Source organism: Periplaneta americana, chromosome 16, assembly GCF_040183065.1.
Source record: "Periplaneta americana isolate PAMFEO1 chromosome 16, P.americana_PAMFEO1_priV1, whole genome shotgun sequence".
Classification (NCBI taxonomy): Eukaryota; Metazoa; Arthropoda; class Insecta; order Blattodea; family Blattidae; genus Periplaneta; species Periplaneta americana.
Window position 1 is genome coordinate 65,385,970 of NC_091132.1, and position 72,089 is coordinate 65,458,058.

Sequence of the window (72,089 nt, forward strand, 5' to 3'; positions counted from 1 at the left end):
ATTGCCCTCAGTGTGTAATATGTGGCAGAATTTCACCTAATAATTCGATGGCATCTTCAAAATTACATCGCCATTTTGAAACAAACCATGCTCAGTTTCATGACAAGAATATTGATTTCTTTGATAGAAAACGTCTTGAGTTACTAAATTCACAAAAGTTTTTAGCTCAGTCATCTTATAGTACAAATGAAAAAGCAACGAAGGCATCTTTCATTGTAAGCTACAGAGTGGCTCAGGCAGGTGAGTCCCACACAGTAGCCGAAAAATTAATAAAACCCTGCGCGATTGAAATGGTTAAGTGCATGCTCAATGAGAAGGAGGCTAAACAATTATCTTCCGTGCCGCTTTCAAATGACACAGTGGATCGTCGCATTCAAGACATGGCAGCTTACGTCAAGGAAGAATTAAACCGTCGGCTGAGATCATGTCAATTTGCATTAGAGATCGACGAGTCAGGTGATGTAGCAGATCTGGCAGTTGTACTAGTGTTTGTCTGTTAACATTATGAAGGTGCTATTGAAGAAGATATGCTAATACGTAAACCGCTGCCAGCTAACGCAACAGGATCTGAAATTTTCAGACTTGTTAGAGAGTACTTTTAAGAAAGTCATATACCCTGGGAAAATTGTGTTTACGTCTGCACAATGGTTGAGAAAACAGTTGGTGCAGTATCCTGCAAAAAGTCAGTTGCAAAAAATTGCAAAATCAATCCTTGTATTTTGCGCCGTCAAGCTTTGGCCATTCAAAAATTCCAGTGTCCCTAAAAAATGTTCTTAATGAAACAGTAAAAATCGTTAATTTTATCAAGTCCAGAAAACTAAATGCAAGACTTTTCAAAATACTTTGTGACGACATGGGAAGCCTTCATAAATCTCTGTTTCTCTATACAGAAGTGAGATAAGTTTCTCGTGGAAAAACTTTAAGTAGACTCTTCGAACTTAAGGCTGAGGTGATGGCTTTCTTCATTGATCACCACTTCGAGTTGGACGATCGTTTGAGTGACAATCAATGGCTCTTGAGATTTGCCTATTTAGCAGAATTTTTGTGGTAATATATTCTATGCAGAAATAAAATCAGGGCTTTCAAGAAAAAATTGCAGTTCTGGATGAGAAGTCTAGCCGGCCGTGAATTTGAGAGCTTCCCTGCTTTGAAAGATTTCCGTGAGGAGAACGAAGAAAGTCTCCGAGAACTTGATGAAATCAATGAAGAATTTGTAAAGCATTTGAAGAATATGCGCCACACTGTAGAGCAGTATTTTCCAGAAAAGGAAAGTGAAAACAATTCTCAAAACTTGTGGATCAAAAATCCATTTGATATGAAAGAAAAAACCTTCTTCCCTCGCTTTTGAAGGATATGAAGCATTACTGGAAGTGAAGTCTGATTCATCCCTGCAACCTCGGTTTAAGAATCTCCCTGTGGTGGATTTTTGGCACAGCCTGAGAAGAGAATACCCAGTTTTATCAAAGAAAGCTATCACAATTCTACTTCCTATTGTAAGTACTTACCTATGTGAAACTGGGTTTTCAGTGTATACGTCTATCAAAACTAAATACCGAAACAGACTGGATGCAAAACCGGACATGAGACTTTAGCTTTCCAACATTAAACCCGGTATTAAAGAAATATGCAGGCGTAAACAACAAGTACCTGAATTTTAGTGTGAATTTCAAAACAGTGTTAACAATGCAATGGACTTAATTTCATTTATACTTGTTATATATTTACTGACAAAAAACATATTTAATGTTCGCTAATATGTTTTCGCGGGATATCAGCCGAGTTAAGATTTTGGAATGCTCCAAGCTTTCGACTGCTATCTCTGCAGCCATCTTCAGGGACTTCCCTGAAGATGGCTGCAGAGATAGCAGTCGAAAGCTTGGAGCATTCCAAAATCTTAACTCGGCTGATATCCCGCGAAAACATATTAGCGAACCAACGCCGAGAAAGCCTCAAATCATACATATTTAATGTTAGTCGTAATACTAAGCCAGGATTACTAATCTTTGTAATAACAGCAAATATAGTTCAACAATATTATTTATAATTTTTAAATATGTATAATATGTGACATCAATAAAAATGTGTAATGTTAGTGGTAAAAATACATTTGGTAATATATATATATATATATATATATATATATATATATATATATCACTAATTTTCCGCTGGGTTCCACAGTTCTATTTTAGCTTTAAAAGGGTTCCGTAGAAAGAAAAGTTTGAGAAACGCTGTCATATCATATCATATATCATATCATATCATATCATATCATATTGCTAACACTGGTTTATGGATACGAAAAACGTTAGTTCGCTGATCATCCACCGGAAGCCCGCGCTAAGAATGTCTATGAATATGGCCCTAAGAGTGCATCATCTTAATAATAATAATAATAATAATAATAATAATAATAATAATAGTTTTATTTTCCCTTGCGGAGTTAAGGCCATCAGGCCTTCTCTTCCACTCAACCAGGATAAAATCACATACAAAACAAAATACATACCGGTATACAAATATTAACTTAAAAATAATAATAAACATACTGACAAAGGAAAATCAGTGACATCAGTGGAAAGCAATAACAATTTGAAATCAGGGTAATCATTTCGGGACACTGTATTTTAACAGATGTACACAGCGTAAGACGTGTATGTAGAAATTTGGAACGTAACTGTGGGAATAAGTGTCGCTTAGCAGTAAGTAAAATGAAGCATGATTACTGCATTAATTATTGTTATTATAGTTTTATTACCATTATCATTGTAATCGATATTACACTAATATTATTATTACTTCCAGATCATTTTTCACTGTTGCTCTAGTTGATACGGATATTAACTCTATATTGATGAGGATAGTTACGGCAAGTACGTATAACTATTGGGAAATTACATGGAAGGGAAACTAGTATTCTCTTTCGATGCAATAGACCTACCCTAATACTGAGAACAAGAAAAGAAACTAATAACTTCAATACAATAGGTTTCTGGTTCAGAATCTGAAACTTACCGCATAAGTTACACAAATCGTCTCTGTTCAAGAGATATCACTAGTTCGATTCGAGGCGGGTACGAGATATATGTTTCTTCATTCTAACTTCAGGAACTTCCGATGTTTTAACCAGCAAACTGTAGCTTATTTTCTTGTGGGTAATGGACTGTAGCGTTATGCAGATAACTGAAAGCCCGTATACTACCGAGTTTACGAACTCTGCTCTATTCTCGGAGACGGGATGCATAATCGTCTGAAACAACTTTATTATCACTTTGCGGGAAGGTTGACACTTTTCTGCACTCATATATCTTAGATCGCCGTTAAACTGTGTACATTTTAAGTCACACCATCTTTCGGAATGTGTGTGTATGTACAGAATGACTCGCAAGTATGTTTTAAAACTTAATGAGCTTGTTCCTCGATATATAAATGTCCCTATGAAGATGGGGTCGCCAGTGCCTCTTTACTGAAATAATGGCAAATTTCATCTATGTTTCTTAAGAACACATTTACGATGTTACCTTGGATGTGTTCCATTAAATAGAGTATAAGAAGAAAAAATTGTGTATACAGGGTTGTTTCCGATCTCTGATAACGAATTTGAATGACAACTGAACTGTGGCGCAAGGTGACAGACCAGTAGTGAGTGATCTCATAGTCAGTGCACGGCAACTCACAGCAGAAATTCCCAAGAAAATCGAACCTTTTTGGGAGGGGTACATAGCAACCCTTTTCGATGCCAAGTACAGTTAAGTGAAAATAAAAGAAGCCTGCAATAAATGAGGTTTCGTTATTTCCAAGACAGGCATTTTCTGTACACTTAAAAAGATTGGTAAAGCTCGAATGGAATTAATTTGTATCATCTCGTAGGGTGCGACGACTTGTGACGGGAGGTGGATTTGCTTGCTTTTTCCACTCTGGAATTAATCCCATCCGAGCTTTGCCAGTCTTATTAGGTACAAACAAGATGCCTTTCTTAGAAGTAATGAAACCACGTTTTTCGCAGGCTCCTATAATTTTCACGTAACTGTACTTGGCATCGGAAAGAGTTGTTATGTACCCCTCCCAAAAAGGCTCGATTTTCTTGGGCATTGCTACTGTGATACACCGTGCACTCTGATTATGAAATCACTCATTACTGGTCTGTCACACTTCGCCGCAATTCAGCTGTTAGTGTGATTCCTGACGCATATGACGTCATTCAACCCTGTACACTCTGCAGCTCCGTCACTCCTCTCTCGTCGCCCCAAACACTTCGATTAATAGTACGCTTGCCTCTGATTGAGGTTCTGGCTGATATGCACATCTATTATCAGGCAGTATATCTCACTTGACATGTGTCAGAAGAAGAATAGTTGTTTGTATCAATTCAAGACCATCCTCTGTACAACACCAGTCAACAAGAAATCAGATGTATGGGAACATGTAAAATGGATGCAAGATGATCCGAGGAGCCGCGATTATCAACAGTTAAGGAGTTACAGCCGATTGGATTCTATGAAAGTGGTTTTGAGCAGAACTAAGAGTTATTCACTTAAAATACACAAGTGTTAATTCAGAATATTGAATTAATCATAAAATAAACATACCTCAATTTGGAAACATTTCACCTACCCCGCCTTCCACTTCAATGCACTTGGCCGCACGGATGTGAATGGTGCGTGTAGCGTTCCGTATCTCTTCACGACTATCCCTATGAGCGCAGCTGATAATCACCAGTCCTATCTTCTCCATCTCCCCCGTACTTCACATCAGAATGCAACCCTCCGTTTAGTTTACGTTCCTATATTTAAAATTATTAGGATACAAGCAAGTCCTAAGCATGATTCACAGTATGACGTTTTGATTTTTACGAATAACTTTCAAACTAATGATAATCAGACCGACGTTCATATGGAATTTTATGCTCAAAATGACCTATAGAACTGATTCCTAAAGGCGGGTCATTAGTTGTGAATCACCCTGTATAGGGCGCACAATCTAAATGTATGGATCTATCTCAATCTTGGAAAGTTAGCCAACCAGATGGTCGGTGGAAATCAAACTGTGCAGCAACGAATTCATCACTCTTTGTGCGTCGTGCTAAGGTATCTGTGGAAATTGTAGGAGCTAACTTTGAAAATATATTATAAACTAAAAGTAAACCTTGAACTGACACTAATACTGTATAGATGTAGTTAATGAAGCTTAAAATTACTTTTGGTATCACTCAGCCACTGTATACTGGATGAAGCAATAGCCTTGTCCGTTTCGGAGGTTGATTTCTTTACTAAAGAACAAGAAGAAAGTCAAGTACCATTTTCCTGTGTTTTGAATAGTTTTCCAGAAAAAACAACTACCTTACCGGACATATTTTGAATAGGGGAATGGGAACTCATTGGCATGTAGACATAATTGCAATTTACAGGCTACTAGTTATATAAAAGCACAGTAATAGTTTTTAGTAGTTTGTTTTGGCGCATATTGTATTATATAATTTCTGTAATGCTTGGGAAAAGTGGCATAAGTCAGTTTCCACACACATTTTTTATTAATTTATTGACAACTTACGAAACATCTGCTCGCTTGGGGAAAGATACATAAGTATTTCTCCCATTATAATAATTCATACAGAAGAAAATCAAATCAACACAAACCAGTGTGAAGACAGTTTTTTTCCTTCTCCTGTAAAATTATCATTTTTGACTTGTGCCACTTTTCCCGAGCACTACAGGTTTATAAATGTCATACCCTTAAGAATATTTCTCTTGTCTGAAGAAGAAGAAGAAGAAGAAGAAGTTTCGTACTTTAAACGATGAATATACAGTACACCAAGTCTACAACGATTTTTAGTAAATCTCATAGAAGTAATTTATCTTATTACTGTTGACGAAATGATGAGTAACGTCAGCTCTTTGTGTCACTCTGAATGCACTCGAAAGCAATTTATTGGCATTGTCCCACTGCAGGAACCCTATAAATGGATTGCAATGCCAGCGACTGGAGCACCATAAAATATAAATATTGTTGCCCCATCTAACTTCGACAGCATTAAATCCTGACGCTGAGGACACTCCTGGACTTCCCACACTCAAGAGTCTGTTGGTATAAAGAACGATTTGCGGAAACGTCGTTTAGGGAGTTTGCAATTGGACTGTAGTGTCTCATCGCTGAGGATTTGTGACTGGAATGGGGCAGGCGAACATTCATCACATTTATGGTTGTTCGAGAAATGCGTTTTCATTGTGTCCCTCACTGTGAATCGGTTGTGGTTGGCATAATGGCCTGGGGAAGGGCTCTGCTTCCACAATCAGCACTTCTGTGTCTGCAAAGATATCCTGCGTTACAGTACGACTACTGAATAAAATGCAACGATGTATGGGGTAATGATTAGGAAGAAAGTGCACGGAATATAACGTGTCAAAACAGTATTCAATTTGGAAGGTGTAACTATTATTTATATGTAATAACAACATTAAGACAAGTAGACTAAATGGACTACGCGTTTGGAAATCAGTTTCGATCAACTATTGCTTTAGAAAACTATGATCCTCGTTTATATTGAAATTACAATGGAGTGGGTTGGGGTAATTTGGGTACAGAAACAGCCTTTTTCAAGTTCAGAGACCCATAGCCTGTTACCATGACAAGATTTTCAATTCAGTGTTTTATATATTAGCACTGTGATCTTCTAGAATTAATCTATTGCGTTTTCAAGTATGTTTTCTTCTCCTTATCGCAATAACCTTGGGCCGTATTCATAGACATTCTTAGCGCGGGCTTCCGATGGATGATCAGCGAACTAACGTTTTTCGTATTCATAAACCAGTGTTAGCGATATGATATGAATCCTGTACAAGTAATCAGTCGATAGCCGGGGCTAGTTTAGCACACTTGTAGTCGAGCTAGCGAAATGTCTATGAATAGCACCCCTTAAGTTTAACTATACTCAATTTATCCCATTGTTGGGAAAATTTGGGTATGTGTACTATTGAAGTAAAACATGCTTTAAAGTCCTTATGGGTGCTATTCATAGACATTTCGCTAGCCCGCGCTACGAGCGTACTAAGCTAGCCCCGGCTATCGACTGGTTACTTGTACAGGATTCATATTATATCATGTCATGTCATGTCATGTCATATATCATATATCATATCATATCGTATCATATATCATATCATATATCATATCATATCATATATCATATCATATATCATATCATATCATATATCATATCATATCATATCATATATCATATCATATCATATATCATATCATATATCATATCATATATCATATCATATCATATCATATCATATCATATCATATCATATATCATATCATATCATATCATATCATATCATATCATATCATATCATATCATATCATATCATATATCATATCATATCATATCATATCATATCATATCATATCATATCATATCATATCATATCATATCATATCGCTAACACTAGTTTATGAATACCAAAAACTTTAGTTCGCTGATCATCCACCGGAAGCCCGCGCTAAGAATGTCTATGAATACACCCCTATAAAATCATTTATCCCAACCATAGGCTAGTGCATGTATCCTAGAGCAGAATGCAGAGATTAGGTAGACATTAAAAAATTTTAATTAGACCTAACATGATAAAAATTTCAGCCGATACTAAAGATCTTTTAAATTAAAAATATCTATCATTAAAATCAGGGCCAGAAAATTCTTTGGCTATTTATTTGTCCTTTACAAATCCATAATTTGTGTATGTGGCATGATCTGGAACGAAACGAAAATTAAATTAGTTAGCTGTTAACTTGTAATTTTACTCAAATTATTCCACGTTTAAGCGATAGGAAAGTACTCTTGAAATAACCTAGTATTTTGAATTTGTTTCAGTGAAATGACTTTGTACGGGAAACAAATTATTTAATGCAGCGTTGTGATGAAAAGAATGTGGAAACATGTCAGATATGCATGGTGTTCCTCGACTAAGAAAGTCGATTTGAATCTATCGCTTTAAATTCGCGCAACAAACGGGATTTCAGTAAGGTATCCAAATTATATTTGTCGAAGGCCTACTGGTACATTTGACAGCGATTATATTTCCTTCGTCATAAAATAATAAAGCTTACGTTGATAGCCAAATTACTGGGTGGGAACTTCCTGCATAAACTGGCAGCTATCGATCTCCAGACGGAGTCGTGTCCGTTTGTCGCAAACTCAATGCACACAACTGTTCTATAAATAAATGAGTTTGATCAGTTATTCGCTTGGAAGCACGGGCGTTCACCCGGTGCAGATAACTGGTGCGTAATCTCGAATCTAACCGAATACGGCGAGCGCTTTATCTCTTGCCGACATGTTCGGCGGTTTGTACCCACTGAGCTGCTTCATGATGTGAGTGGCGTAGCTCTTGTGGCTGAGATGAACTTCCGGATTGCATAATGCCACCAGGTATTGGATTAATGCTGGTTGTCGTTGCATAATGGCGGGATGTCTCTATTTTGTTGTAATGATGTTTGTGATGTGGCTGCGTTCTGCCAATTATCACGGCCGGAATGCTTGCTGGTTGCTTAAACGTCACGTTGTTTATGTTCTGTTTCATTACATCCTACTCCATTATGTTCTGTTTTACTCTAGCATCCTATTTTATTCCGTCCTGTAATGTTATGTTGTATAAACTAATCTGCTCTATTCTCAATATATTGTATGACCACATCGTCTATTTTGTTCGTTTTTTTTTAATTCTATAATCTTTTCGTCTGTTGTATTCCTTTTTCTATTATATGCACATTTCGTCTGTTTTGTTGTTCATTTTTCTCTTCTCAAACCATTTCGTCTATCTGTCCCTATTCCTATTATATGCCCATTTCATCCGTCTTGTTCGTTTTTCTAGTTGTGCACATTTCGTGTGTTTTGTTCCATTTTCTATTCTATGCTCATTTAATCTGTTTTGTTCCCTTTTCTATTCTATGTTCATTTCTTCTGTTTTGTTCCATTTTTATTTCATACTCATTTCATCTGTTTTGTTCCTTTTTCCATTCTATACCCATTTCGTCTGTTTTGTTCCTTTTTCTATTCTATGTTCATTTCTTCTGTTTTGTTCCGTTTCCTATTCTATGCTCATTTAATCTGTTTTGTTCCTTTTTCTATTCTATGTTCATTTCTTCTGTTTTGTTCCATTTTTATTTCATACTCATTTCATCTGTTTTGTTCCTTTTTCTATTCTATACCCATTTCGTCTGTTTTGTTCCTTTCTCTATTCTATGTTCTTTTCTTCTGTTTTGTTCCATTTTTATTTCATACTCATTTCATCTGTTTTGTTCCTTTTTTCTATTCTATACCCATTTCTTCTGTTTTGTTCCTTTCTCTATTCTATGTTCTTTTCTTCTGTTTTGTTCCATTTTTATTTCATACTCATTTCATCTGTTTTGTTCCTTTTTTCTATTCTATACCCATTTCGTCTCTTTTGTTCCATTTCCTTTTCTTTATTAATTTCGTCTGAATCGTTCCTTTTCCATTCTATGTCCATTTCGTCTTTTTTGTTTCTTTTTCTTTCTGTACCTATTTCGTCTGTTTTGTTTCTTTTTCTATTCTATCACCATTTCATCTACTTTGTTCCTTTTTATATTCTATACCTTCTTCGTTTTTATTATTTGTCCATTTCACTTGTTTTGTCCCTTTATCTATTATGTGCCTATTTCGTCTATTTTGTTCCGTGTTCTATTCTATGCTCACTACGTCTGTTGTATGTCCATTTTGCCTGTTTTGTTCCATTTTATATTCTACATCCATTTCGTATACATTTTCTCTTCTTTTATTTCATGCCCATTTGACCTGTTTTGGTTCCTTTTTATATTCTATGCCCGTTTCGTATGTTTTGTTTGTTTTTATATTCTATGCCCATTTCGCCTGTTTTCTTCCTTTTCCTGTTCTATAACCATTTTAGTCTTTTTTGTTCATTTCCTTATTTTATGGACAGTTCGTCTGTTTTGTTCCTTTTTCTCTTCTCAAACCATTTCGTCTGTCTGTCCCCATTCCTATTATATGCCCATTTCATCCGTCTCGTTCGTGTTTCTAGTTGTACACATTTCGTGTGTTTTGTTCCATTTTCTATTCTATGCTCATTTAATCTGTTTTGTTCCTTTTTCTATTCTATGTTCATTTCTTCTGTTTTTTCCATTTTTATTTCATACTCATTTCATCTGTTTTGTTCCGTTTTCTATTCTATACCCATTTCGTCTGTTTTGTGTCCATTTCGTCTTTTTGTTTCCTTTTCTTGCTGTATCTATTTCGTCCGTTTTGTTTCTTTTTCTATTCTGTCTCCATTTCTTATGCTTTGTTCCTTTTTATATTCTATACCTTTTTTATTATTTGTCCATTTCACCTGTTTGTTCCTTTTTCTATGTTGTGCCTATTTCGTCTGTTTTGTTCCGTGTTCTGTTCTATGCTGACTTCAGCACTTCTATGTCCATTTTGCGTGTTTTGTTCCATTTTATATTCTACATCCATTTCGTACAGTATATATTTTTCTTCTTTTTTATCTTGCTTATTTATTTATTTATTTATTTATTTATTTATTTATTTATTTATTTATTCTGGTCTAGTTAAGGCCGTCAGGCCTTCTCTTTCACACCACCAGAAATACAAATACAATAACAGAAATAAAAAGAAAAAAAAACACTATAAACAAACTAAGTCACACAGAAATATACACAGGTTGCAGTCACACAAACTTTAAATGAGTGATTAAGTATAATTAATTGTATTCTAAGTAATTAACTAACATAAACAAGAAACTTGCGATTTTAATCTAGAGTAAAAAACACAAATCAACACTTCTAGCAATACCTAAAAAGCATTAAATAAGACAAAATTTTCCAATTTAATTTTGAATTGTGATAAATTCCGGCAGACCCTGACGTCATTAGATAACGAATTCCAGATGCGAGGTATTTCTACAGTGTAGGAGGATGAGTATAAAGACGTTCTATGATGAGGGATAGAAAGAAGTGCTTGATGCCGGTTTCGAAGAGTTGTAAGAAATTGAAAGCGCGATAAGAGATAATTCGGAGTAGAAGTATGCATGATTGTAAATAGAAGAGACAGTGAATGTATTGTTCTTCGTTCCTTCAGACGCACCCATGAAAGTAACTGGAGGGAAGGTGTTATATGGTCAAATTTACGAGTATTGCAGATGAATCGTATGCACACATTATGAACACGTTGTAGTCTCTCTTTGGTCGAGATGGAAAAGCCGACTGACTGTAGTATGAATAGCTACCTCAAAATCTGCAAATAACTCTAACGGGTAAGGTAATAGGTGTGTTTAAATGTAACAGTTCCTTTTTGGTAAGGAGGGAATCGATATATTTATAATTATTGTTTTCGAGGGAAACAGGAATAAAAATTGACCTCGGGAAGGAATCGAGAGTTAAGCCTAGTTCACAATAAACCGGAAACGAGAATCGGAACGAAAACGAAAACGGTAAAATTGTTAAAATGTATACATTTAAATGTGAGCATTCACAATTAAGGAAAAGCTTCCCGGAGCCCGAGATCGGGAACGGAGAGTTGGCCAAGTTTCAACTTTGGCGTTCACGTTTCCGATCACAGCCCACTAGATTCATTCTATTGCCATCTAAAAGCTATTTTGTCGTCGTATATTTTGTAGCAAGAAGACCGTGACATAACCTATGCATTATTTTGTTCTGTGCTGTGCATCATGGAGCAAGTTTTATTTCATGAGATTCTAATATTGAAATCCTCACGTTTACGATAAGCGGCGCGCCTCGTATAAAGATGAGAAAATGAAGGAGGATACGTGGCTTTCAATTGCTGCGTCTTTGAACACCGATCGTAAGCGAATCATATTTTATTGCTGTATTGGTTGTATTACACACTACATATTCACGCTTCAATTCAATAACTACTGTTGTGTTCATTTTTGTTCTATTACAAACGTTTCTTCTCTAATTATTTTACGTTATGGTAGACTTAAAATAGGTTGTGATAATAAAGATGCATGGGCACATTTATAGTACCGTACCTAATGAAATGTTTCAGTTGAAATTTCGAAGTTGGTTAACCTGTGTTTATGTAGGCTGCCTTGTACTCATGAGAGAACGCCATTGGTCAATTATACACAAATAACATCAGAATGCGTAATATTGACTTCACATATCGTTACTGACATACATATCGATATGCATAGTCGTCTACGTTCTCGGTTTATTGTGAATCAAAAATTTTCATATTCACGTCCTCTGCTTCTCGTTTTCATTCTGGTTCTCGTTCCCGGTTTATTGTGAACCAGCCTTTACTCTTTAATTGGGCTGCTGTGGCATTGTTTTTGATCTGATAACAATCTGAATGCTACTGTTGCTCTCAGAGATTTTATATCTGAAGTTAATGAATTTTAAATTGGAATATTAAGAAGTACACTGCAAATGATGTTCTGCATCACAATTTAAAACGAAAATCGTTCTTTTTAATTTTTTTTCTACAGTATAACCTTCCTGACAGCCCATGCTATTCATAACGTTGGAATTAAATACGGAAGGGAGATGGGAAAGATGTAATGACGGTTTGTTTTCTACAGATGTTAATTCTGGCGTGAAAATTTGCTTAGCTATGGTTGACCGACATTTTCTTCTAGCGCAGAGGAGGACTCACGCTCTTCGTCCATTGATTCTTTTTTCGCCAGCGTTGCTCGGTCGACTCACTAATAACTGCCGTCGTTCTGTCTGGTTCATATTCAACTCTGCGGCAAAATATTGTTGGTAAACAAGATGAATGGACATGGCCACTGTCCCAATTCGTGAGTGTGACAGCTTTGCATCAGAAGGATGAATACTCTAATGTGACAGTCGTGTGGAAGGTCGGTAACTTGGACTCATTTTCAAAGAGAACGAATTCTTTGTAAAGGTGACCGAACTGTCGAGTCGTCCGGGTATCATAGAGTTAAAATTAAAAACCGCATATGGATACATTTATCAGATTTTCAGCGTCGATGGATATGTGGTTTAATATTAGCTCTGATCATATATAAGAGCTGATCAGGCTAATGGACTTTCAAGACAACCACTTTTATCAATTTCACTATGCTGCCATCTAGCGACTGTAAAAGAAGTCACTTATAACCAGACCGCGGCCCTGAGTACCGAAACGCATAAAGTTACGAACACACAGACGACTGTGTTATGTGGATGAGGGGAATGGGAGTTGGAGCGTGCAGTTACTCGTTGACTCAACATGTAAACATTCTATCACAGTAGGGCACAAAGTAAATGTTCACGTTTGCAGATACAATACAGGCTTATGAGTGCATTTCTAGTACGGGCGCAATTTTTAGAAACAATTAATTTGGACATAGTTTGCAAGTGGTGGCTTGCATATGCGCGAATTACGGTTCATTCTGTATATGTCATCAGGGATATTAGCACAGTCTAGTATATACAGTCACGAAGCTTGTGTTTATGGGGGTACTAGAAACAATAGACTGTGCAGATACTATTTCGCATTGTCTGTAATAAGGCGATAGTAGCGATCCTAGTGGTTAGCAACTATCTATGGATTCATATTTACTACGTATTGAGCTTCGTGACAGTATATACTAGACTGTGATAGCAAATGCCTTTTTCTTAGGAATAGAACCTAATTTAAGGAGTGAAAGTCGGTTACTGCGGGAAAGTTCAGCCGAACTTCACTTCTTTGTTGGTTAATCAATCACTCCCAAGGTGCCCTCTGTTTCGCCTTCGTGTACATATACTTCCGAATATCTACCTCAGTTCGTCTGCTCATCTGGATTTCTGTCTTCCTACTCCAGGGTGGCCTATCTTTGGTTCCAAGCTATCGTCTATGCACTAAGGATGGGTTTTGGTGAGAACGGTGGGAATGAGGAAGGTGAATATTTAATCGGTTTTGGAGAGATTGGGAAAGGAGTTAATGATTTGCCGGTATTACAACGCGAAATAAAGGGCAGGAGTTTAGGGAGTAAGATGACGTCACAGCGTACTGTAACTTTAAAGTCTCTGTGTACTTAACTTCATAGCAGGAAAAAAAACGCGGGAAATAAAGTTAGTTCTGAAACCGTAATATTTTAGATTAATATTTATATTGAAGTGACCAGACACAGAATTTTATGAATATTCTAACATACACAAAAGGAGAAATATTGGAGATATAGGTAGGCCTACTATTAAGATTTTCTTAATTACATCTTTAAATAACAATATTATTATTATTATTATTATTATTATTATTATTATTATTATTATTATTATTATTCACCATTATCGTATATTAGGACAAAATCCTGTCTCGTTCCAATTGGTGATGATTTTCATTGGGAAGAAAGTAAAACTAGAATATACATGATTAAGTATTAGACAAATCCTAACGTATATTACAGAAACAAGGGCAGAAATAAAAAGAACAACAATTGCTGAAAACAACAAAATGAGAATACTCCGAAGTATCGCAGGATATAGGGCTAGTCTATATGATAGACGGACAAATGAATAAATCAGGAAAAATTAATGTGAAATAGAAGATGCGATGAATTGGGTTAGAGAAAGAAGAAATGGATAGAGAGGCCACACTTTAAGGAGGTCCGATGTTTCTCTTCCGAAAATCACTAAATAACCATGAAACAACAAAAAGATATATATGTATGTGCACCCGGTGGCAGTGGTACAAACAATATAAACAATACACAATAAAATTACAATACACAATACAATTATACAATACACAATACAATTAGATACACAATACAATTCTACACAATAATTACAATTAATAATACAAAAAATAACCTAATTAATAGGTGAACCTAATTTTACATTACAACCTACATATGTATAGTCCCTACATAAGTTTCACATTGGTACGGATAATAATCTTTCACTTTACTCTCATCTCACTCACTGCACTGGCACTATAACACATCTCACTGACACTACAGAACACATTTTATTGACACTATGAATTATCACTGATCGAAACTATTCACTACACTGTAAAACCATAACTTCATTGACTCATCACCCTTCACTGATACAACAGTTCAAATAAGACATACAATTACACCCTTATTCATATTTATAAACAAAACTACATTTAAACTAAAATTACAATTCAAACCAAGGGAGTAACTCTTCAGACTAAATAAATACATGTCACCTTAAAAACTAAATGTCACATTAATTTTAATTTACACTTTATACACAACTTTTTAAGTTATTCTTGAAACTCCTTAAGGAAGGACAGCTCTCAAAGACCGCTGCAGGTAGATCATTCCAATTATTTATAGTTTTATTTAAAAATGAGAATTTACCTATATCCGTTTTCTGTTTCCTACATTTGATTTTAAAATCATGATCGTTCCTACCATAGTACGTTGGCTTCTCTAACAGAGACGTTATGTCTACCCATGCTTTTTGACCTAGATGTGCTCTATACAATGATGTTATTCTAGTCTTTCTACGTCTATTTTCCAACAATTCAATGCAAGGATGCAATTCGATCATTCATCACTTCATAGTGTTGCCTAAAAGAAACATCCAGTATATGTGTTTCATTTTTTTTGTGCGGTGGTCATATCGCACATTTCATGCATTTGCATAACATATTTGTTAACTTTATATGGGATTGAGATCATTAAAATTATTTAAAGTAGTACCGTCATTTCCCATAAGTATGGTCCTGGAGCACAACTATGATCCACGAAACAACTATTCAAAGAACATCGTACAGGGACATAATTTTATTTTTACTTCAATTTTTATTGTACCTGAGTTTTTGAATGTACTTCACTCCCACCCCTTCTACTAATGAAGTTCAACCGTCCTCCACACAGATCCAAGATCGCATATATAGTCATAGTAGTCTTACGGTCATAATAAACAGTACGTTCCAAAAATATGTTCGCGTTTTCCAGTGACGAAAGAGCTTTCAATATTGCATCATTTTCCATTTGCCTACGTCGCATCCCGGTTTCCCCCACCTGCTTCTATTCGCCTCTCTGTAAATGCTAGTGGCTGGAATGTCTTAGCTCTTTTCTGGGAACATTAATTTCTGTTAGGAATTGGACGTATACGAAATATTATACCCATACAATTGTTTAAAATAACTTAAATAAAAAGGCCTCGTTAAGTAATTAACTGTCACGTGATTTCCTTCCTTTCTACGACGCTGCGACGTAACCACTTGGACGGACAGTAGATAGCATGTCTGAGTAATTTTATCTTTTCTCATCGGGCAGAAGCGAAGATTGAATTTACAGTACGTAAGGTCTCTTTTATAGAGTAGGTACAAAATTATTTCAACATGAGTTACTGATACGAAGTACGAACATGGTAATTGGAATTACGTATAATAGTCTATAGTGCGATAATATGCACATTAGAACTGAAACCTGTATCGAAATGAACGGCCACCATTTTCAGAAATCTGTTTAAATATCCATATTATGATTATTTTTCAATTTAACTTCATTCTCCATAGTGTACGCTAATGTGTTGTAGACAGTATAATATACACTGCATAATGAATACGTCCGCATGGAAAGCTCAGTTCGTGAGTAAAAACACTCATTGTTAATACTGTACTGTATTTTGATTAAACAAAAACCTAATGAAAATTATCAAACTCAAAATCGCGATATTTCCTAGTTTACGTAAATGGATGAACTACTTTTCTTCCCTCCTATACCTAATAAAGTGATTTGTTTGTATTTTACCCCAGTATCATCGAACTCCAGTCGTGGAAGGAGGTAGCAAACGGTGTTTCCGGTTCTTAATCGTTTATCCAAAGGTATAGCCATCGTAATATTAGAAATGTTAGTAAAAATAAAATGATATCCCTGTACAAGTAACATAGACCGTTCGTAGATAGCTGCAGTGACTTGACTTCAAACTACAGTACAGAAAAATATAGATAAACGAGGTACTACGTTATGGAGTACAAAATTTGAATGGTTGTATCGTGGACCATAGTTGTGTTCCAGGACTATGGTTATGATAAATGACGGTATAATTTTTTTTAATTTCATTGTAAGGGATGTTGAAATATTAATAAAAACAAAGTCATGTGGGAAAGGGAAAGGATAAGCTAAAACCTAACGGAGTAAGGGAGAAAGAAGGAATCGGAAACGTGACGGGAGTTAAAAGGAAAATAAAGTATATGTATTAAAAGGAAAGAAAAAGAGATAGAGGAAGAAAATATATAAAACAATAAAAAAAAATCATGTGGTGACGATTTGTTTATTATAGCTGTTAAGCGTAGATAAGAGCATTAAGCTTGAGATCCGCGGTTGAGTCACTTTGGGATTTGCCGTTACTCTTCCCCTATCCCTCACCTCATAACAGCCCATATATATCGCTTTGGAGCTAATAGCGTTCTGTATGTACAATAGATCCACTGATGTGGCTCAATGTCGGCGCTGTGGCTACAAATCAAGTCATCATGGGTTGATTCCCGGCGAGGAAAGTTGAATGATTTGTGTGCCGCTCCTGCGCGAAACCTTGGAAACCTCAAACTATTTTAACCTCTGGGAATGTATACTACATAGCTACCTGCAGAAATTTTCAGTTATTAGCATATTCATTTAAGAATGTCCCCCCACTTTTAGAGGCTAAATAATATTTACGGTTTTCTAATAAGAAGCTTGGGTTCCAAGACACGTCGTTCATAGGTACAACGTTCAATGTTTTGGTAATTGTAGGGCAGGCTCGGCTAATTTCGTGATACTAAGGCTTTGGTGCAAAAATAAGGTTCAAACTTAAAAAAGTGAGTGTTTTAATGTACTTACATTATTAGATTTCAGGAAGTTATATGTCAGCATTTTTACCTCAAATAAATAGTTACAAACAAACAATACATATAAACAAAAAAATAATAGCATTCTAGAGAAGTTGGTATAATTTCGTGATAGTAGAAGGATATTTCCGTGATAGTTCTTAAATTCAAATTATTTAGACATATTCATTCAAATTTTAAATTCCTAAGTCAGATTCATAACTACAACGGAAATAATGAAAGTTCTTTCAGTATTTTGAAAGGCCTTGACATGTTTCATGAAACAACTTATCATAACTGACGTACTGAATCCATCTTTCACCATGCTTGTCGTCCTCTAAATTTTCTGAGGAAGATTGCACCAAATCATTAGGCTTGTCATCAAGCACAGATCTTCTTTGTTAGGGCCCTGAAGATGATGATACTGTTTCGTTGTCTACCTCTTTTAATTCACTTGAAAGTGTTTGTAGTCTTATTGTACATAATCAATTAATAAAACAATTACTAAGGTTACTTTTTGACTCTCCCTCGTATATGTATCTATTGAATTTAGAACAATTAGAGCAAATATTTCAGAATTATTATTTATACAAGTTATGATCAGATAAACAGTGTCTTTGTAGAAGTGGGGTGCGTGTGGGGAAAAATATCCTTCTTCACTGAAACGAATCTTTATATATATTAATTTGAAAACCCGTCTTTGTGTATTCAAAAATGAAATTTTAATGCATCGACTTGTCTTCGAGGACTTATAGCTATTGTTCTGCATGTATTAATCAGTTCAGCTGTTAATTAAATTATTTCACTTTTGTTTTTACTGAAACATTGTTGTCAAGGAGTTTATTTCCCTAGTTAGACTATTCTTCTATACACTTAAGCCCTGTGCTCAATGGTATGAGGACCTTATTAAAAATCACATTTCTACGAATTGGAGTGCACTTCCCTACCACCATTGCTCGCTCTGTTCTAATGAACTCCTAAAAGAATAATTATTGGATTTTTCTTTCAATTCTTCTGACTTTTAGATGCGTTTTATAAGCTCTTCTCGCAATGAAAAGATTTCTTCTTGTTAGTTTTCTGTCTCTGATTTTGTGAGAGTTAGGTGGATATGTATTTCTTAAGTCAGCTTTGAAACGTGTCTACTTCCTAATTAAAATAGGTCTAGAACAAGTTGCATTATGATGTAAAAATTAATTATTCGCTTTCTTAGAAATATACTATTTATTACAAAATAGTTATTTACGATAAAAGCGTTAAAAATGACGTTTCATTTTCTGTGCAGTTATGTTTGGGAAACGAGGTTGCAGAACGAATGGAGCAAATCCTACGAAAGAAATAAAAGCATTTTTAGAAAGCCGTTCATCAGTGCTAATATAGAGATAATTTCCTCGACTTCTTCACTGTTGTGTTCTATCTTACTCTATGTATTAGTCGAAAATTATCACATTGAAAGTAGGTAATGATATAGCCCAGTGGTACCGGTTCAAACCCGATTTCATCCTAATTTTATATAATTACATTTAATTCTTAATTGTTATATTTAGTTATTAATAAAATAGTTGTTGAAGCAGTGTAATTTGAGTACGCTTTTTAACCCACGCAGTCATTTTTAAAAGTAGGTCTGGAGTTATACAAATCTGGCTTTCAGGTATAGCTCCCTGTGAAGCTGATTTGAATAATTTAAAGACTAGAGCGTTGGCGCACTCAGCCAAAAGTCCCAGGTTCTATGCCCGGTCCCGAAACAGTTTTTCCCTTGAAATTATTTAGGCTTGACGTTGTTTGAACCTTTTTTCGGTAGTACTTTTCGCACTAATGTTAGAAGTATTTTCCGCATTCTACCCTAAATCATAATATGTGCAACAGATAGGTCATCGCTATGTTAAAATCGGCAGCACTTTGAAGAGAACAACCGCCAGGATCGCCACCCGTCCGCCGTAAACGAACACGAGATGGTAGTACAGTCGCTAATGCAATTCAAATGGGAATTATGACGTGACTCCTTATGTAACAACTAGATGGCAGCGTAGTAAACCTGACAAAAGTTGTTAACGTCAAAGCCCATAAGACTAACCTATCTGGGGTATATATGATCTAGGATTCTACGCAACAATAAAATAATCAATTTTAACACGCTTGCCTAGTGTTGAAAGATCTACTTTTAGAAATGACTGTCAAAAAATAATAGCTTCATCTTTGTGTTTCGAAATCCGTTTTTATAATCGGAAATAGTTATCATTAATTAAAATGAAGCTTCTCATTAAAGACTTTATATATGATAAAACATATCTTCTTTAGATACCATGAAGACAATTAGAAGTATGGAAGTAGCACTCCATGCTTTTATGACATTGACGCTAGAATGAAGCTGTTTGGTGTGCACTACGCCTTTATTCTCGGGTAAGATCCAGTACTCAATGCGACGAGAACATTTCCCACCACTATCTGGGATTATACCCGGAACCTTCCAACCCGTAGTCATTTTCCCTATCAACTGAGCTATCCGACTACTTCCTTAACCCTTTGCAGCACAGTAAGCCAGAAAATGAAAACAAAATGCAATGTTTTATGTTTGTCATGTCATGGATCATGACAAAGCTACGATAATTTTTTTTCTTCAAAATTTTAACTCTGCATACAATTTCAAACAAACGATGGTAATTCTAAGCGACCACTATGCCACAGTAAGGATTTTGATATAATATACCAACAGCCTATAGCATAATGTGACATTTACAATTTTTTTACAAATGTATGATTTATTAAGCTATTTTTGAAAAAATTTATAAATTGGAAATTTATACTTTGAAGAGGTGGAAAAATTCAAATACCTGGGACCAACAGTAATAAATATAAATGATACTCGGGAGGAAATTAAACACATAATAAATATTGGAAATGCCTGTTATTATTCTGTTGAGAAGTTTTTATCATCCAGTCTGTTGTCAAAAAATCTGAAAGTTAGAATTTATAAAACAGTTATATTACCGGTCGTTCTTTATGGTTGTGAGATTTGGACTCTCACTTCGAGAGAGAAACATAGGTTAAGGGTGTTTGAGAATAAGGTGCTTAGGAAAATATTTGTGGCTAAGAGGGATGAAGTTACAGGAGAATGAATAAAGTTACACAACACAGAACTGCACGCATTGTATTCTTCACCTAACATAATTAGGAACATTAAATCCAGACGTTTGAGATGGGCAGGGCATGTAGCATGTATGGGCGAATCCAGAAATGCATATAGAGTGTTAGTTGGGAGGCCGAAGGGAAAAAGACCTTTGGGGAGGCCGAGACGTAGATGGGAAGATAATATTAAAATGGATTTGAGGGAGGTGGGGTATGATGATAGAGATTGGATTAATCTTGCTCAGGATAGAGACCAATGGCGGGCTTATGTGAGGGCGGCAATGAACCTCCGGGTTCCTTAAAAGCCAGAAAGTAAGTATTTTTGAAGTAACCTTTTTTAGACAGCAACACTGCAATTGAAAAAATTTATCAGAGAACAATTGACTGCTGAAACTAATCAATTTCCTTGCTACAACCGAGCTAGTACTTATTTGAAAACATATATGGCACCTCTATGTATCATTAAGAGGTGATTGCACAGTGAAACATCTGTGCTCTAATTGTAGAGAAAGAAAAAAAAACCTGTGGTTCTTCTGAACAACCACTAAGTTGTAAAGGGTTAAGATAATTGAATCATTTGCTCTGTTATTCAATAAAATGTCTTAACATTAACTTATGTGGAATGCCCCCTGAGCACTAGTATGTAACTTACTCTTTCTGGGGGTGCTAGAAAATTCTGATACTCAAAAAATCAATATGTATCTTTTTTCTGGTAATAAATTATTATTATTATTATTATTATTATTATTATTATTATTATTATTATTATTATTATTATTATTTCGAAGGCCAAAGAATGAAAATACAAACATGGCGTGGAATAAAATAGTAGTCGGTAGATTTGAACTTGATAAGCAAATCAGTTTTAGATTTTAAGCTGAAGTCGCGACTAACTGATTTTGTATTTCAGTGTGTAAAAATAAACATTTTCCTGCTTTCTGTCTTTTCTTTTTTACTTTCTTCAATAAATATAGTTCCGAATCACAAAGTTTATAGGAAAGATTTCTGGAAATTGTTACCTGTCGACAGTGTATAAGACTTGCATCTGAAACTTTTGTCAGCGGAACGTGTAAAGGGGGAAGGAATACGACACGTGTTAGTTTTACGGTCTTGGATCTTCCCCAGACTGTCCACCCGTGATGAATAAAAAATGGGGGAAGCGGATGAAAAGTACAAACCAGGACTGAATAAACAATGTCGTCCTCATACCCCAGAGAACGAATCAACGCGAGAGTGTTGTCAGGGGATTGTGAGAATAATCGCTCCGCCTGGAGTGAAATTCGACATCATTTGCCAACGAACTTCATACACATTAACTATTGATAGTCTCGCCAATTTGTAATACATCAGCGAGACTTCAATTGTTCATATCAAAGTGTTACATATAATAGTATGATATGAGCCATTTATGTCATATTTCGTTTGAGAGTTCACTTTTCAATGCAGTGCAGTAGAACTATATTAATGTAGCCTCTACCACTGCGAAAAATACGAACATTTTTGACTATCATACTCTTACTTACTTACAAATGGCTTTTAAGGAACCCGCAGGTTCATTGCCGCCCTCACATAAGCCCGCCATCGGTTCCTATCCTATGCAAGATTAATGCAGTCTCTATCATCATATCCCACCTCACTCAAATCCATTTTAATATTATCCTCCCATCTACGTCTCGGCCTCGCCAAAGGTATTTTTCCTTCCGGTCCCCCCAGCTAACACTCTATATGAATTTCTGGATTCGCCCGTGCGTGCTACATGCCCTGTCCATCTCAAACGTTTGGGTTTAATGTTCCTAATTGAGGGGTTTGGGGGGAAAACCAGGCAGCTCCAATTTAGTACTTTTCGAGATAAGTAAGAAAAAGTCTTTAAAAATTAATAATGCTTCCTCTAATGTTCAAAGTAACACATAACATGGTAATTGGTATAAGTAAATGATTGTTTAAGAAACAGATGATTTTAAAATTATTTTTTAGGATTACAGAAATTTTGAATTTGTTGGAGCCAGCTTGTTATTCCACCAAATAGAGATATTTTCAATTTTTATTTTATTTTTAAACATTACTTTTAAGTAACTTTAATTTTTAAAAGTTGATAGCATACGTAGGTGTTGTTTGAGAGTCAAATACATGAACCTGTGAATATATTTTCGTTCTCAGTTATCATTAATCATCAGATTCAGAAGTTCCAGAGTGACGTGTATTTGAGTCACACAGTAAACTCTCATAAAATGACATATCAGCTGGTGGCACATACTCATATGCCAACTTCATAGCATCTTTAACTTGACTGCTTTTATCTAGAGATGTTTTGAATATATTTTTTGGTATATGAGGGAAGAAGGGTCATATTTGTACATAATAGGAAAGTCAAAAAATAAAGCTGCATTCAATGATTCAGTACACCGAACAGCCTGCTTATATCGCATGTTATACTGAAATAGTTTGTAAGTATAAATCATGAACTTGACATTTCTAGCGTTATTTAGTAGTTCCTTGTAGCGGCTTTGATAACGTTCACTGAAATTCTTCAGCATATATTGACTTACTGGAATGACTTCAAGCTTTTTGGAGCTGTCTTTGACGCCTTTATACCAGTCCTGCGGAAAATATCATGTTTACTCTTCTGTGATTCAACAAGTCCAAATGAGCGATCACAGGGAAGAAATCTGTGACCCAGCTCTGAAAACGTGTGTGATGGTCTGAAATCTGCTTTGCTGCACCAATGTGAATAAATATTACACAATAGTATGGTTTTTATTTTGTGCTGCACAGTTCTCTGAAAACATGAAAATATGCTTTACTGATTTCTTTCAAACTGTAGCAAAGAACTGATCAAGAAATCTAATGTTCTCATTGGGACTCTTTTTACCCACTTTCATCATACATGTACGTAGAAGCAACTTTTATGAGTGCTGCTTACATGTATGGAAAAGCTGTAAAGCCATAGCTGTCTGCTGTAGAAAACTTTCCCTGATGGTATGGTAGGTAAATCCATATTCTGCTGAAAATCAAAGCAGATAGTTTCTACAGTTTCATCTGCCTTAGACAAAGATGACTTCTCTTTCAACTGTAAATAGAAGAGGTCAGATTTCCTAAGATGTAAATCTTTCTGAATTATAAGGGCTCTTTTTTCTTCTAGAGATTGAGATTATAACATCTTCTTCTCTAAGATATAATATTTTTGGCAAGTGTCACTACGTGGCTTACCAAAGGATACATTACTTAAGTTTGTAGTGAAGAATCTATAGTAGAAGTCATAGCTCACTTTATACTTTACCTCCAGCAAAGACAGTTTTACATACTATCACTTCATATGAACCCACACGAAATTAAATTAATAATAATAATAATAATAATAATAATAATAATAATAATAATAATACTTCAGTATGATTTATTATCATTCCATGTAGACATTAATTTTTACTTTTCAATTAGTATTTTGAATTATTATATTGTATAATTTAACCTGTTTGCATTTAATTATTTTGCTTACCTTATATAAATATGTGTGCAGACGAGGAATGCCACCTCCACTTTTAACACGGTGTCGTTGGATATCACGAACAGTTATCAGGCCACCCAAATGTTCATCTTGTGTTTCTTTATTCTTCATGTCATTAAATGATTTCAGTATGTCCTTTTGCATTTGGATACCAAGTTTCTGGTAACATTGGCGGTTGCATTTACAGTCGGATTCAGAAACACGAACAGGAAAATTCTTGCCTTTCTTGTTCACGTATGATTTACCTCATTTCTAGTATTTGAGAGGCACTGTTTTGGATTACGTTCTATTTTCTTTTTCAACGAATCTAAGTATACTGGATGTTTCATCACTAGACACACTTTCATTTCGATTAGGCCTACTTATATTCACTCTCAAAAGCAGAAAAATCACTCTCACCAGTCTCCATGTTGACTACTGATGTGATACGAATATAATACTGACAACAATGGATTAATATTAACCTTCTTATGTGTCTTTTAATCTGTGATAATAGTGCTGCTTCCTATTGACAATAATGTAAGATTTTGGTGAAAAAACAAGGTGGCTCCTGGAGCTGCCTGGTTTTACCGCCAAACAATGAATATGTACAGAAAGAGGCAGGTCCAAAATGCATTATAACTGTGAATGTAATTCTTGGAACTACCTGGTTGTTCGACCAAACGATAAAGCGTATTTTTTTCTTCCTCTCTGCATAAATAGCTCAAAAATGAAAAAAAATTGGAGCTGCCTGGTTTTTCCCCCAAACCCCTCAATTATGTCAGGTGAAGAATACAATGCGTGCAGTTCTGCGTTGTGTAACTTTCTCCATTCTCCTGTAACTTCATCCCTTTTAGCCCCATATATTTTCCTAAGCACCTTATTCTCAAACACCCTTAATCTCTGTTCCTCTCTCAAAGTGAGAGTCCAAGTTTCATAACCATACAGAACAACCGGTAATATAACTGTTTTATAAATTCTAACTTTCAGATTTTTTGACAGCATACTAGATGACAAAAGCTTCTCAACCGAACACTATCATACTCTTTTCTCGTAATTATCGATGTTGTTTATGTGCCTCGTAAGTATGCAATACCACGCTTTGCTTGTTTACTGTACAAACAAAAGAATAATAGCAATACTCTGCACTAAGTAAAGTGATCACAAAGGGAACCTTTATTTATTAGTATGAAATCAGCACAACCAATTAATTCTCCATGCCTGTTCGATCTCTGCATCTTCTGGCTGCACGTCAAATAATGCTTCTATCATTATCAAATTATCAAAAAACTATTCAATCAAATATATATGGTGAAACCGTAAGTAATGTCTCTAATTTGAGTGGGTTACTTTTTAGACATTTCAAACAAAAAAGGTTCATTGCTCGTTTTTCCTTCCGAAATAAAAATTGTTTTATATCAAACATTTCATAGCGTGTTTTGGGAAAGCCATTGATTGAATTCCCAATATGCTCATTAATTTAAGAGAGCACTGTATTATGATAGTAATTATTGAAATAATTTTAGTTTAGTCTTTTAAATGCGCAGAAATTTGATCCGAATAATAATGTAACTTTTTTTTTTTTGCAAAGGAATTTTAAATGTTACGTTTATTCGGGTCAACTGCGCATATATATATTTAGCTTATTATTATTGAAAATAGTTATGTTGTGTTAATTCTTTAAATGAAGGAGAAATATGGCAAATAGCTTTCAAATAAGAATAATAAAACATTGTTATCTTGCGAACAAATATGCTTTCTGACTATCGGTGTCCAACCTAAAATGGGTTATCACCATTAAATCGAGAAAAATTCGTTCTAGCACCGGGAATCGAACCCGGGACTTCTCAGCTCTGTGCGCTGAGGGCTCTTTCCAACTGAGCTATGCCGGGACACGATCCACGGCAAAGACGTTATATAGTATACTAGACTCACACAGAGCGCTGGTGTGCTGTCCAAAATTGAAACCAGTCTGCGCATGTTTACGCCGCCATGCTACTGGTAGAAATAGAGCGGTAAACACAATTGTTCGTTTTGTCTCTGGTGATTTTAGTGAACAGTTTGAAAGTAATGGCAATAGAATTTTGAAAGATGATAAATATTATCGCCGCGGACTCATGCTTAACATGTGGGCATCATACAATAACGTGCGGTGTGCTTTTAAAACATAATTTTGCCGACCGATTTTTGCTCTGTAGGTTTCACTCTAAGCGTCACGTCTACTTCCTCGATAAGAATAAGCACTAGTTTGTTATATTTTTAAATGGCTATTATTAGTATAATTATTATTATATCATATACGAGTATGCTGGCTTTCTTAACTCTTAATAATAACTCTTTAATAATAATTTTTAATCACATACCTTAATGTTCGTCCTCAGCACAAGACATTGCAACCTCGGTTTTAGTCCACGTGGATTAGACAAGTAGGTGTAATTTAATAATGGAATCAGCTTATTGGTTGGAATATTGAAATTGAGGCGAGTGATTGGAGCGGCGACACAAGAAATTGAAAACAATAATGCAATTAAATTTCAAAGACCTGCCGAATGTTTTGCACGAGGCCGCTCAAAGACCTGCCGAATGTTAACCACGAGAGCGCGGCGATAATACCATCCCTGTTTAATTTTCCAAGCCATTTGCAAAAGGTACGATATAATATTATCTCTGTTGTTACAATATCAATATCATTAAAAATCAATCAGTAGTTTACGGCAATAAAGAATACTTATCAGACTGTAGAGAAATCCCACTGAGTGAATTATTTAGACTAACACATCAGATGTTAAAACATTAGTGGAAAGATAAATTTTTGTTTTTATTATGTAAATGAATTTATCTGCAAGATTATAAACTTTCATTCAAGATCCATAAATGGATAAATAAATATACAGATAATAAATAAATAAATAGCTATAATAGCTAAGCCGTCTTTGTGAACTTACGATTCAGAGTTCACCTATAAATAACTCTTTTACATTTTGCCGGACATATATTTTATTAACAAAAGCAAGGAATGGCATTTTATTGATATTACATATATGCATAAAATTATGTACCATCACTCCGCAAGCAATGATAATATATCTATTTTATTTATTTAAAATAAAAACACAATACCGGTATGTAAAAAATCCACACATGAAAAGTATGTGGTTTTTTTATCTTGCATAAAGTGATTGTTTAGTTTTTAGGTCTTCACATTACCTATTGTTTCCAATTTATTAGGTACCGGTACCGATACTTTTTATAATTGATAGCATTCCCTTTATTAATTGAAGAATGAATTCAATGTAATTTGGCTAACTTCGCACATTATATTTTGCCAGATTACCTAATGTCCTGTGGTCTAGAAGTATCGGTAATATAATTTTCGGTTCTCTAAAACTTAACAACAGGTCTACACTGATTATCACATATTTATTTCACTTAAGAATTTGATTATAATAAGAACTTGTGTAATCAAGGTGCATATATTTATGTCTTATGATCTAAGAGTAATGTATATCAATATAATATTAGAGTCTCTGAAACCTAACAATTTGCTGATTATCGTAAAATTATACAATTTATAATGTGTATTGTGTAGGCCTATTTATGGATGTATGAGTATGTTTTCTATAAATTGCTGCGTACGTATTTTCTTTTTTTTAATGTTCTAATGTATATCAATGAAACTTTGAATATGTTTACTTCGTCCTAATTTTACGTTAAATGTCGAAAATGGCCATTATCTGTCAATTTTAGATCATCACAGCGTTAAATTGCGTGATTTACGTACTACTATTATGCGTCTGCTCTCCAACAATATGGCGGCAAGCGCAGCGTTCAATTTGCCCCGGTTTCCTCGTTCCGCGCAGCCGAGACTGTAGGGGCTTGATCCACGGTGCTGGTCGAACTTCTCTCATTGTGATTCATGTCCCGGCATAACTCAGTTGGAAAGAGCCCTCAGCGCGCAGAGCTGAGAAGTCCCGGGTTCGATTCCCGGTGCCGGAACGAATTTTTCTCGATTTAATGGTGATAATACACATTGACTACTTCATAGTAGTCGTGTTAATATTCAATGAGGTTGCCGAGACCTCATATAATGAATATTTGATGCATAAAATTGGTTAGTTAAGTGCAGTGCATTCGTATAAACACGAAACGTTTGTTGATTCGAATAAATAAATAAATAAATAAATAAATAAATAAATAAATAAATAAATAATAAATAAATAAGAAGATATTAATATTAAATTAAATAAATTCTGCAGAATGTGCGGCACTATAAAAAGAACACTGAAAAATAAAACACTACAGAGTACACAATTAAAATTTTATAAAGTGATGGCGGTACCTACCTTAACATATGCAAATGAGAACTGGACTCTTAATCGTGCAGACAGAAGAAAAATAGAAACTGCAGAAATGAAGTTCTTGCGTTCAATAGCAGGTATGACAATATTAGACAGGAAACGAAATGAAGATATTAGAAAAGACTTAAATATTTTTAATTTAACAAATAGAATCGAAAGCATGAGAAATGGCTGGTATGAGCACGTTCGAAGAATCCCTACAGACAGAATTCCCCAACAGTTACTATAATACAAACCAAGAGGACGTAGAAGTGTTGGACGCCCAATCACTAGATGGGAGGACTCATTAAATTTCGCTTGATGTGAAAACAGGTCAAAAGGCCTAATTTCATGTCGCAGAAGAAGAAGATAAATAAATAAATAAATAAATAAATAAATAAATAAATAAATAAATAAATAAATAAATATATAAATAAATAGGCCTATATATGCTTGTATAAATATGCAATTATATGAAAAAGAATCTAGGCGTAGTAACTTTTGCTTAAGCATTCCCGGCGTCATACAGATGAGAAAGGGGGTAAAATTAGAATATTATTATGGGACCGAAGTATTAATGTATCCTCATTTTAATCCCAACATGCAATGCTGAGTTCTATTTAATACCTCTTTCATTACAGTGCATAATTTATACGTCAGTTTAAGTCTCTGAATATTCCATGCTCCATTTTCTCTTAGAGAGAAATGACAGTTTTGTACGTAAGTTTATATTAAGGATTTCTGTACAGGTGGAAATTCTGTGTGGATGTTATTATTCTAGTCTTGATTACACATGTAGTATATAAACACATTATCAACAAGTTCTATGTAAAGGTGGGATGCTTCCCCCATTTCCGGATGCTCTGCTAATCTCCTTTCATGTTCGGCTTCCGGCAGGCAGTAACTACTGACACGGGTCCGGTGTAGGGTGCCCACGTCTGTGCAATCGGCAAGAGTGGCATGTACAGTGTAAACAAGCTGTTTCTAGACTTGCCAGAATGTGGTTTAAATGATAGGGCGTGAAAATATAACTATAATTTTAATTTTGCATGAAATGTAGCCTAACTTGAAAAATATTTAACATAAGGAAGTCAGCCGTTTTTAAATCGAATGAATAAATGAAGGGTTCAGAGCCATAGTGGGCCAAGCGCCATTTATTAAAAACGGAGAAAGTAAGGGTTAAAGTTAATTGATTAACTTAGTTTAATGAAGACTGACATATTTATTTTTTTGTATTTTATTAGGTTATTTTACGACGCTGTATCAACATCTGAAGAAATGAAGGTGATAATGCCGATGAAATGAGTCCGGGGTCCAGCACCTAAAGTTACCCAGCATTTGCTCATATTGGATTTGCGGACAGACGCGCTGACCGTTACTCCACAGGTGTGGACTGACATATGATTTACTTCGAATGTGTATACTTTATATTACTTGCTATATGTTTTCATTGAATTATGGTAATAACATCTTTTTAACCTTGTTTTCTACGGTTCTAGTAAATGGCGCTTGGCCCACTATGCTTCTGAACCCTTCAAATAGAAGCAGAGGAAGATTATTTTATATTAGATGAAGAAAAATGTCTGTTATAGTAAAAATAAACCAGGGAGTATAATCTCTTTAGTTTTTGTTGTTGTTTATCATTCTTATGGTAAAATTGTTTTTAAATAAGCAAAATAAAGGAAGATGCCTTACCTAAAAGGGTTTTCGAATATAACTCAAAACTATAGACTTACTCGTATCATAAGGTCATAGACTCTGTATTATTTTCTTGAAACGTTTTCCTCTTTTCAAGTGAGCATTTTTTAAATTCATTTTTGAATAAATTCTTTCAAAACTGCTTATTCTTCCCTTATACTGTACTTCGGTCAGGTACTACCAGACATGAGTTAACGTGCCGTTAAGTGATATTAATACTTTATTTATATTTTGCAGATAGTACATAGCACAGTAGAGCGTCTCGTTTAGGCACAGTGAAAACGTAAACAAAGTGCAGGTAACATGTGGGGGGAGGTCGAGCCGTACGATAAACACGAGGGATGCACAAGGTTTTAATTACAATATTTATGGCGGAGCATTAATTGAAATTATATTTTCCGAAAACACACAAAACAAGAGAATACAGATTGCATAACGTTATCATATCCACATTTCAACAAACAAGCAATTGTAACGTTGAAATAATTCAATAGAACAAATCAAAATTTGCTACTTATATGATGTTGCTTTCAAGCAGCATTTTTTACGGTCATGAATTTCATTCTCTTTATGACTAACGTAATATCACTGTCTTCTGTGGCCGAATTACAAAACTACAGTATATTGGTCTGAAGTGACAACACTATTTCCTAAACATAATTATCTCTTCTCAAAGTTCAATTTTTTCAGGTACATTACCTGTTATGTTAGTCATACAGAGAATGAAATTCGTGACCGTAAAAAATGCTGCTTGAAAGCAACAGCATATAGCCTAAGAAGCAAAATTTGATTTGTTATATTGGATTATTTCAACGTTACAATTGCTTGTTTGTTCAAATGTGTATATGATAACGTTATGCAATTTGTGTTCTTTTGTTTTGTGTGTTTTTGGAAAATATAGCTTAATTTAAATTAGTGCTCCGCCATAAATGTTGTAACTAAAACCTTGTGCATCCCTCGTGTTTATCGTACGGCTCGTCCTCCCCCACACGTTACCTGCACTTTGTCTACGTTTTCACTGTGCCTAAACGAGACGCTCTACTGTACGTCGTCGTCGTCTTCCTAACAAGTATTAGGCCGAGTGGCCTGTTACGGTCTCAAACTAGAATTTTCTGTCTATCTCTTCTTCGGACGACCCAGAGATCTTTTGCCATGCGGATGGTAATGAAATAGTGCTTCTACTGTATGTATACATCAATTTTTATATCGATGGTGGTGATTGGATAAAGGTAGATAAATCATGAAAATGAGTTTTTAGATAAATGAAAATTAAACTTAAGATCCTTATTTAAAATAATTTTCTACACAAATAAAACATCAAATTCTATTATTATTTTGTTTTTTGCACACCCACTTGTAGAATTTAACTTGTGAATTCACCTTGGGAACAAAACTCCATTTGCACAAATAATTACTTAATCCCCTTTACTCGAACACTATCGATATAATAATGTTAAAAGTTCATTTAAATTTAGACACTCTGCATTGTACAGATGATCAGGTTTTATATCCTCCAACTGTAAATGAAAGTAAAATAATTTATATCCGATTCACAATAGGTAGATTACTATTCTAAAATTACATATTTATTTGTTAAATAGCTAACTAAAGTTACAATTTTTTTGGAAGAGACAAAATCTTTTTAGTTATAAGGTTTTGAAATGCTTTAAACATTCAGAAAATATCAGTGATTATTAATTAACATTTTTTAACATTTTAGGAACAATAAGGAGATAGCCTTATGCTGTGTTGCCATACATCATTGAAGTGTCATAAACAGACATAAAGACTAGCATCAGAAATTAAAAAAAAAGCTTACAAGAACTCCTAAATCAGACATTAATGCTAGTAAAGAGTGGACATCCAATAAGAATTTTTTGTAAATAATTGCTTTAAATGTACGTAGAGATTAATGTGTTAATTTTTTGGTCCTACAGAATTATCTATTACTGTTTATACTGTGCTCAATATATGGTTTATGATTTTGTTTTTGACGAAAAGTGTACAGATAAATGTTTAACACTCTATATTACAATTTTTTTGGACTTTGGCAATCTTATTGTTATTCCATTGATCTGGATAATATTTTATATTTTTATAGAACGTCGAAGTGTTCGTTCTCTTTAATAACAAAATGTGAAACTGGGTTTTCTACTTTACACTTGCGTGTTTCTGAACGATGTATTCACTGGGAACGTATGGAATGCGGATATTAATTCCAGGAATTGTTCATGCTTTGAAGCTTAACTACTCTTACCTTCATTTGTTCCTTTCAAACTTATCTTTGATGAATTCTTTGTAAGCATTTCTGCCTGGTTCTTTACATTCTACAATGTATTACAATTAAAATTCATTATTTAATCTTGACGACTTCACTTCCCCAAGAAAGCACTACATTGAAGATACTGATGTCTCCCTTATTTTGAGAGTGCATATAAATGAGGAGCATTTCTTCCAAAATACTGTTAAGTCCATCATAAATGATTTTGAGATATTTGAGAAACTCGTTCAGAGTCTAAATTATTCATGTGAATCGTTTGCTTAAAATTCAATAAATCCAAACTAAGCTAGCCTTACAGATCCCCCAAAGAGATTTAAAATTATTTTTCTATATGAGCCTTCTACAGCCAATTTTATTTTTGACTCACTGCATTTTGTACGAGAATCACTGACATACTTAGTTTTGAATGAAATATTGTACTAGATTATGCAGATATTTTTTTTTATTTAGAAATTGAATTAATATTACAAAAACAAGTACAAAGTTCACAGGTTTTTTAAATTCTGCATTTATGTATTTTTATTTTCATAATTGTAAAATAATCTCACATACACTCATGCGACTGGCGTGGCTCAGTCGGTTAAGGCGCTTACTTGCTGGTCTGAATTTGCGCTCGGGCGCGGGTTCGATCCCCACTTGGGCTGATTATCTGGTTGGGTTTTTTCCGAGGTTTTCCTCAACCGTAAGATGAATGCCAGGTAATCTATGGCGAATCCTCGGCCTCATCTCGTCAAATACCATCTCGCTATCATCAAGTTCATCGACGCTAAATAACCTCGTAGTTGCTACAGCGTCATTAAATAACCAATTAAAATACATTCATGCGTAGATCTCTATAGTTTTAGTCCAGTATCATCTTCTTCACAGAGAAATAACTTTTCACTCGTTTCCTTTTCATACGAAAACGAAAGCAGATTCAATCTTCGAGATGATGTAAAGTTCTGTATATATGTACGTGTGTGTGTGTGTGTGTGTGTGTGTGTGTGTGTGTGTGTATGTGTGTTTTCACCAGCAATGAAATAATTTACCATTTCTTTCTTGCTTATTTAGGACGAATTAGTTGATGTTTATTTTCATAGGATTTCATTACACAATTGAATACGATGACCTTATTCTAAAAGAGATTGAATATAAAAATTTATTTTTAAGAGATTAATTATATTTCTCTATTAAATTCATATATTTATGAGAGTAATGCTTTGACGTCAGAGGACGTTCAATTCCCATACTAGAACGGGTTGAGGAATTCTTTCAAAGAGCAATTAAATGTAAAGTAGACGGAGTGACCACTCATCGGTAGGAAGTAAATCTGTCTCTTATGCAGCCAGAATGACACTGATAATGGAAGTCCCTGGAAACGCGTGGAGTTGCCAAGAGCAATTCAGGCCAACAGACATAGAGTTCATGGCCGCTTCTCGTCCCTTTTAATATGCACCGAGAAGAGGGCGATGTTTCATGACCGAGTTTACACTAATGCTCTCATACCATCGCTCAGTGGCGGCTAGTGAGGATTTTAGTGTGTGTGCGTATAGCTGCTACAGTTTTCTGAAGGCTGGTATCGTTCACCTTCCATTACGAGGGAGATCTATAGGACAACAATATTTGTTGAGTGAGATTGTCCGGAAATCGAAAAGTATGTTTTTGGAAGGAGATTTTTGGGGTGTTCTGGTTTGTGCTTGAACTTAATATCTGTAACGGTTCGAGACTGCATACATTTTCCAGTTGTTTAGAATAATTAAGCATAACGAGCACATGAGAGTAAGCAATGTTTCAGGTCGTTCAAATTTAGGCTACTCTGAAGATGAAACGTATAGATCTATGTATTTCCAAAACGTTTGAGGTGGGGCTACTTAAAAATCTGTTTCTGAACACGTTTACCGTGAAAGTGTAATTCCATATGAAACATTTTGAATGATTTTATAATAATAATAGTAATAATAATAATAATAATAATAATAATAGTAATAATAATAATAGTAATTAAACATAATCTAAAAACTTAAGAGAGGAGATGTTTTAATTGAAAGTATTACAAAGTAGTTCTTCTACATCTCTTTTGCTTTTGTTAGGCAGTAAGTCAATTGACCCAACCGGAATAATTTTAAATATTTATTTCCTTAATGCTAAAGGAGTTTGGGCTTCAAAACGAAGTAATTCATATGAAAGTCAGGGTGATAAAATACTGGTTAAAAATTATATTTGGGGATCAGTCGCTTCTACGGTCGATTTGCTACAAAGTTCAACAAAGGGAGGGCTGGGAAAAGGGGTGGGTTTATAAACTGCAGAGAGGGCTGCATCATATAGGAATGGGATGGGTGTGGGAGAAAGGAGAGAATAACAGGAGGAATGTATGGCGCAGTGTTAAGATGCGTTTAATTGATATCGAGAGGCAAGAGATTGAGCTCCAATGTTCGGAAAAGTCCTCACTACATTTACAATCAGATCTCATGCTTAACTGGGGGAGGTGTGACTACATAAACTCTTGTAACAAAGACAGCAGAGCAGGTTTAGCGTGGCTAAGATTGGGGGCATGGAAGGGTAATAAAATTGTCAACGAAGAAGGGGAGCGTCTTTGTCCGCTTTGCAAAGAAACGGATTCCTATAAGCATATTTTATTACTGTGTCGAATTGGAACATGTGCGGAGACAATATTTACCACCCTCGATGCTAAGTCAGAGTAGGAGTTCGCTTGCGTGTCTTGTCCTCATGGGGAATAGAGAATGGGAACAAAAGACTGGATTGTTACTCTTGAAGGCGAGACGGATTAGAGCTGCAGCTGTGGAAGTTTGCGACGCGAACTGAGGAAGGGATAATAGTATCTATCCAACTGTACACTTTTATGTCTTTTAGGTTAGGACATATTATATAATGTGTTTTGTTGTGCCATCTTTATTTTAATATGTATGTTCTTTTAGAGAGTAGTTGGATGTAATCATAGGTGGGTGGGGCGGACCTACAAAGGAGGACTTGTTTCGGGTACAAAGCACGACCCGTGCATTGGATTTTAGACAAAATTATGATAATATAAAATTTGTATGTATAATATTAGTCAATAAATCCATCTATCTATCTCTAATGGCCAACAAGAAGGTTAATATAATTAGTAACAATTCTTTTCGAAATATAATGCGCTAAATGGATATATTAAAAGATACGTGGGGGGATATGTCAAAGGAAATAAGGTTAAAGTTTAACAATATTGTCTCAAAACCCTCTTTACTCTATGGTAGTGAGACATGGGTGTTAAAAACAAATGACAAGAGACGTATTGAAATTGCAGAAATGAGATTTCTGAGATCGCTGCTAGGAGTGAACATGAAAGATGAAATAACAAGTGAAGATATATATTTTTTGGTAGGTTATTTTACGACGCTTTATCAACATCTTAGGTTATTTAACGTCTGAATGAGATGAAGGTGATAATGCCAATGAAATGAGTCCGGAGTCCAGCACCGAAAGTTAACCAGCATTTGCTCATATTGGGTTGAGGGAAAACTCCGGAAAAACCTCAACCAGGTAATTTGCCCCGACCGGGAATCGAACCAAGTGAAGATATTACAAAAGGAACTTATGATAACGAGTAGTATGGTAGAAGCAGTTGTTAATATCAGGATAAGTCATACAACCATATAGACCTAAAAATAATGTCCGGTGATAGGCTTCCGCTTCAAGCTTACTTTTATAACTCTTCAGTAGTGCTGCTCATCGGAGTGACTACTACCGTGGGGGAAGCGGAGATTACGAATAAAGCTCTCCACCGGTGATCTCCGGTATTATTGTAGGTGGAACAGGGAACATACGGAGGGATGCGGTGGTTCGGAGCGAAGCGAAGTTGGAGGACGTAGAGCTAAAGGACGACCGGCTCGTAATGACTGAGGGTAGTTGTGAGTGGAGTAGAATGACACCAAATCGTATATTCATCGCATGGAAATTTTTAATTTAGTTGAAGATAATAGTAAACTCGCACGCTGTGAACTTTGTGGGCGAATTTACTCTAGGGGTGGAGGTACTTCGAATTTGTTAGACCATTTGAAGCGATCGCACAATCGCGAACTTGAAGAAAGTAAGTAAGTAAATTTAAATGTTCAAAACACTTTTGAACTCTTTTAAAAAGCGTGTTTACTTTGATTTATATATGAAAGTTCTAATAAATAATTTCGTGGTTTTGTGTGCAGACAGAGTAACATTGCGAATGAAAACTGAAAAGCGAAAGAATTTCAGCAAAAAAGGACCCTCTAAGATTGATCCAGCATATTGTTACGAGATGAAACTCTAAACTTCAGTGATGAGCCGCTTACTTGAAATGAAATATGAGTTGGTGATTGTGTTGTCAGAAAAGCCAAACGCTCCTAGGACGATAACAGGTCCTTATTTGGAAATCTCTATGGCGTGGACCAGGTTAGATATATTCTCTGAGTAGGTCTAAATTTTGAAATGTAGGTATGTAAATGTTTAGGCTAACATTAAGAGCCGCGGTTGTGGTACTCGTACTTGCTGTCAAAAATAAATTATTACCATTCAGATACATATTGACGGTTAATTAGTGATGTCATCGTTTTCGTAGTTTTAAAATTACGCAAAACATTTGATACGATTTTTTAAACTGCTTTAGTGCTATTTTTCCAAAGGTCCACGTCTAGAAAAAAAGTATTGAAATTTCTATAAAACGTAACTTTCGAGGCAATAAAAATCATATATAACTTATATGGAATATTTAAAAGGCAAGTTGAGTTATTAGATTAAAATATTGAGTTTCATTCTGAAACTAAAGAAACGTGTGGTAATAACATAATTACAATTATCCTTAAGTTGATATCCGCTTATATTTTTTATTACAGAGGAAGAGTGACGCGTTTTAGAAGAGACACTTCAAATACTGACACCCTTTAACACAATGATCACAATCCTGTGTGGTGAAGAATCTTAATAAATTATTTTGGACAGTAAACTTTAGCACACTGATACCACACATTTCTTTTGTTCCATTCTGAAACTCCCTTAATACCGTATATTTTACATTAAACTAAACCGATTAGAATAATAATTGACAAAAACTGTTTGTGAATAAACGAGTGTTTCCAGGAAAATTATAAGGGCCGTATTCATAGAAATTTTTAGCGCGGGCTTCCGGTGGATTATCAGCGTTTTTCGTATTCATAAACCAGTGTTAGCGATAGGATATGATTTGAATTCTGTACTAGTAACCAGTGGATAGCCGGGGCAAGCTTAGTACGCTCGTAGCGCGAGCTGCGAAATGTCTATGAATAGCATCCTAAATGCTTACATTAGCTACTGAAAAGCTTTACTTCGCGTTAGTTTTCAGTTAATTTTAATGTTATTAATTTGATCAATGACATAAAACTAATACGCCTTTCCACATATACTATGAATTTCAAAACTAGAAAAAAATCTGTTAGCTAACATAGTATTTCAAGCAAAACAAGAAAAAAAGAAGAGCCGAAGAAAGAGAGAGAGGTAAATAAAAAAGAGAAAATAAACAACAAAAAATTACACACTTATTTTAAAAGATACGCGGACGTCAGCGGACTCGAATCACTACCTGATCCGATTAAAGGAATGCTCAGCGGAAAATGTATGTCTGCGCCACAGCACATATACAACCTGCGCGACATCAATCGGAGGTAACCTGAGATCTCCGATTGAAAGCGCACAAACAACCGCTCCGGAGAAAAACCTAATCATAAGCAACACTACTTTTCAGACAGACGGGATATAGTACGGCCGAGGAAATGATGGAAACAACAATTTATATGATTCTCTTTGGCTTCGAAACGGGGTTTACCCAATCCTTGTTATGTAAGAAGAAGAATAAGTCAATTATTATTTTCAGAATTCTGACAGACATTTTCATTTTACATACCGATATGCAATTATATTCGCTACTTTATTATTATTATTATTATTATTATTATTATTATTATTATTAGTTTTCTTAGTTCATTCCATCATGAGGGAGAAGTCAAACTGTTGTATCTTTAAAAATCACTGAACGCTCTTAAATGATCAAGAAGTGTTATCTGCTGTCGTTCATTAAGTAGCATTTATAGCGACAATGTTGCGGGTTTGGAGGCGAATTTTGTTATGAAATTTGAATTTTATATCGCTCCAATAGAAAATTCTGTAAATATTTCTTCCGTTTTTAATGTTTTTATACACTGTCCTACATAATGGCTTACGTCATACTGACTATATGACCCACATGTCCCAACATGTGAGATTGTCTGATGTTGGATCACTATTTTCACAAGAATAAAGCGGAATGACTAAGGAACTTAATTTCTGAATAATAATAATAATAATAATAATAATAATAATAATCATAATAATAATCTTATACACCGCTGTGGAGTAAAGGTTAACATGTCTGACTGTGAAACGAGCGGTTCGGGTTCAAATCCTTGTTGGGACAAGTTAATTTGGTTGAGCTTTTTCCGTTCTTTTCCCTCAACCTAATAAGATAAAATGCTGGGTAATTTTCGACTCTGGACCCTGGACTCATTTCGCTGGCCTTATCATCTTCATTCCGCTCATACGCTAGATAACCATTACAGTTGATAAAGCGTCGCAAAATAAACGAATTAAAAAGTACTGTACTTAAGAAAAGGCTCGAGCCGTCACTGTAGCAATAACACGTCATTCTCTGTATATTCAAGCACCACGACTTCATTACTTTTCATATGGTTTATGACATATTTTCCGCAAACTTATCGCGTTGATCACAAAGGACACAAAAGCTAGAGAAATCTTTGAATGACGTCTTCGTCTAGGAAATTGTGAATTGGAAGAATATTTGTCAACACATATTATTTTCATTACGTACTCTGCGCCGTAAAGAGCACTTTCTGTGGAATTATTTATGACGGTCGGATCTGACTGCGACGAAACGACGGGCTGCGTAAAGAAATTATATAATAGTCGTAATTTGGAAAGTTATTTCTTCGTCGGCGGAAAAAGTATTTTGCATATTATGAAATGAAAGTTGTCACCTAAATTACACATTCTCTCTCATATATTAAACTACAACTATAATGCTACAGGGTCCTGCACATATGACACTTTCCTCACACCGCAAAGTCAGCGGCAGTTTCTGTTATACGACTAGCACAGTTACTGCGAAATCGCCTGCCATTTTTGATGTAGTAGCTTTAGCCCCTGAAACCTGTTTAGCGGTGAAAATTTTTATAAACGACTTAAAAATTAATACAAGTGCATCTTATGTATGTCACAATAGATTTTCAAGGTGTCCTCCTCCTGCTTCAGTATATTTTTTTATGTCTCTGAAGATTGTTTTGAAATAGGCACTAGACTAATCTCTTCTATCTAAATGTTAGAAATTACTTGTCGGATATTTTATTCCATTTTTGGCAGAAATTAAAACTACAAATAAGTCATTGCAATATTCTGTAAACCAATTTCAAACAATTAGAAAAAAATACAACGATATGTACAGTACGAGTCAGGAATGCTTTAGTATTCTCAATTTGAAAAATACAATAGCTTAATTGATTATGCACGAATGATTAATCCCGTCAGTAGCTCACAACATACTGAGGTGAACTTCACAGATGCAACACCAAAGAAACGCCCTTGAACTTCAAGCCCTATGACAGGGTACTGTGAGAGGCAACGTTTCTTATGTCCTGTGATGTCATATACAGAGGACTTCCTATATATTACGTATTGATAGATATAAAATATATATATATATATAATTATTACTACAACACATTTAGTTTATCACGAAACATGTGAAATTTAATTATTATGAAAGTCGCCATATTCGTCTTAGAATTAGTACGATCCACTTCCACTAGATAGCAACCGACACGATTGGCAGAGCCGGCAATACTTGAAAACGAAATGATACTAAATGTGAGGGATGTTACTACAGGTGTGTAGTATTATGTGACAATACGGTACAATAAGATTTGAAATTTGTTGTGGTTGTGATAAAAGTATTGAAATTAGTTTATAGCACAACATTGGCAGTGATAAAAGTGTGCAATATTCGTTCAGTGGCTGTTGGATGCTCTAGATTGACCTTGGATTGGTATCGACACACATTCGAAAAAATCGAATCCTTCACGCAACACGATGATCATAAAATTTAAGTTTATTTTATGTTACTGGGTGCCACTCCTGCTCTTATATCTGCGGTACGCAAGAGCCGCCTCTGCCTTGACTTGAAGCCATAATGATGTGTAGTCAGTCCGCGGCGGCGGCGATCTGAGTGACGCCTTCCTTTCACTTGCCCGCGTGCTCCATTGATAGGGACGTGGGACCGCAATATAAACTCTCCAATAAGGATGAAGTTGTCTTTCCTCCACTGCAAGATCGCGCGGGTTTGTAATATCGCCAAGAGCAGGGGTGATGGGTAACATCCCCGGTGATGAACATCTCTGAATGAGGGGATTATGAAAGGGGCTTCCACGGAGTATGGGGATGAGCCCTTATATCGGTTTTATTGCATGAATTGTAAAGTCGCTCATTCCATGGGTCCCATATCCATTAAAATGGGCTTTGACGCTCAGTCTCCACCTCCTCCTCCACGCCCACTTGCTGCCTCCTGCATCTCATGCATTTAGATACCGGCGCAGGCTCGCAAATATATTTTGTCAGGTCGCTGGTGTTTTCGCGAAGTGGTATTCTTTTTTTTTTTTTCTCATAAACGCAGACGTTGCTCGACTGTTGCGTGGTATCTACTCCAATTCTTTGTATTATTACTATGCTTTTGTTTTGTATTTCCCTCGAGACGTTATTGTTCTTACTCATTCAAAGTCTTTTTAGTGTTAGATAGGAGACAAAAATAAAATTGAAGTTCCGTTAAGATTATTATAACAGTTTATAAATAAATTGTTCTTATACTACATCCAACTGTCAGGTTTGAAAGAGATGCACAACACCCAAAACTTACTGATAATGAAAAGAGAATCATCTATGAACCTTGAATTCCTTATTTTAGCAAGCAGTTTAACATCATGGCCGGTTCGCGCTTCTGGACGCGAAACCAGGTGGCCCGGGTTCGAATCCCGGTCGGGGCAAGTTACCTGGTTGAGGTTCTTTCCGGGGTATTCCCTCAACACAATAAGAGCAAATGCTGGGTAACTTTCGGTGCTGGACTCCGCACTCATTTCACCGGCATTATCACCTTCATTTCATTCAGACGCTAAATAACCTGAGATGTTGATACAGCGTCGTAAAATAACCTACTTAAAGAAAACATCATGGCTAATTGGTGATCAGTACACGGACTTCTTTTTGGAGTTCATGGTTCCACCTCCAAATACACCTATAACCTTTTAAAATCGAAGGAATTCACATTTTATAATGTTCAGAAAATCATTAGAGAAGATCTAAAGGACTGAATTCAAATTTTGCAATTTCATCTCTATTTCAAGTAATATGATCCACTTTAATTTTCTTTTGGAATTTATTATTTCCATTGTTTCATTGTAAACTTTTATATATGTATATGTTTCCTGAAACGTTGTGGTCACCCTTATTGAAGGGCAGACGGTTTTATTTTAATATAAATTCGATGTGCGCGGGGTACATAGGTTAATATTTAAGTACATTGTATAGAGGGGAACTTGGAGCCGAACGAAGTTACTGAACCAAGGAATGTTGAAATTATAAATAAAATAACTTTCTAAATATTTATTTGGCTTTAGTTTACATTACGTCAGTACCTCAATAATAAATCAACTTCAGGCCTCATCAGTCTTTGTTTTTGTGTTGAAAATAGGTACTTAGGTTACATATATTAAAATGGCATTTAATTTTGAGGGTAGGGATGTTTGCTGAACGAGGCCGCACGCAGACCGAGTGGAGTGAATCTGCTATCAGAATAACATGATTTTTGGACGGTCGTATTCTTTTGTCGTACTTGCCGATGCTGTTTTCATGTCTCGTAAGTTCACAATACCAAACGTTACCTGGTTGCTATGCAAACAAGATAAATCACAGTGCTGTTATAACTAATTACAGCACTACTGCGTGTTCAGTTCAAAGTGTGTCATGGCTCGCTGTATGCCATCATGTAGCTAGTCGTTGAGTCTAGAGAATTCAGTCTTCCTACACTTCCACAAAGGCGTATTACTTATGTGCCAGAGAAGTTGCCTGGCAAGTACGACGTTCATTCTGAAGAGTACTTACCGATACGTACGGTAACACCTGTAGTGGCAGGAATGTGAACTGTTTGGAAACACGTACTGAGGTGAGTTTTTTTCTTACTGTCGGGATATGTAGAGAGGGTTAAGACGATTACTTACACATTTGTTGACATTAACTTCGACGGTCAACATGAACACGGAGCATTTGATTTGTATTGTGGAATGTTGCCGTACGCAACCGATGATAACAAATACCCTGCGTACGACTTGGCCACGCAAAACACAGTTCGAAAGAGGTATGGTAGCACACAGACTTTACAGACCGCCATCTGTTGCTACGACGTTCAAGTTATACCGTACACGTTCTCAAGTTCAGATTGAACGCCTTGATTCATAGGCAACTTCTCTGACATAAAAGCTGAAACTCGCTTCAAATCGCTGACTCACAACAGTGACGTCATGACACACTTTGAAATAAACACCCAGTAGTGTGCTGCTATAACCTACAACGCCTTGTCAAAGACGTTCAAACTTTCTTATAGGAGACATTTTTAAAATAAAAATTGCAATTCTGTTCCGTGGAACTGAAACACGATTTATTGAAGAGCGTATTCTTCATTATATTTATTTTGTAATAGTAGAGTCGAGTTATTCACAATTGCTAATCTTTTGCCTTATCAGTTAGTTGTTTCTCTAAAACGTAAAATAAAATAGTCTTTTTCGATAATCCGAACAGAGGAGCTATAACTGGGACGTAGCTAAAGACGTCCTCTTAGTTCCTCTCATGCACATGGATAAGGTTACTTGCTTCGGAAGTTCATGGTTGAGTAATGCATCACGTGTTGGGCACCGCAGAGTTGTACGTGTTTGCATTATGCCTAGTCTGAGTTAATTAAGCTTAGGGCCGCTGAGCATTGTGCTAACAGACGAGACACTTCCACGCGTGTTACTCGCGCGGCTTTATGCAGGGTTGTCTGTCGCATCACGCGGACTTGCAAGAAACAAACAAAACGGCGCGGCGTGAAGTTTCGTCACACAGAAGACGCGCTAATCCTCTTCCACCGCAACTTGTGACCTCTTAGTTGGAAGACCAACAGCAAACCTAACGCGGTCTTCCCCTACCCCTCAGTTTACCCCGCAAGATGATAGTCTGGTCGAAATTAATTTTCGACCGTAAGCTCCACGGTCTAACATGCGCCCAGGGCCAGAGTTGGCTTCTTGCCTCCTGTATATTGACGGAAAAATGCCGTCCATTTAACTCTAAGGCCAAGATGGCCTCAATTTGAACTCTACCACTTCTTCTCTTCCTTTCTTTTCTTTTCCACTAACATTTTGTCTGCTTCATTTTCTCTCGCTTTGCATCTTCTTTGACTTACCTTTTCCATCTTTCACTTCTCTATTTCCTCATCCTCTCCGTTTTACTACTGTCATTACTACTACTACTACTACTACTACTACTACTACTACTACTACTACTACTACTACTACTACTACTACTACTACTACTGGGTACTAGGCCTACTACTATTACTAATATTTATCACAATACTTTTTTTTTTGCTTTTTTTTTCTCCATAAACCCCCTAAAATGAGCTACGGTTTAATGCCGAGGAAATATTGTCTATTTATGTTAAGCAAGGAGACTACACAGTTAAATTTTCAGTATTCATTCATCTTCCATTATAATCTAACAATGCGCCTTATGGATGGTAAGGAGGGATATACGGGTTTGAGGGTAAAAAGGTCATTTTTAAGTTTATTTTCTATATGAAGATTGGACATTTATCTTTGTCAGTAAAGGAATTTTTACGATATCTATAGTAATAATAAATTTGTAGACGAAATTTTTCTGGTAATTTTCGATTTTCCAAAAATAATTGGTCCTTACATATATAATTAACCGCCTTGAAACCGAAAATCGCTTTTTTGAAATTTTTGTTTGTATGTCTGTATGTCTCTCTGTCTGTCTGTCTGTCTGTCTGTCTGTCTGGATGTTTGTTACCTTTTCACGTGATAATGGCTGAACCGATTTATATGAAAATTGGAATATAAATTAAGTTCGTTGTAACTTAGAATTTAGGCTATATGGCATTCAAAATATTTTATTTAAAAGAGGGTTTATAAGGGTTCTTGAATTAAATAAATCGAAATATCTCCCTTATTATTAATTTTCACGAAAAATATTACACGACAAAAGTTTATTTAAAAATAATTTCCGATAAGTTTTATTCTATACAAAATTTTGATAGGACTGATATTTAATGAGATAAATGAGTTTTAAAATTACAATAACAACGCCATCTAAGGCGGTGTAATGAAATAAAAAACAAATGACTTCGTCTGTAAGGGGCCTTGGACAACAACAATCGAAAGCTATTAAACATAGCCTATAGAGAATGTTTCTGTGTTTGTATGAAGTAATATCGGAAGCTAAATTAACCGATTTGTATAATTAATTATTAATTCACCATTGGAAAGTGTAGTTTCTCTAGATGGACATAATGCTATAATGTTATTACAGTAACTTCTCAGTGAATCGAGGACAGGTAAGATTAAAATAGCTTCTTATGCACAGAAAGCTTGGTAGACTATTCTGTACATTCGTTTCCTGTATTTCCTAAAATAGTTTTTATGACCAAATGAGTGGTCTCTGGATCAAAATGATAGCATTTTAATTTTTTTAATACAATTTAAATTAAGTAACTTAATAAACGATTTATCCTTCTATCAAACACGAATGTTCCCTGGATCAAAAGTCCTATTTTAATTATGTAATTACTTTATATTTATTTCTAACGGGTGCAGCGGAGCGCACGGGTGCGGCTAGTATACAATATTTTGATAGATATGACCATAAACATGGGAGCGTGCGCTTATTTAGCTCTCCACACACACAAGGTATATTTAACGCTAATTTCCCGTAACTTGTAGACTATTTTTCAAAACCGTTTTTGTGATAACGCGGTAAGTTTTTAAGATACCGCAGTGAATTTTTGCATGCAACTGTCTTTCATACTTGTGAACACGATGAACTACAAACATTGCTTTAACATCTCAAGTTTATTTTTATTTTTTTACATAAAAACATAAAAATTTAACTTCTCATAAGATATTAAAAATGCTTCTATTGTAGATGTTTCAAAGATTGTAGTTCATTTGACACTCAGGAATAAATAGAAAAAAAGAATGACTCAGAAGTATTCGTATTTGTGGACATTATCATAAAAACGGCATTCAGTGCATTTTTTTTATGATAATTACTTATAATGATGGAACTTTTAGTAAATCTGAAAATAGTCTATAATTGCAAAAGCAATGAATACTGAGCATGTCAAATTGAAAGGTGAAAGAGTTATTAGTTGCTGAGAAAAAAAAAATAATTTCCCTAATTTTTTAGTGTTCACACCTGTATATCGCCCTTCAATAATTACCATTTCTATACAAAGTAGTTCACTGGTTTGTCAAACAATTAATACTCTCTTAAGACGCACTGTTAGACAAAAGCTAGGGCGACTGATTTTCTCGTTGGAGACACAGATTCAAATCCCTGTGGGTGAAGTGCAATTTTTGGTGGACAAAAACGGTGCTCAGTATATTTCCGCATTGTACACCTGTTTCTACTACAGTAATTCCACCATTTCTCTATTAATAATCATCATATAATGCTATGTACAAAGAGTAATCAGTAAGTTTCCGTACTGCCCTGAATGTAGGCAACACACAGAACATAAGGAACGGAGAAGTTATCTAGAACCGGGGAAACTCCTGGAATCTATACTAAATGCCTCACTTGAAAAGCGGAGAAGAAGACTAGCCATAAGGGGTGTATGGAGACATTTTAGGAAAAATCGCATTATGTCGTTGACATGTTTGCACAAAGCTCAATTCTTAAAGACAATCTGACGTTGTTTGATAGACTGACTCAACAGATATGAAAGTATTGATCTTCAATGGCACGCACATGTATGTTTAACGGTACAATAAATACAAGTGCAGTTCGAAAATGTATTGATTGCACCTTGTATATAATCTTTCATGGTGCATCATGAACAAGACGGTGGCGGCAAAAATAACGGCAATAACGGTGAGTCGCTCCTAGAGGGAAATACTGTAGAAGTGAATGATGTGAAATCAAATAATCAACATTGAAATAAAAAACAGTTTCATGAAATATTTATTGGAAGTCTGTAATAAATTAAAAAAGGAATTGTAGGATGGTCTGTTACATGAAAAGTATAACCAGTATGGAAAATAGGACTGTTGAAAGTGTGGATAAATTTTGCATGTCAGCATTGTTTTTAACGTTCATTTGAATTTCGGGAAAGAAGAGATTTTCCGTTAAGAGAGAAGGAACGGCTGTGAAGTTATTGCATTGCTGCACGTATTGAATTTGACTAATTTCTAATCCGGATAAGCGCCGTGCAGTTCCGTCGGACGCCGCACAGCTGCAAAGACGCCGTTAGCGCGCGCTCCATTACCTGCACGAGTACTTGTAATTGGGAGTCAGAGACGACTGAGACAGATTTTTCTCCCTGAAGGAACATGATCGTGTACTCAGCAAGATTACACAGTTCGTATTCTGTGTGTAATTGCGTCGCTTCGTCGTGTGGCGTCTTACAAAAGCATGCACCATTTCGAATCAATTGCTGAAAACAGCGGAACGCTACATTGTTATTACTGCCCTATATGTCTAGGAAAGAATAAAGAAGTGTAAGTAGTATTTGTGGACCTAGAAAAGGCTTTTGACAGAGTGAGTTGGAATAAACTGATGAAGATCTTAAAGAAAATTGGTATGGATTGGAGAGAGAGAGAGAGAGAGAGAGAGAGAGAGAGAGGGGGGGGTTGTTCAGTAATCTACAGTTAGTACCGGAGGTTTTTGTAATATTCGTTGAGTTTTCGTTTACACAGCGACAGTTCATAAAACAACGTAAATTTCCATACAATGACAATAATGTGAACTATTTTTTACTCTCTGCCATATGCTCCAAATCATCATTAATTCCAGCACGCTTAAAACTATGACTTTTTTCATTTTGATTCTTGCCAGATATTCTCCATCGCCATACTCATTTCAGGCCTATGACTTATTTTCTTTTGTTTCCTCGTTCTCAAAAATACGTTATATGATAATATATTCATTATGACTCTCAGAAAAAATCATGTCTAGTGCTGCTGCCATTTTATAATTTATTCTCTAGATAACTTAATAGCGACTGAAAGCATGGAATAGCTTATTTGGAAGATATCCTTCAGATAATGTAGTATCCCGAGTTCTTACAACACAGTTTCAACGTAACTATGGAATTACTTTTAACAGGACTTTATTCCTTATTTGTACAACAGGGCCTTAGTCATAAGTATAAAGGTCCTTTGGTTATCGACACTGTATTTTTTAATTGGTTATTTAACGACGCTGTATGATCTACGAGGTTATTTAGCGTCGATGGAACTGGTGATAGCGAGAAGATATTTTGCGAGATGAGGCCGAGGATTCGCCATAGATTACGGTTGGGGAAAACCTCGGAAAAAATCGAACCAGGTAATCAGCCCAAGCGGGAATCGAACCCGCCCCCCGAGCGTAACTCCGGATCGGCAGGCAAGCTCCTTAACCGACCGAGCTACGCCTGTGGCTTCGACACTGTATTGTATCTACTATAGAGCTTATAAAAATACAATTGAAGACATTATTACAAAAACAGCCCTAGTCAATTTTAATGAAATTGTGTTAAGGACACATTTGCTACTATTTAAAATGTTTATAGACTCCAAAAATGAGACATGTCAAGTGCAATAACCACAAAGATAAACACCAGTTGTACGGAAACAGCTGATATGTGTTGTTCTACTTATTTTTATTGTTCTCCTGAAAAATAGAAATTTTGACAAGGGTTGTTTCTGTAATAATGTCTTCAATTGCATGAACTTCTTTCCTTATGCATACAAAGTCTGCATTTGTCTGATAGTTTATGCATAATTTTTGTTTCGTGCGTGTCACTGTCATAATGGAACAATGTTGCGATATTCTGATGGTGTTTCTGTTTGAAAGTTTGTGTCGCTTCTGAAAATGAGAATGCATTGTGGTATAATTTCTTCCGCCGTCACCGCGAAGCTTATCTGATGCTCATCAAGATTGTCTTTGTCTTCGCTTGCGATGGAATATGGCAAGGTAATTGCGTGATTCCCTTTGTGGGAGTGGTGGGATACGACAGCGCAAATATACCAATTTCCTAAGCTCATTCATAATTCCTCTCGAAACGACAAAGACATGTGCTAGATACAGTGTGTTTCTCGTTTCTATACAATACCTATGAAGTACTGTAAGTGGCAACCAGTGTAGCTCAGTCGGTAACGCGTTTGTCCACTAATTCTGGCGTGAGTTCGATTCTCGCTTTGGCTGATTATATTATCAGCTTTGGGATTTTCTTTAGATTTTTCTCAGCTGTAAGGCAAATCCAGCTAATCACATGGCAAAGCCTCGGCCTTATCTTTCCAATATCATCTCGCTATTGCCAATTCTATCGACGCAATTTAACCTAATAGGCCTAGATGGTATAGATTTATTAATTAAGAGAATAAAATCTGTAAGTAATCCCATATTAAATTTATCGTTATACGAAATATTGTAATGATAAGTAACAATTTTACTGGTATTATTGAAGTTGTGTAATTGCACTCATCATTTCGTCAGAATATGTAATGTAAGAATTTCGTCAGACTGAAATCTGGACCTCCAAAATTTATGTTCCAATTATTTTGTTTTCTGAGTCCATCATGCTTCAGTTAAATTATAACGCTAGATTTAAAATCTCTGCTTCATTTAACCGATTCAGCCCGTTTATGAAACTATAAGGAGTAACAACCAAATGCAAGACATCTCGTAAAACCTGACCCCCAAGGTGAAGGAAGACGACGGTCAAGAGGCTGAATGGTCTTGGTCAGCGTCCTCTCTTTTATCAGTCTTTCGATTTTTCTATATAAACTCTTAACACATTGTAAAACGCGCTTGCCTGTCGGCATCTGGTAATAAAGCTGTTCTGTTACATACGCACTGAGCACTTAGTTCCTGCAACGAACCTACAACTTCAGTCTGTTCGAAACCCGAGGGCTACGGACACGAAAATATAAATAGAATGAAAGTGTTGTGATGTTAAGAAATCGATTTAGAGATTTTTCCAGTACGCGTTTTCACCATCTAGGCCATGGATGGGTAACTCGTGCTCACAAAGTGCTAAAAAAACCTTGAAAGAGAGAAAGACAGACTGAACCAGCCGCAGCAGTTACAAGTTGTTTGTAGTATCGCTGCAAAAGCAGTTCACTGCCATGGTGCGCTCTGGCTGCTTATACAGGTGTTCGTGATATCATACTCCACGATTTGAATTTCAAAATGACGCATGGTACAATAATTATAGTAATTTTAGACAGACTATACCTAAACACACATAACAAAATTATATTACTTCCTAGCTGTGTAAATTAGTTTACTACAGCCTTTTCAAGATACAACAAATATAGCTGCAACAAATATAGCCCATCAGAATGTTTGCTTGTAAGCAAGCATTGAGGCAGCTCACTTCGTTAGTTTGCAGTTACCTAGTTATGGTATTTAACCCACGATATTTTAACTTATCTCTTCTATGTATATTTCTCTGTATTCCAATTTGCTGTAAGTTTAGAACTCTTATGACACTCTATATACAAAACAAACTTTTGCACATTATGTGATAGAAATAAACAAGCAAATCATACTGCTGAAATTGGGCACGACTCGGGGCTACGTTCCACGCTCGCAACTTGCACATTAATTATTGCATAGAAATAGTTTATTTTAGTCTCATTTACTCTATTCCGTGTTCTGTAGCTTATGACAACGAGCATCAACTGAAGTGAGTTTGATTGAATTGCGAACTGGGACAGGATGAGTTCTACTTTATAGCAAATCCAAGAGAGATAAGCGAAGAAAGACTAATAATAATAATAATAATAATAATAATAATAATAATAATAATAGTAAGTAATAATAATAATAATAATAATAATAGTAATGGTAATAATAACACCTCCAGTATTTAATGTGATCTGGTGGACTGTACGATGTACGTGTCTCCTACAGTCTACACCGCTACACTAGTCATTGAATTCGTAGGAGTCGTCCTTTCCAGTACGTAGTTAAATAAGTTATACTTTTCTGACGATATCTCATCAGATGTGTTCCATCAATTTCCTTTTCTTTGACACGCAGGGTGAAATTGAGAAAAGGAAAAAGTCTCTGTGCATGAGGATGTCGGGAAAGGCAGTCATGTCCAGTAATCGGTCTGAATAGAGCCAAAATTGGTTTTCAAGATATATTGAAAAAATGTTTCTGCATTTTCGTGAAGATACTTTCATGTTTTGTTCTCGTTTTGTTTTGGTTACTGTTATTTATCTTCTTGGTCTCTGTTTTAATGCAGATTTTAATTGAGATATAGAGGAAGAATGTACGTTTTATTTCAAGATTCTTGAACACGAGATCTCTGCTCTGCAATGAATTTCACTACTTTATTTTTTCGGGTATGTTATAATGAGATGGAATCCATTGTCATCAAATTTATTTTCCTGAGTTCTGGAAGGAAATTATCTTGCTGCTTTCTCCAGTTTCAGTAGTGTTTCTGTTTAGGATTTCTAGAATAATTTCTTTAGGCTCACAAGGGATAGCAACTCCTGTAAAGATATTAATACCACAGTCTAGTATATACAGTCACGAAGCTCAATAGGTAGTAAATATGCATCCATAGATAGTTGCTAACCACTAGGTTCGCTAATATCGCTTCATTACAGACAATGCGAAATAGTACCGGCACAGTCTATTGTTCCTAGCACCCTCACAACTCAAGCTTCGTGGCTGTATATATTAGACTATGTTAATACGATCTGTCATTATTATAATAATATTAGGATTACTTTATATATAGGGCTATTCAAAAAGAAACAGCAGATTTCAAATATTTATTTTAAACGAACTATAAACACTAGAAGAATTTACCGCACAACAATGGATAGAGAAAGGTTCAATTTTTTTTTCAAACGTTTGGTTACACGTGATGCTCGATCCGGGGCCATAAGCAAAGCGGAAACAGCAACGGCCTGTCCGCTGTAGTTACTCGCCAATCCGAATTTGAGGGACTGAAAATCCTTGCGTAGTCGTCGAACATGCAAGAACTCACCGATGGTGAATGTTTTTTGCGCCGTTTCTTTAAAGAAAGTGTATTAACTTTTTTTTAGTGGAGCATTATCCGAACGACACCATTCAGGGACGTTGGATTGGAAGAAGTGGAGAAGATCGTGTTCATCGTGTGTGGCCCTCCAGGTCCCCCAGGCGACTTTCATCTGTGGGGTACATAAAAGACTGGGTGTTTGTACCACACCTCCCTGCTACTTTTCAAGATGTGCGACATCGAATTGCTGAAGCCGTGAATTCCATAACTAGGGGCCAGTTGATTCTTGTGTGGCAAGAAATGGACCACCGTTTTGATGTTTGTCGCGCATGTTGAGTGCTTGCAACCTCATGGACTATAAAACTTTAAACATTCTTCTATCCAATGGTGGGCGGCAAGTGTTTCTACTGTTGATAGTTTGTTTAAAATAAATATTTGAAATCTGCTCTTTCTGTTTGAATAAACCTTTATACTCTTTGATCGTAAACTAGACGACGAAATTCACAAAATACTGAAAATATAAAACTAGATCATCAAGGTCAGCATACTGTACACGCGCACACACACACTCACACAGTATCCCATAATCTTCTAGACAATCCCATAACTAGGGTATTATAAATGTTGCAGAGAGATTTTCTCGGGGTACTCCCATTTCCCTCTATCATTCCACGCGAATCATATCTCTGAAGATTTGATTATGTTGACAGCTTTAATGAGTACAGCTTCTCGCGGTATATGGCCTTCAAATCATTCTAACCTATCTAATGGTATTCCTCCTTCCCCTTTCTTAACTGTGAATGAGCACAAACGCTTCTTAGGTGTAAATTTTTCTGACATTTTGCATATTCAATTCCCTAACCGTTTCAAATGTATATCATTTTACTTTTTAGGTGTGCTTCCAAATTATATGTAATACGCTTTGTCAAATCTGGCAACCTTTTCATAAGGGAAGCTAAATTTATTATTATTACAATGATTGTTATTATTCTTGTTGTTATTATTATTATTACTATTATATTATTATTATTATTATTATTATTATTATTATTATTATTATTATTATTAATTATTATTATTACCATAATTCAGTATTTAGTCTATATGTAGTTTGCGCAATTTACATCGCCATGTATTTTACGTAAACAAAATAAGTGTTGGCAATATACGTAGATAAGAAGTTCATAGTTTCTAACTTTAATGTTATGTTAAATGCAGAATATAGTGATTCAGACGGATTCTTTCTGTTATTTCTGCTTTCTGGCACGTTCTACACAGATCTGGAGACTATACATAAATTTAAGCGAATGGAATTGTTTTGCGGAGACGGTCCTAGATTTGTGAACATTGTGTAGCTCGACTGAGCTGTATGCCAATATGATACGTGACAGATTTATGAGAAGCCCATATAACCACTTGGTTGTCAGGAGTCTTCTTACTCCACAGATACGCTCACAATATGCGCTCTTTATTGAACCTTCTGCGAGGAGTTACTTTCACGTGTGCTTCAGTATAAACATCTTCAACACGTTGCCGCATGTTGTGCATACATTTCAGGCTTTCTTATTTTATTATCTTTATGGTTCAGGAATCTACGAAAATGCACTCCGAAAAGACTGCTCTTGTTAGTTTACCTGCTGTAAATTTTTATAAGAAAAAAATTATCTGTACACCAAATAGGCTGTGCATAATAATTGTTAGGATCCGGGACACTTTAGCAACCAATGTACGCGCAACTTGACTATAGAGTTCCTTGAACATAGTAGGCAGACATACTATGACTGTAAACAATACGTCAATATGCTACATTATATTCTGTGGTTAATAATACAATCTAGTGACTAGAGATGAACAACATCGAGAAAGCAAGACTAACAGCGCCCGCAAAGCCGAAAACCCGCACGACAATGTTCTATACGTCGCGTCGTTGACGTAAAGACTGCTTGTGAGTGTTTCGAGACGTCGAGATTAATTACTCCCGAAGTCCCGAACGTCAAGCAGCCTTCAATCGCCACAGTTGTTTATACATGACTGAACTTTTGTCTATTTTGGCAACTGTTATATATGTGCAAACGATCAAGTAGCATATTTGAAATATAATCTCTACCTTTCAGTGTATAATAATCCGTTCCCCAGTCTTTATTTAATTACTAGGCCCTTATTAAATGGCTAGGAATTTTCTTTTCATATGTTTGAGATCAAGTATGCAATCTCAATTAAAAAAATATTAACATTATGTTTTGTTTCATGTTTCTTAGAAATGAAAATTTATTTGAGAATTATTATTTTTCTATTTATATAACCATAGGTTATTTATTTATTTATTTATTTGTTTACTTACTTACTCTGGTCGAGTTAAAGGCCATTAGGCCTTCTCTTCCACACCACCAGAAATACAATACAACAACAAGAAACATATCACATAATAGAACCAGAACATTTTGATAACTAAGATACTGTTCTGTTTTGTATTTTTGTCTCATTTAAATATTTATAATGTTATTTATTTTAATGATTTATGTTATTCAAAGTTACGAAATCTTTCCACGCCGACCAAATGCTATTTCGAGAATGATGAGCGAGACTCGAAGAGCACGAGAGTGACGAGACGGGACTCGAAAGACAAATGCAACGAACACAGCGAGCGAGAGCGGCAGTTAGTTTTGTTCATCTCTACTAGTGACGGTCGAAAATGAAATAGGATACATACCTCACAAGTTTTCATGTCCCTCGGTGACATTGAAGTCGTTAGGGTTACAATGAACAGCCATGTAGGACATACTTGCAAATAGTTCGAAGAAAACTATTCAATCTATATTGAAAATGCACTGTGATTGCCTGAATTCGTTTCGTAGGAAGAGACGGAATAAAAACTGTACCTCTGATCACGAACCGGTTTGTACTCTAACGCACAGGTAAACAAAACTCACCGCGCCAACTCACTCCATCTATACTCCGTTGCACTGGTAACTTCATTCTTAAGTTGCCTCTGATCCTAAGCCTGGATATAACAGTCGAAAATTGTACCTATAATTGACACCTTACGATCAAACATGATGATCTGATAAGCGAAAATCTCTGGTTTCATTCTGATCACAGATATGCCCCAACAATATAATCCAGTGATTTTCAGCACGGCAGCATATGACGTCGGAGAGGTTTCCGCTCTCTGGGCAGAGAAATAGAGCCCTTGAGGCTTTATCTGGCTACTCGCCCGCGAAATCAAACCGAGCTTTATCAAATGCTTAGGCAGGATGGTCCACCTATCAGCGTTGGATTCTCGAATTCCATCCAGGCCACCTGTCGAACTTGGACAATAATCGTACATAAGGCGCACAATAGGCCAAAGCTTCTCTAAGTTTTCGAATCCTTCTCGGCTCTAGCCCTCACAAGTTAAGTAAAGACTCTCGGTTTGAATCCCTACTCAGCATGAAATAGGTCTGCCATTGTGACTACTATTTTACTTCTAGTCTACCAAGCAGGAATGTAAGTTACTTAGACCACTTTACCGCCTAGGTTGTAGTTCGGGGATTTCGGTCTGAATTCCTATCTTTCCTGTGTTTGATAACAGGAAATTGAGTTCATTGGAAGACAACGTTTGTCTTTGAGTCGGTCGTCTACTAATAACACGTGGGCCGCCTCCGGCTCCCTTGCGAGAACACACAGTTCTCGAGCGGTGTGCTTTTACCCGTTCTATAATTAATCTGATGCCGAACTCGTGGGATTCTGAGCAATAACAACTTTTCTTACACGCAGCGGTTTGTTCGACGGCAAGAGATTATTTTTCGAAGGTAGAGTTTCTCAGACGCGATAAAATAGCAAACAGAAGGTCGTGAGAACTTTTTATACACTTCGCTTCTCTTGAACGGCTCATTTGTAATCGCTTCACGTCACAGAATTTTCAATATCTGCTCCCGATACTTTCTTTCTCGCTTCCATGGAAAATTCCTTCCTGGAAACAAAGAAGTATACTTATTGTACAAAACTGTATTTAGCTTAATGATGCGTCACGAAATAAGTTAATTTTGTTACGTGATAGCTTTCCATCTCTATTCTAAGACATACACGTATGTTTTTATAAGATATACAGGGTGGTGTTACAAACTTTCAGGGGTGATGGCGAAGGGCACATGTAACAATTTGAGATAAGGAACCCTGGTCCGGAAATGACCGACTCGAAAGTTACAAGCAAAAATAGTTATGTGAAAATGAAATAATTTTATTCCTCTGTACATCTTACACATACTGTATTCATGTGACGTTGATTACGTTGTCTACTTACAGTATTCCATACAATGCGCTGTCTGAGGGATGGGGACAGAAAACTGCACTAAAGCAATGCAGATAGCGTAATGTGTAACGGACATGGTCGGTCCTGATATGCACGTCTGTAAATAGCAGTGCATGTGTATGCAGTGTCCAGTCGATCAGTCCTAGTGAAATAGAGGAGTACACGAGAGCGGAATAAGCAGACCTGATTTTCAAATACGGATGAGCCAATGAAAACAGCAGACAAGGTCACAGATTGTATCGAGACTGTTCCAAAAGTTAAGGGAAGGAGGGCACATGGTGCCAAATTACAATTCCATTTCCACACAACTATTTTTGCTTATAAATTTCGACTCAGTCATTTTCGGACCATGGTTCCTTATCTCAAATTGATACATGTGCCCTTCGCCATCATCCCTGAAAGTATGTAACACCACCTCGGAAACACCCTGCATATAGAACAGTATATATTGCCAGAGTTGCACAAAATTCATGGTACCTACAGGAAATATATGTACTTATAATTTCTATTGTTTTAAACTTTTTAAACTGAACTGGTTGGTCACATTGTAGAAGTATAGCAGTGCTTATCATTTGAGACATGGAGTATCCTTGAGCATTTTACCCCAAATAAGCTTTTTTGCAGCCGTATTGGAATGAGTTGCATGCCGACTTTGCTGCACGGCGCTATTACTTCCTAACCTTTAAGTGTATACGACACCTTTGGCATTGGCCTGCCGAACTTCACAACTCTACTAGGGTCGTCTGTTCCCGTGTAAGGAGAAAGCTAGGACCTTGAGGGAGTGGTGGGACTCAGCCATATTATTCTTTTGAATAATTTTGATCTTTCTGATTAGTTCCACACAGGATTTAAAAGGATTATACACCTTGAAATACACCTCTAACATATTATAATGGACAGATAGAAACACTATTTATTTCGGTACGTACAACAAAGTTTGAATTGAAAAGAGAACCTCAGAAGCATTCGTGCTCGCGAGCACATTTTAACTCGCATGGCGAAAGCACCAAATGTCATTAAAAGAGCACCAGGTTGAGAACGCCTGCAGTAAACGAGTCGTTCATTAGATTTAACACTTTACAAGAAATAGTTATAAAACTTACCTCTAAACCGTGTTCCGAATAACAAAAACAAATTTCCTCCTATTGGCATAATAGTTCATAGTGTGTCGAAAATTACTGATATTAGACCTACGCGACGTATTTCCTATAGCAACCTTATTGCGTAAGCAGTATGAAATTAATTATTGAAACCATAGCTAATTCAACACATTTTAATGTATAATAAGTTAGACTCTTAAAACTTAATTTTAATATCGATGACAATTGTTTGAAAATACAAGTTCAGATTTCGACTTCAAGCGAAATGTGTGTTCAAAAATTTCAGAATTGGGTAACATTTTATCGGAATACTAATTTACTACACCAAGACTATCAATAAATACATCGCTTATTAAGTATAGCGACACTGTGAAAAATCTTGGCTTGTTAATGGACAGAGATATAAATTAGTATAATCAAGTAACTCACATCTGTAAGAAAGTATTTTCATTGCTCCACTCTCTAAATCATGTGAGAAATTATCTGTCTCATTCCATAAACAGAATCATTGTTCAATCGTTAGTGATGCCCCATTTTGATTACTGAGATTATATCTTGACAAATATAACTGCTAATTTAACTGAAAGACTACAACATGTTCATATGTAATATTCGTAGATATGAAAAACTGTACATGACAATGGTTTCTACAAAAATACCATGGTATAAAGTTGGAATGCCAAAGTTTCAAGCATTCCTACTCAAATAGTGCAACTTCAATATTCCAGATAAATCAACACTCAGGAAAAATTATTTGAACTCCTGCTACACTGACACAATGCAAGCAACTAGAGCTGAAATTAGTAATTCCTACGTATGGTTTGCTATTGACGAGACAATCAATGACCACAGGAAATATGGAAAAATATTTAATTATTAATTTCGACTCCAAACAATAACAATTAAAAGTCGTTAAGTCACATGTGCACTTGTAATTTGTTATCAGTGAGCAAAAATACATCTAATAGCTTAGATTATAAGTTATATATTTTTTGTTCGTTCCGTTCCCGGCAGATCTCTCGACGGTATCCGGTGCAGACATGGCTTCCCGGAGATTGAAACTTTAGCACACGTCTTGGGATTCTGTGAACAGGGATTGCTCTTGAGGAACTCTAGACATCATCTTGTAAGATCCAAAATTGCTGCCGCATTAAGAAACAAGGTCTGGATAGAAGAAGTAATCTCCTGTCTAACTGAAAATGGGTCAACGAGACGAGTAGATATTTTAGCGTACAATGCTGACACTAAACAGAGCATCATTGTGGACCCCACGATACATTTTGAAGTAGAATGTCATTAGTCAGCCGAAGTTCACCTTGAGAAGAAGTCGATCTATGAGCCTACAGTCAACTATTTTAAGCTGAAATATGCCTTAATTCACGTTGAAGTATTCGGTTTGCTCATAGGTGCTCGAGGGATTATACCAGCTTTTTTCGAAGAATTTCGACGGCAGTTTGCTCTGCCAACATCTCTGAGGGATGACATTGTGATAATTGTGTTAAAAAATCCTGCCAAATCCTAACTAATCACATGGTGCCACATTAATAGCAATTGTAATTTTTCACACCCTTTTCTTCGTTTCCCTTCTTTAAAATTTAATATCTATGTCCACATATGTATAATAATTTTTTTGAGGATATAATGAGTCCGTAAGGGCTACCCTCAATGGGGGGCAGTTTACTATTATTATTTTACATAATATTTATCTACATATTCTGCCATTTTTAACTATATATTTATATACGTACCATATCTCATTTTCATGTTACAAAAAATCCAGCCTCTACTGATTACCCTTTGAAGAAATTACGCCTACTAGTCACATATATTGATCTTGTTATTTACTTTAATAGATTTATTCATTACAACAATGGCTCGACATACATTGAATTGTTGGGTAGGAGCATAGAGAAAACAATGGCAAATCCTGAGATTCACGTCCTACATGCAAATAATAAAGAAAGATACGAAAACAGTAACGTTTCAAACTTCCAGGCAACCCCACTGCGGAATATTGTTTTCCACTGCCTTTCCAGACTTACGCGACCCACACACCAAAAAGAAAGGGTTATTGCACTGTGTAAAAAACGTCGACATTACGCCTCATGACGCAAGTACATCTTCAACTTTTTAGGTCAGACCAACCGAGCTGAAAGAGGATTTCCACGTAGAATAGACGAGGCAGCAAGAGATCACGTCGCTGCTGCATAGAGAAAATCTCCGTGCGCTTGCACCTTGCTATGATGATAAGAATTCCGAAACCCAGGAGAAGATGAATTTGTAGTTATGCTGTTTGCACCACGTCAGGAGAATCCTTATGGAACATCAAATCCTTGGAAAGATTACTGTACTATTATCAATTTTTCCATCTACTTCATTTTATGTACGGTTTAGATGACAACAAGATAAGTTTATTTATTTGTTTTGGTAGAGTTAAGGCAAGGAGGCACATTACTAAAAGTGAAATATACATTGAATCAATACCAAGTAATATTAATAAATAATAATAATATAAAAATCATTATCATGCACGTTAACGAGCATTTATATAATGAAATATAGACTAAACGCGATACATTATTAAGTAATTTACAACTTATATTCTAATTGTGATTTCATGGAGCACTCAATGCGTTTGTCACACACTTTGCAGAATACGATTTTATCATTACTAGTAAAGGCATCGTCAATTGAAATCCAATCTTTTAACTTGGATTCTAATTTGGATCCGACTAGCTAGCTGTGTCACCTGATGTCAGAATAAGCTTCTCAAGAAAACTAAAGAACTACTGTTTTCTTTCACACCAACTGATTGGGGGTGTTTCTTCCAAACGGTCATACCCACAGGGTAATTTTCACTGTCCTTCACCGCGGTAGCAGTACAATGATCTACCCTTCGCATTGATATTTGCTCCTACTTTACCGTTACTTCTTAAGGGATACACAAACTGTTAGCTTGGCATAAGAATGTCCAATTTTTGACAGGATACTTTATTATTTTGAATTATTAAGTTATTTTTATGCATTAGAGACGAAGGGACAAGCTTTATAAATAATTTTCAAACGTATGACATGAATTAAGTGGAAGGAAAATTGATGAAAAAAAAATTGTAGTCTTTCAAAATATGCAGTTTACTTCAAAATATGTAATAGGCTATATGCCAAAATATTTAATACACACCAAAATATATTTAAAAATATACTACTTAAAACTTCGGAATAATGACCCTTTTGATGTGGTTCGTCGACATTTTAGCTTTTCTTATAGGTACATATATAGGAACAGAATATGTAGTTACATAAAATCCGGGTTCTAGTAATCAGGCTAGGTTTCTCGATACCTACGAACAAAATTTGTAATGAAGAAATCGCTGACGTGACTTTGTTTCTCCAACATAAATCTACTTACCTTGATAACAGTCGGTAAATTCTCAAAATATTAATGCAAACTTTCCTTACATTACAGACAATAAGACTTCATATTTGACTAGTTGTATATAGGCCATAAATATATTATCACTGTTATTGTTACTGATACCTTCCTCCTATTACCACTAATACTGTTATAGGTACTGCTTCAGCTACTAGTATTGCTGTTACTTCTGCTTCTGGCCTTTCTGCTATTACTGTTAACTCTACTACTTTTAGTACTAACTTACATCAATTCATATTTCTGCTACTATTACTATAATTATTACTGGTATTACTACTCCTACAACTGTTAGCCGCAATAGTTTAGAATCTGGATCGGCTTGCATAGTAATAGCATCTCCATGCGCAACTAGCCATCTGCTTACAATGAAGTAATATAAAAGAAAATTATTAGCTCTGGTGTGGTTAGAGAATATGCATTTGAGTACGTGTCTACATACTTCAGAGCAAGTAGCGGAAGTAAAAGAGAAGTATAACAAGTTGAAGATAATTATAAGAAGCTTAAGTAGGAGAAGTATGACCAAGTTAAGAGAAGAAACAGAAGCTTAAGTAGGAGTAGAAACAATAGAAGCATAAGCAGGAGGTCTTTAAGGAACAGTAGGAGAAGCTTTAGTAAGTGTAGTCTGAAGAGAAGCTTTAGTAACAGGAGGAGAAGTTTCAATAATAGGAGAGGAAGCTTTAGTTACAATAGAAATAGGAAAGCTTTAACAACAGTAGGAGTTGCTTCAGTAGTAGGATGAGAAACTCTACTAACAATAGAAGCTTTTATAGTATGAGGAAAAGTTTTAATAGCAGAAGCAAAAACTTTAGTAACAATAAGAGAAACATTAGGATAAGCTTCAGAATTAACGTCTTTTTTCCTGTTTGTGTTCCTTCCGAGGTATTTTTTTTAAACCATCGCTTTTTCGTCATTCTTCATTAGCCTATAGATATCTCTGAAATGGACACAGGGTCCTCTAGTAATTTCTACCTGTGGGAAAGCGTATACTTTACCAAAGGAATATATATTCCACTTTCAGAGAAAGATGCGATTTACCTCAACATGTGTAAATGGTGATGGATTTTGACGATCTTCTATGAAAGTGCCAGACCATTGTTTCGGAGGTTCTGCTTTAGAATTGTTATTTACGAAACCCATGTTCTTAACACATTCCATGTGAAAATACACTCTTTCTAGACATAAGATTTCTCTGTCGAACACAAATTTCATTTCTTCATCAACTAGATTATAAATGAAACTAATATAACCTTCAGTAGTAAGAGGATAAGCATAAGTAACAGTAGGGAAAGCTGTAGTACCGTCACCATTTTTGGCGTGTGAAATAAGTAATGGGAGTGTTAAGTACGAGTGTTTTACCTTTGCCGCAGTTAGTCTGACAACTCTGATTGACAAATGGCTGATGTGTCGTGTATAAAAAGTGGTACCATTCTCAGCTGTACTAGCAACATGCTCACAAACTGGGCACCATATTCTAGGACACAGGCCAAAAACGCTAGCGCCAGCAGTAGTAGCAGTAAGAGACGAAGATTTTATTGAGAATAGTGAGGGAAGTTTTAGTAAGAGTAAGAGTAGGATTAGTAACAGAAAGAAACAAGATTTAGAAACACTGGGATAAACTTTAGTATTAACGTAAATTTTTGGTGGTAGGAGGAAAAGTTTTAGTAACAGTAAAAGTTTTAGTAGTGGTGGGAGGAGAAGTTTTAGTGACAGTAGTAGCGTCAGTAAGAGAAGGATAAGTTTTGGTAATAGAAGAAGCCTTATGCAAATCTGGCTTTCATGTAGTAGCTCCCTATAAAGCAGGTTTGAATAATTTCAAGGAAAAATTGTTTCTAGGAAAGCCTTAGTAACAGTAGAAGTTTTAGTAGTGGGAGAAGCTTTAGTGCTAAAAAGAGAAGCTTACATAGTAGGAGAAGCTGAAATGAACCGTAAACAGCTGAAGGAGAAGTACCAGGAGACTAGTAGGCGCTAGTATTAGTTCTGTACTTTATTTGGTTGTTATCAGGCTGTTAAAATTGGGTCAGTGAAGTCTTCTTGGCTTCATTGAATGAGATGTCACTCTTTGAGCTGGCCCATTTACGTCGTCTGAAGTCCATATTAAAATATAGAGCGAATCCTCCCGCATTTGTCTCTTCACGTTTGGTCTACTCCAGTGTAGTGGTAGTCTTTCCGACTCAAATGAGCCGTTTTAAAGTAATGATGCAACACTTAATTCTCGTCTACTCAAGGTTCTCTACTCAAATAGACTACCACATCACAGGCAGAGTGCTGCAATGATCGATCCAGGCAGCTCCAGTGCAGTACAGCGTGCTTCAAAAACTTTTACATTCTTCTGAAAACTGTTGCTTCCATCCGTCAGAGAAAAAAAGAGGCTGTATATCAATGATTCAACGACGAATTTTCGGATGATGATGCTTGCTACGCTAGCTTATGTATTATTAACCCTCGCAACTTAGCTGTCCTAGAATTTCATGCTACTTATCTGGGTCTTCTTTGACCCCAAGAATATTTGTAATTAATAATTGGGATATTTCATAACTTATTTCATTTTTATATACAATATAAGCAAATTGAAAGTTTTATTGCACTTATATTTACCATGTTTAAACAATAAATGAATTAATTATTTAATGAATTAGTTAATTAATTAAATTAGTTCATGACAGAATATTTATTCGGTATCTGTGTTTTTTCTCAATTATCAGAGCATATTCACTTTCCTTGAAATAAAACACATAAAGGAAGTTGTTATTACATGCAGTGTTAATTATTATGTTTAGACATTTAATTAATTGATTAATTTAGTCTCATCACCTGTTGCAGTAGAAATAAGAAGAAGCTAATTTTACAAATACAAATAATTACTCTTGAACCTACAACATTTTACCCACAGCCTACATGGGAGTTTTTTCTGTATTTCTTTCATTTGTTCACTTTTCAACGGATGACGTGAATATGTTAGGAGAAAATCCACAAACGATTAGGGAAAACGCGGAAATTCTACTTGAAGCAAGTAAAGCGATAGGGTTGGAAGTAAATCCCGAAAAGACTAAGTATATGATTATGTCTCGTGACCAGAATATTGTACGAAATGGAACTATAAAAATTTGAGATTTATCCTTCAAAGAGGTGGAAAAATTCAAATATCTTGGAGCAACAGTAACAAATATAAATGATACACGGGAGGAAATTAAACGCAGAATAAATATGGGAAATACCTGTTATTATTCGGTTGAGAAGGTTTTGTCTCTAGTCTGGTGTCAAAAAATCTCAGAAGTTAGAATTTATAAAACAGTTATATTACCGGTTGTTCTGTATGATTGTGAAACTTGGACTCTCACTTTGAGAGAGGAACAAGATTAAAGGTGTTTGAGAATAAGGTTCTCAGGAAAATATTTGGTGCTGAGAGGGATGAAGTTACAGGAGAATGGAGAAAGTTACGCAACGCAGAACTGCACACATTGTATTCTTCACCTGACATAATTAGGAAAATTAAATCCAGACGTCTGAGATAGTCAGGGCATATAGAACGTATGGGCGAATCCAGAAATGTATATAGAGTGTTAGTTGGGAGACCGGAGGGAAAGAGACCTTTTGGGGAGGCCGAGACGTAGATGGGAGGATAATATTAAAATGGGTTTGTGGGAGGTGAGATATGATGATTAATCTTGCACAGGATAGGGACCGATGGCGGGCTAATGTGAGGGCGGCAATGAACGTGCGGGTTTCTTAAAAGTAATTTGTAAGTAAGTAAGTAAGTCTCATCACCTGCTATAGTAGAAAGAAGAAGAAGCTAATTTTATAAATACAAGTAATTACTTTTGAACCTACAATATTTTACCCAAAGATAATACTCGTGTTCAACGAAAAAAAAAAAAAAAAAAAGTAAAAGCCGAATTTCTCCGTACATTTTAACCAATTCACAATGTATTTTAACCACACAGCCTACATTGCAGTTTATATTGTATTTGTTTCATTTGTTCACTTTTCAAAGTACATGTTCACTTTGCTTACAACAAAACACTATCACTATAAAATAATTCTAACTAGACGTGTTCTATAGCTGAGGTCACCCACGGACCCAAGGAATAAACATGAAACAAGTAATCAATATGTAATTATGAAATAATAATTTTAATTATAAAGGAAACTAAAATAACCAAGGATAGCATATTATATAGGTTACTGGAAGATTTCGGAGTATATGGATGTGATAAATAAGTTTTTACTAATATACTAGTATTTAACAATGGTTTTAAATCTAAAAGCTGTCCATAATCTGTTAGATGATTTGAGAATTTCACTGTTTAACAACAATGGAATTGAAATGGCAGGAGAAATCTAAATACAGAAGAAAGCCTGAAAACACTTTTCTGTTTAACACAAATTTTACATGATTTTGTAGATATCGACTCTCTGTTTTATTGTCACCTAGGAGATCTGATTGGGAAATGTATTGGGCGTTTTAAATTATAGAGGCGAAAAACAAGATCCTTCTAGATTAATGGATTTATTCAGCAATATTATACATACAGATGCTCTACACCAGTAGTGTCAGAGTTGTAAGCTCCGAAACCGGTTGTGGTGCTAGAGACGTCCAGTCGGAGCGTGAACTTGCTTATGTCTGTGGAAGCACCGGAGCACGCAACGAGTTATAGTGGAGCGCTCCGCTCCGTTTAGGCTGTGTCTGACAACGCTGCTACACTATCATAATTTTCTCGTAAATCCAGTGCACCGATCTTTTGACCGTACGTGCTGTATAAAAACAATTCCTACTGTGTAGGTCCCCCCCCCCTCACCTATGATTAGATACAACCACTCTCCAAAGGAACACACAGATTAATATGAAAATGACACAAACAAAATGCATTATATAATGTATCCTAACCTAACATGCAAATAGGCATAAAAGTGTATAATTGAATAGTTAGCATTATCCCTTCGTCAATTCCAATCATAAACTTCAACAGCTGAAGTTTTAAGCTGTCTCGCCTTCAAGAGGAACAATCCAATATTTTTGCATTCTCTATTCCCAAGATCCTTCTATGTAATATGTAGAACCATATGGATCAGAAGTAAACAGCCTGCTAGCCATATCTCAATGTAACTTATGAAGAAATTATGCAATATTTAGAATTACAAACAAATTTATTTAAATGACGATCGCCCAAAAAATAAATATGCAATACACATGCCATAAGTGTGTAACAGATTCGAGGAAGCGGTTTGAAAAACGAGGCGAATCTTTTTATTCGATTTTGTTATAATGCATTTATCACGCTTGTATCACAATATACCACAAACGTGTTTTTTTTTTTTTTTACATTTTTATCCTACAATAATTGAGGAGCTGAAAGATAAAATTTTACAATTGCAGTTATTCCACCAGACTTACTGAAAGTTCTGTCCACGAATAAAAGAGAGGTCGTTGTCTAGTGAAGAACAAGATGACGGACGAAGCACATGAAATTAATCGTATTGTTATAATACTGCAAATGTGTTTCTACTTTGCATAAGTTTGTATTAGTCACAAAATTTTGAGCAATTTGAAATGCGAATTTCTTTTGAATAATCTTCGTTGCGTGAACATTGTTGGGAACCCATTTTCAAATTGAGTGCATGCGAAGAAGAATAATATAGTGCATAATTTAACTTAGGATAATTTCAACGTAGGTAGAATGTCGTGACGAGAGTGGTAATAGCTACTTTACAGGAAAGAATGAATTGTGAATTAAAACTATGGTAACATTCTATTATAAGCTCAACAAGGGGAGAAAGGTGAAGTGAAATCTGATTCCGAAGCTCAAATGAGGAGAGATGGTAATGAAATTTCATCGCAGTTCTTTGGGAAAAAAAAAGAGGGATGAAAGAGAATAGAGGGGAAGAAGGAAGATGAGAAGTTTAGGAAAATGGAATGCGTATGAGTAACAAAGTGGATGGGAAGAGAAATAAATAAATAAATAAATAAATAAATAAATAAATAAATAAATAAATAAATAAATAAATAAACGAATCTATGAATGAATGAACGAATCTATGAATGAATGAACGAATCTATGAATGAACGAATGAATCTGTGAATTAATGAATGCGTGAATGAATGAGTGAATGAATGAATGAATCTGTGAATCTGTGAATGAATGAACCTGTGAATGAATGAATGAATCTGTGAATGAACGAATGAATGAATCTGTGAATGAACGAATGAATGAATCTGTGAATGAATTGATGAATGAATGGATGAATGAATGGATGAATGAATGAATGAATAAATGAATGAATGCATAAATGAATGAATGCTTAAATAAATAAAAGGAGATGAAATATATTGGGAAGTAGAGAAAAGTGAGAAGAAATCTCAGACATGTCTTCATTATAATATTTTTTCTATGGGAATTATGTATTAAGTTGTAATGTGAGTCCTACCATCATTTTAACGAAATTTGGGTCATATACTCGTAGTGGTAAATCTGTATGGATATTAAATCAGCTTTAAAAGAAGTGAAGCGTATTTGAAAGCTGAGAGTTCGGAACACAGGTGGAAAAATTATGCAAAGAATATTATAAATTCTATTCTTTCTTGTTTGAGTGTAAAATTGTAAATAATGTTCTTGTACGGAGTTTTTAAAAAGTTTGTTTTAAATAGATATGGCATACTTAGAAAAAGGGCGTATTTTATATAAATGGAAATTCTAAGAGTCTGAAAATTGTTTTACTTGAATTTCGAACAAATGAAGCAATGTTATATGAAATTTTATATTAGACCTAGTTTTATTTGGCTTTTTGATCATAAGTGTCATTTTACTGCAAATTGTCTTTTCAGTAATTAAAAGTGTTTTGATCAGCATTTAGTTTAATAAGTACATTTAATGCCAGAGAATTTAAATCGAAATGATATAATAATAATAATAATAATAATAATAATAATAATAATAATAATCCGTGGCGCTACAGCACCTGAAGGGTCTATACCGATCAGCCGGCTGCTGGCCTCACACCCACGTGCCGAAGCAGAGGTGGACGATCATCCAACCAGAATGGAGGTATTGTGTGGTTAGCACGATGATCCCCCAGCCGTTATAGCTGGCATTTGCAACCAATAATAATAATAATAATAATAATAATAATAATAATAATAATAATGCAACTTGTGTGAGCAGTAAGTCGTGCATTTTAGACATCCTAAGAGAAATTATTATTAGTTACTAAGACTTGAAGAAATTTAATCTTTATTTATAGCTTTGAAGGATATTACACATATTTTAAAATTAACTTAAAGCCCATTTAAAGTTTGGGTCACTGTAACCTATGTATATTTTTGTGTAGTGTGATTTTTATGTTTGTTTATAATATTATTGTATTTGTGTTTCTGGGTAGTGTGGAAGAGAAGGTCTGATGGCCTTAACTACATCAGAATAAATAAATAAATAATTAAATAAATTATTAAATAAATAAATAATAAAATAAATAAATATTAAATATATAAGTGATAGTTCAGTACTACAAATGGAAGGTACGTTATAATATTATAAAATAATATTCCTTTATTGGATTAATTAATTTTATAGGATTGACATTAAGTTAATTTTAGATTTCAACATTTTTTCCAAAATGTTTCTGTTTCTGTCTCAATACTACTACATTTCCTTTTCATGTTTCAAGTACAGAGTAGTGACCTATTATACTTGCATTTGTGTGTACAGTACGAAAGTTTGTATTCTGAAAGTCAGCAGTTTATGTGCTATGGGCAATAGTTACCTTGTTATACAACTGATGGTAATATCACGTCCCATTTTTGCAGCAAAGCAGCGAGTTCTAATGCTACTTTTAGAAGTTAATAGGACAATTCCATATAAGTTCAGCTTTAATGTGTGGCAACTTCTCTAAGTACACGTAGAAAGTTGCAAAAATATGAGACATTTATTGCGACTAATTTGTAAATGCAACACTTTTTGCTAAGTGTTTTAAAATGATAATAAACTCCACATTCAACATCCACAGAGTATGTAAGTATGTGCTCTTTTATGTCATTCTTAATGTCTTTCTTGCTAAATAGAGTTCATTTTTAGCCGCCTACAATTGATTGTAATTTAGTTTACCATAGATTATATGCGTTGAAAGACTCTTTCATATGTGCAACTAGTATAAAAGTAATTTAAACTGTATATGGGTAATGACCTCAGAATCGTGCACTTTTATTGATATCAGTCAGGGGTTTCATATAAACTCAGCGACTTATGTTTACAGTCACGTTACACACGCATTCTCATTTTGAGGAGAACCACGCACACGAGTATGTCTCACAACCCGCATACACACGCACACTATCACTTCAACGGTTACGTGTGTTGCTGAATAATTAAAAACTATTCTTAAGCTATTTATATAGTTACTACTGGGTGTTCAGTTCAAAGTGTGTCATGGCTCGCTGTATATAGTCATGTGGCTAGCCAGTGAGCCTAGAGAATTCAATCTTCCTACACTCCCGCAGAGGCGTATTACCTAAATGCGAGAGAAGTTGCCTACCAAGTACGGCGGTCATTCTGAAGAACGCAGAGTCCTTGGATACCCACGGACTCTGGAAGTACGTACCGATACGTGCGGTAACGCCGGTAGTGACAGGAATGTGAACTGTTTGGAAACATGTACTGAGGTGAGTTTTTTCTTACTGTCGGGATATGGCGAGAGGGTTAAGACGATTACTTACGTATTTGTTGACATTAACTTGGACGGTCAACATGGACACGGAGCATTTGATTTGTGTTGTAGAATGTTGCGGTATGCAACGGATGATAACAAATACCCTGCGTACAACTTGCCCGCGCAAAACACAGTTCGAAAGAGGTTATGGTAGCACACAGACTTTACAGACCGCCATCTGTCGCTACGACGTTCAAGTTATACCGTACACGTTCTCAAGTTCAGATTGAACGCCTTGATTAATAGGCAACTTCTCTGACATAAAAGCTGAAACTCGCTTCAAATCGCTGACTCACAACGGTGACGTCATAATACATTTTGAAATGAACACCCAGTATAGAAATGTTACCGAAGCGTAGAGTTGGCATGAATGTAGAATGGCGGTTATTTTAGTGGTATAATTAGCGGCAATTACTTCAGTAAAAGGTGCTGTTTGTTCAGCATTACGGAAATTAGTGTGCAGTTTATTGCAAGCAACTAAATTATATTATTTAAACTTCAATGTGCAGGACACCTTACGATGTGCAATACTGAACAGGGGACCTATATTATTTATATATCAGTAAATGTTACACACAAAAATATCCTAACGACTACCAGGCAAAAAAAAAAAAACAGCTTCTGTTCCAGTTCTGTGCTAGTTCACACAAAGAATATCCACCCAAATGAAGTTTGACCCGTGGACGTTTGACGCACTGGAGAATGTACAGTAGTGGCAAAAAAAACCGGACCGACCCTTGTAGCTGATTTCAGAGCCTTGTTCACTCCAGAGCACGATAGACTGGTAACTAAGACTTTCGTGGTTCGAATCCTGCCTGGGAAGGAAACTTTTTTTTGTTCCTTATTCAAATTTATTCCCAATACTTTTTGATTGCTGGTAAAATTCATGTTCTGGGAATAATAAGTTAATTAAGGATATATGTACGTGAACGACCACAAATATTATCAGAAAATGAAGGCTCTAAATTTCTTATATATTATAAGGAAATGAATTCACAATTGGACACAAATTACGAGGTACCATAACAGGACTTATTACAACTTAAATATTTGATAAACGTATAAAAAAGATTACTAATAATATTTTTCAAACCAGTTTTATCAAAGTATGAAAAAAACAAATTCTCCATTTACATTATTTGGTAACCATAATATTGTTATGGTCTCTCTGACATCTTTAATATTTCTCCAGCATTAATAAACACTTATTTCTGAAAAGTAGACTACTCCCAGACATGTAGAGTTGTTTATTTTAATGCAGTTAATTTTTTATTTGCCCTATATAAAATATATTAAAATTTTCATAATGTTTTGCGACCTAATTTTTTATTTAAAAAATGGGCATTATTGTAGTCTACTATTTACATAAATGCATGTTAAATCACTGTACAAAATTTCATAATTCTATCTCTAATGGTTGTGGAGTTATGTGTAAAAATTTGCAAATTTTGGAAAATTTAATTTAAAGTAAAAAGTGAATTCTAAAAAATATTATTATTAACCTTTTTAATACTTTTACCAGATATTTAAGGTCTACTAAGTCTTGTTGTGGTACCTTGTAATTTTTGTGAGTTAATTTCCTTATAAAATTTTAGAAATTTAGAGCCTGCATTTTCTGATAATATTTGTGGTCGTTCACGTACATATACCCTTAAGTAGAAAAATATCGCTGCAATCGAAAAATATTGGGAATAAATTTGAATAAGGAACAAAAAAAAAGTTTCCTTCCCAGGCAGGATTCGAACCACTAAAGTCTTAGTTACCAGTCTATCGTGCTTTGAAGTGAACAAGGCTCTGAAATCAGCTACAAGGGTCGGTCCTGTTTTTTTACCACTACTGTACCCAAAGAAATTGACCCGAGACAAAATTAAAACGAAAATTCACATATATAAGCATATTGTATATAATATTTTTTTTAGTTGATAATGCAATAATTTAGATGGAACGAAGTTTTGAATGGTTTGCATATCTCCTAAAAACCTGTAGGCCTATTTTATTGCAGAAAGCGAGTCTTGGATGGATTTCTTCAGATTTCAATGTTGTAACCATAGGCATGCAAATATTCAACGACACGTCTTTCGTCTTTGAATTCATTATATCTTTGTGAAATATTTTGCAGCCTTATATTTTCGCTTTTGTGGTTCTTTCACTCTTCGTCCTAGATCCAACTCCTGGATTTAAAGCTGTCCACTTGTTCTACTACCTCGTTTATAATTCGTACGTGTGCCTTCTTTATTTTTCTTCTTATGACCATGGTTTCAGTCTTGTTTGCATTTATCTTCATCCCATACTCCTTACAGCTGTCATTCAGCTCCAGTGGCATGTCTCTTAATATCGTCTCCTTTCGTGCTAGCAATGCCACATCGTCAAAAAATTTTATGTACTTCATTTATTCTTGTAAATGAATAGATATTCATATACACTTACTCATTTCGGAATATAAATGTTACGACGGAAACGAATTGCTAAAATGTATTTACTATGAAATGAACTAAACTTTATCGCAATGGGTGAATTTTCCGTGAATGAGGGTGAGAAT